The sequence below is a fragment of the Heterodontus francisci genome, chromosome 5 (genome assembly GCF_036365525.1).
Source record: "Heterodontus francisci isolate sHetFra1 chromosome 5, sHetFra1.hap1, whole genome shotgun sequence".
Classification (NCBI taxonomy): Eukaryota; Metazoa; Chordata; class Chondrichthyes; order Heterodontiformes; family Heterodontidae; genus Heterodontus; species Heterodontus francisci.
In genome coordinates, this window is record NC_090375.1 from 168,368,625 (window position 1) to 168,440,713 (window position 72,089).

The following is a 72,089-nucleotide window of genomic DNA, read 5'->3' on the forward strand; positions in this document are numbered from 1 at the left end:
CACGCAAAATAGTGTTGTGGCTTCCAAGGCTGACAAAGGTGGGCTCACCCCCAGATTTCCAGCCGGTGGGTGGGGCTACTGCCTTGTTAGATCCTGGCCTAAGATAATGAAGTGTGGAGAATTGGACTTTAGCCCAAGAGAAGTGGATTCCTGACTAGCGTGCATACAGCTGTTGCCTTTCTCATGTTACTTTGGGTCGAGAACCCTCTAAGCTTTGTCGCCTCTGCCCATAAATCTCCCAGATCATAATATGCTACTGTTGCAGTGATTCTTTCGCTTCCACAGTGTTTTGAAAGGAAATGCTTTATACTGTTCTTATGCTGCTGAGTTTCGTGAGAGATCTTTTTGAGCATATCATTTACTTACTTTTAATGCTGACTTTAATTAAGCAAATTCAATGTAACATATAAATCAAGCAACTCTGCAGCAACATTAATTGGTGCTTAACAAGGATGCTATGGAAGAACTTTAAATAAAAATTCTGCTACTGAGTTAAATCTGGCTCTTTTGAGCCAAATTCACTGAACACAATTGTAAGGTGTTGTGTAATTGTTATATATTGGGATGAACTTGTAAAGAGAGACAGACACCAAGGCATCTAGATCACATGTGTTATGAGAACATCATCCACTGGGCATGCTCATAATATAGGAATACATTACATTGCTTCTCCCTTTAAAAAAAAACTATTTACAGGTACATTAACTATACAACTTCAAAAACAAACAAATCTTTGAGAATATGCACACTTGGCAAAATAACAACTGACTTTGTAAAATAATGATATCTATAAATCAAGTCTAAAAACTGGTTTACAAAGTCTTCCTGATCTTCTCACAGGTTTTGCTGTACAGTCAGTTTTTGGACCATTTGGTTTCAGTTCGGGACTTTCAGAAAAGGAAACAGGATCTTCTGTAACTGGTACTTCAGAGACTGAAGTCTGAACTGGTTCGCACTCTGGCAAAAGCTCACTATCAAGTCAGCCATGCACAAGATTTGGATCATCCCTCGCTGGGATCATGTGATATATGTGACCATTTCTCACTTTTCCACTAATTTCAACCATGTATCTCTTAGTACCACTGTTAGGACCAGGTGAGAAATGTGTCTAGGAGTCTTTTGATGTCTTTACCTGGTCTTATTGTAACAGGGTTTAATTTTAAACACACTGTGTTTTGAGCTCCCCTTTTTTTGAATCCTTGTTCACAGCTTTCCAATTATAAGGCAAAGAAACCAACACACCAGGTTTTCTCAGATTTAATGAAGAAAAGTGAAATTTATTAAAACTTTAACTCTAATACGGTTCACGCCTATGGATATATGACACGCCCGCACTAGCATGCACACGCGATACACAGAGGCAAATCGGGACAGAAAAGAGGACAGGAAACTATAGTAAAGAGGGGTTTGAGGTAATATCAGAAGAGTTTCTTGTTTACTGTGCTTCAAGCTCACTTTAGTCCTTTTGCAAGTAGTCTTGCTTTTTGGTGGGGCCCAGTATTTTTAAACCTTGTTCACTGTGGGAGACTTTTCTCTCTTTGAGGTTCACGTGTCTTCACAAGATTCAGTTCCCTGAGAGATGAGCAGGCAGACAGGAGAGGAGATAATTCTTGCTTCAGTTCCAGGAGCACATGGCTTTCTGCGTTCAAATCCCTCACTGGAAGTTCAAATCTCAACAGTCAGCTAGTCATGTGACTAAAACTGGTCTGACCACTTCTTCTGTGTTTGTGGATTCAGCTATCTTAGCAGTCAACTTGGAATGCTAGCTCTCCCCATCTTCAACGTCTGGTAATCAAAAGTCCATTGTTGGTTGAATGGGCCAGAGCATGGTCCTTTGTTCCAACTCTGCTAGTTACTATGCAAATGTCTTTCCAGTCAGGGGCTTGCAATTTTAAGTTTTAATGTTCATGTGTCAAAATCATGTGTGCCTCAGTCTTGGCAGGTGGGAGGTTTGCCTGACAACCACAAACTTCTATGATATTACCCACGTCCCACTTGTGAGACTTGTGAGGGGAGCTCAGAAAATAAAAATGTTACTTTCTCCTGAAACTACATTCCCTTTTGTTTTAAGTCATACTGATGTTTCTGACTGAACTGTTTTTATTCAACTTTAGCAGTCAAATTTGGTAGAACTAAACTCCAACATGTTATTAATCATCACTTCATTAAGAGCTCAGCAGATGTATACCCTGTAGTTGAGTGTGGAGTTGTTCTATAGTTCGGCAGAAAATTAGCTAATTTCTATTTCATGCTTGAATTTGAATATCTATGCGGCACAGGGTTATTGAGTGCTTCCTTGACTATTCTCACAGATCTTTCTGCTGTTCCATTTGATGCCGGATGATATGGAGGAGTGAGGGTATGTTTGATACCATTTTACTTTATGAAATTGTGAAACAGAGCAGAAGGAAATTGAGGGCCCCAGGACAAGCAAAAATGGACTGTAAATCCACTGTTGTCCTTTCAGCATTGATGTTTTGACTCATATGCTTTACTTCAGTCCACTTAGAGTGACTGTCAGTAAGCACCACAAAATTGTCACTTTCCTTTTTGCAAAAGTCTGTATGCACTCTTTGAAATGGATGAGTCACCCATGACCATGGTTGTAAAGGAATTTTTTGGCAGCTTATTCCTCCAGTTTTGACAAATGGTACATTTGCTGATCAATGAATCTAGATCACCGTCCAGACCAGGCCAATAAACAAAACTTCTGCCGATGGATTTCATGCTAACTATAGCCATGTGTTTAGCACAAAGTTCTGCCAGAGTCTTGTCTTTTAAAGAACTAGGTACTACCCCCACTCTGTGACCCTACATAAGGCATCCCTGTTCACATGACAACTTATTACATCAATTGTCTGTACACTGATCAAACTCTGTCTAACCATTCCACGTCTGTTCATAGACTCTTCTTAAAACTAAGTCTTTGGAATTTCAGCTGCAATTTCAGTTGCAGTAATTGAAAAATCCTCATCTACAACTCCAATTGTGAAATTGCACCTTCACAGCCTACTTTTGAGTCTTCATGTGGCAAACACAGCCAGTGCGTCAGCTAAAGCATTCTCCTTTGAAATATGATATTAAAAGTCGTAGTCATACTGTGAGAGAAGTACAGACCACCGCTGCATCCTTGGCGCTCCCACTGTCGGTACTGCAGACTTTGGACCCAGAATAGCTGTTAGCGGTTTATGATCTGTAACTATCATAAAGTTTCTACCCAACAAAAACTGGTGAAACAAATTGATTCCAAGTACTTCCTTTTCTATCGGCATGCAGTTATGTTCACTCTTGGTTAGGGTGCATGTTGCGAATGCTGTGGGCTTCTCTTGACCATCATCCAGGACATTTCTGATCACTGCTCCAGATCCATAGTTTGAAGTGTCACATGCTAGCTTCAGGTCAAAATTTGTGTCATAATGAAAAAGTAGTCCATCACTGGTCAAGCTTCTCTTACATGCATCATAAGCATTTTGTTGTTCTTTAGACCATTCCCATTTCACATTTTTCTTCAACAACTCATGTCGTGGAGCTAACATGGAGCAAGCTCAGGCAGAAATCACGAGTAGTATTGGAATCTGCCCTGTAATGCATGGGCTAAGAATGTACTGAAGTTGCAATGCACTGATAAATTCTATCAGTGCCACAATGTACTCGACAACTGTTCATTACTTTTCTGGTTTCTAGTTCCAAATTTGTCGCTTTCCAGTATCTTTGGATTAGAATATCGCTCCAACTTGGTGATAATTATTTTGAATGGCACATCTTTTTCCTTGATTGGAGCAAGAAGGTTTGTTCGCTTGCCATACACTTCCAGGCCAATTTCAGTTAACAAAACCAGATTTGCCAGTTTGTGGAGTAATGCATTCAGGAATTAACTACAGAAAATAGAAGTTGTTTAGATATTCCTGTAGAAGGGTAGTCAGGAGCACATGGCTTCACTTGTAGGATTATGGTATCCAGCTCACAAGTGTTTTGATTGATATGACCAACCCAGATCTATTATATGATTAGACATTATGCAGCTAAGGTGAGCTCAAGATTGTTAAGAAAGAAAGAATGCCCATTGATATAGTAGCTTTCATGAACTCAGGACATCTCAACATGCTTCACAGCCAAGAGACATAGCATACTCTTGTAGAAGAAACTTTTGATGCTGAATATAACAGACTATCCAGCACAGACCTGAAAATTGTAACAAGCCAGAAAAAAACTATTAGTTGTTTAAAGCAAACTGTCACAAAATACAACTTTTTTAGCTTCAGTTTTATATGTTTCAAGTAGCTAAGGTTTTAAAGATCTAAACACCTGATGGGGCAAAGGAGCAGGAACTTGGGCCTCAAACTGCCCATGACACCTTTCAAACATCAGACAGTATCCTCCCACTGAATTTCTATCCATCAATTTTCACCCCTGATCTATTCATAGATCTTTATATTCACTCAAGCGCATCCTTCCCACTTTCTCAAGCATTTTTCTTTTTATGTTCCTGTATCAAAGATTTAAAAGAAAGACTTGCATTTCAATAGTGTTTTTCACAACCACCAGATGTCTCAAAGTGCTTTACAGCCAATGAAATGCTTTTGAAGTGTAGTCACTGTTGTAATGCAGGAAAAGGCAAATTTTCTGCTTCAATTAATGAGTAAAAAAATTCATAGCCAGTGTTGTGCAATATCCTATTATGCCAGGAACACAGAAACTTTTGTGCATTACTTGTGAATTTGCCACAAGCCAAAAAATGAAGTAAGTTAGCTCAGAAAATGTTCAAGTTCATTTTTCCAATGTCAACTTTATATATATTTTTAAATATGTATCTTTAAGCCTCAAGAATCATTTAGGAGAGCTTTTATAAACTGAATATATAATCAAAATAAAGAGGTGGAGGGAATCCATTCTATAATCAATATTTTTGTTCCCTTTTCTAACTGTCAACAAAAAACAATACAGATGTTGCTAATTACAGGTGTTGATTACCTGAGCAGTTCATAAGAAACATTTGCCAAATCACTTGCCTGAGATAAAGCATTGAAAATCCAATATCCAATTTCTTTCAATATGTTTTGGAATGAACAAAAAATGAAAGTCAAATCTTCACAGGATGAAGGTACGTGGTCATCACCTCCTGTTAATGTGCAGGTTGTACGTAGGGAAGTGCTGTTATTGCATTCTGTAACCTTGTTTCAAATGCTGTGAGGTTAAACACCTCCAATTTTGAGATAAGCTGAGGCCTTGAAATAAAAATTTACATTAAAAAATATATTGTTGAAGAAAAATATGAAGTTTTTTCAAAAACTTGATTATGTCATGAAAACTATATGCAAAAGGGGAAATATGAATTTCATTGGTTGGAACCTTGCATTAGACATTTAATGGAAATCCTATAAGTAACTTTAAAAAAACTGGCAGCCAAGATCGCCACTGCAATTTACATTTGAAACACCAAAAGATCAAACTGGAGATGACAAGTCTCAGCCAGCCTAGCCAGAACAATGGGGTGCTCTTAGTGATTAAATTACCTAAAATGACCTTATCAAAACAGTCATCAAAGCCATCTACACCTATTGACTTTGAAAGAGCCAACCCCCTCCAAGTGTGACTGGACAGTTTGAGGTGTAGCACCTTGAATCTCAGAGAAGATTCCAGAAAAACCTCATTAAAACAACAAAGGCGCTTGATAGCATCATGTGACTGCCTGCGCAGCTCTGGAGAGACGGTAAGCTTTGTCATGCAGAGAGGAGTAACTGAAAAAACCATCAACGAAGCAGGTCTCTCTCTCTCCAGACAGTATCAAGAGAAGATCCGGTTGTGACTGAGAACACCCTCAAGCCTACAGACCACCACAGCCAGCAACCAGAGGATAAGAAGCAACTCCCTCTTCTGCCTCCAGGAGCCCAGAGTAAAAGCAAGCCCACCACCGTGCACATAGCTCAACGAGGACTTCAGGAATACAATTTCAGCTGAGGATTATTAGACTCAGAACTATATTTAAATTTCATTTATTCCAGACTTTAATCCAACCATCAAATCTGTTTTCCTTCTGTAATCTATTTGTGTGTGTGTGACTCTTGTGTGAATGTGTGTGTGTATGTGTAGTGTATTTTTTGTATTTTAACTGGGTTAGAGTGTTAAGAGTAATAAACTTACATCTTTCCTGTTTAAACTCAAGGAAACCTATTTGATTGGTTCTTTTGCAATTAGTGGAACAGGAGCAAGTGCTCACTAAGGTGGTTAGTTCAACCACTGTGTTAAAAAAGGATAAAACCTGTTCCAGAGAAGGGGCGAAAGGGAAGCCTGAGACCCCCTCCTCACCTGGCCGTAACAAGTATTTGATTTATCAATGACCAGTCAATTGTTTACATACAATTTTTCCATTTTAAATGTTTATATCCACCTTTCCCATTTTAAATGTTGACATGACCAGTATTACAGGAAATAATGTTTACAGCCAAAATATGCATGCCATACACAGGATTTCAATATATAAATGGCAGCCATAGCTGTTCCTTTTGAATGAATACCTTCAATTAACTGTTCCTAAGCTGGTTTGTGAGGTTGGTTGCATTTTTTGAGCGCTATTGATTTCACTGATACCAGAATAGAAATCTATTAATGTTTTCCATCACAGTTTGGAAGACGTTTCACCCACTACCACAGTGAATGAACATGCTGTGCGTTCAAGAATTCTTTAGAAAATTTAAGGTCAAATGCTGCTCGTGGTAGCTGAGGTGCTTTTCTTTACAAGGTTATTTGTGCTTCAGCATCAACCTGTGAGCATGAAGAATGGCTTGTGCAAGTGCTTCAGTTGGAGATATTTGATTCAATAGCACACTTCTCTTGTGAGGCACTGTCTGCAAATGGCAAAGAAAAGACCCTGCATTTCTGTTTCTTCATCATTCTGGATCATAATGATGAAGTACATGTTAACATACTGTATACGCTATACTGGTTATGTCACTCCAGATGGTATGCTATCATCAGTATGAAGCTAGGCAATTGCAATGAATCAAAAGTGGATGTTTTATGCAGATAATTAACGATTGATTGCTGGGATACAGTGAAGGGGGAACTAGTAATTTGTTAAAATTACTTACATATTTAAATATTCTCTTAGCTACTTTTGTTTGCACTTTTCTCTGTGATGCATAGATATGGGCATATCATTTAATGCAATGACCTAGCCGATTCCACAGTAGCAGTACACCTTTACATCCTACTTGTTAATTGAGAAATTTAACTCACAGCTGCATGTTCTGCATCAGACAAACTGCCAGCCAGCAGCTGAAAATTGGCACCGAGGATGAGAGGGTATAGTGGGGGGGGCTGGAAATGGTAATATTTGTACAAGTTGTCTGCCAACTGGAAATAAGTGTGAGGAAAAAAATATGCAAATTGGGTTCCAAGCCAGTTCTAGGACCATGATTGCAAATTTCAGCTACAAATGGATGGAGTGTGTGTTGTGAATCCGCCACCTAGTTGCACTAGGCAGTAAAGAGAAAGAGGCTCCAACGAAGCAAATGAAAAAATACTTTAGTGGGTTCAAATCCTCTGGGTTCCACAAGAATGTGGGCCTTTTCTATTCTAGGCTTCTCTCATTTTTTAAAATCTGAGTTTCTCAATGAGGAATGCGGCCGCTTATTCAACCACAATTTCATTAATGGCACTAGAAATTCATTTAAGCAAGCTTTTAGATGCCCCAATTTTAGTTGGCCAACCTAGATGCATGATAAATAGTCCCCAACCCAATTTTAGGATAGCATTAAAGCTGATATATAAATCCATGTTATTGTCAGACATTGATCCCTGAAATTGGGTCTCGTTGCACTCGGTTTACATCCATAAAATGGGTGCAGTTTTATGCTATTCATTTGTATTGCCCACTTGGAAAATGGTAATTCATCATAACACTGGCATTTTGCACATCTACAAATCACTCTGTTCCTTTGACATTATATTACTCTAGTATATATTCCTCTGTACAAGTTTTAATGTTTTAAAAAATAAAGATGTCTTGATGAAATATGTTACAAGATAAACTTCATTATCAGGACAAGTTGGTTAATTAATGACCTGAAACATGGCCCACTTAAAGCTGTTCCTGGAGTTTGACAGTTCTGTTCAAATTCCTGATTTTTGAATTGAAAAAGATAGTTTCAGCTTTCTTTTCCCTCCCATTCCCTTCTCCGAGCTGGTTTCCCCTTATCCATGATTTCAGTTCCCTCAGCACAGATCTTGCTACTTTGGACACAATTTTTAAAATTATTATCCCTGTCAACCAAAATTTGGGGGCCTCAGCAGATGTTTTTCCATTGGATTCAGTGGTCTGAATCTCTGAAGATCCACTGGTCCCTGATGCACCAGTCTTGTGCAGCTAGTGTTTATCCCATGGTGGCCTAATGCTTATGGTATTGGCTAGTGTCGCTGAAGTCATGAACTGAAATTCTGCCATAACATGTTATGAAATTGAATTTGTGATCATCTATGGGCTCATACAAGAAAACAACTATGAAAGCTGCTGGATTGTTGCAAAAGGATAACTGGTTCATTAACGTTTTTCAGAGAAGGAATTTTGCCACCCCTGTGGATCTGGTCAACATACAGAGTTAATGCTACACTATGTGGTTGATTCAGAAGATCATCAGGGCATATAGGGAAGGGCAATAAAAACTGACATGCCAGTGTTGCCCACAAGCAAAACCACATAGGAGATTTGCTAAGGCTAGCAGCTGGAAAGACCCAAACTTAACAATTCCAGCAAGATTACTTTGAACTTGTTGCTGGCTGCACTCAACCTGGACGTCGGCAGTTCTTATCACTCCATTTAAACCCAGTATAAAAATCAGCCAATGTGTCACATACTGGAAGTTGCAAAGCTAAATTAAAATTCTATAGCTTTGGGCATCTTGTACAGCCTAATTAGTCACCGTAAAATACAGTTATTAAATTCTAAGACACAAAAGTATAAGGTGGGGGGTGGGGGGGGGGGGGGGGGGGGGAGAGTGGGGGAGTGGTTGATTAAGTTTCACATACAGGGGAAAAAATGGCCATAATGGAAAGTCAAGTGAGTTGAGCAGTGCAGTAAATGCTGCAAAAAACAATTCTGGACTTTCCTTTAACTTTCAGTTTTTCTTAGTCTTGCTCCCTTGCCAAAACACATTTCCTAAAGTTGTCAGTAAAACAGTTGCATGTTAATGATGTTTAGCGCCTTGTTAAAGTCCAATCCTGCGTGAAAACATTTGTGAGACTAACAGGGCATATCTGCCGACCAACGCTGTGCAGAAGCCTGTGGATTTCCTGCAGCTCACCATTCAAATGAGGCCCGAACATCAAATTGATTTGAGTCTTTGGATTGTGGCCTTGGGTGGCCACCACAGGCACATTGGTGACTTTGCATCTATTTTGGGCCAAAGTTGGAAATCCAACTCCCACATTGTAGTTATCCATTCAGTAGGACCCAGAGAGTAGATTGTTGTGATGGAGCTTTGCTGCACAGATTCTGACTCCAATTGTCTCAGAGATTACCGGTTCTCTGTCATGAAAATATTGCTGTATTCACAGACAAAATGGAGAGGCACTTAGCACATCACTAAATCCTGCAGATTAGTGGAACTGCAAGTCTGGAGGCAATAAGATTGTTCTTGTAACCCACTTATCCATAAATGTAATAGAAGCCAAATTTAAAATTATAAAGGCCCGAGAAGACACATTCACTGGGTTTTGCATCATATGCTGAGGCTGAACTAGGTGCAAGCTTACATGGTTGGTATATCCTCCATTTTTTTGGATAAGATGGCTAATCTTTGAATACTTAATCAATTTGGATGATATGGTGGGCAACAGGACAAAAGTTCATTCATCTGAAGGTTAGCCAGATGAATGATAACAGGCAGGGTTAATCTTGATCACTCTTTTATTGTGCCCCAGAGCAGGTCACAATTTGCATTGTAATGATCCTGGTCAGGTATAGGAATAACAGAGTCCTCCCAATATCACTGCAATGGCTATACAGGTTCAGGCCTACATAACATAATAGGAGCAGGAGTAGACCATATGGTCATTCAAGCCTGCTCCAAATTCAATACAATGATGGCTGATCTTCTGCCTCAACTCCACTTTCCCACCCACTGCCCATATCCCTTGATTCCCTGAGAGACCAAAAATCTGTCTATCTCAGCCTCAAATATATTCAACAATGGAGCATCCACAACCCTCTGAGGTAGAGAATTGCAAAGATTCATAATCCTTTCAATGAAGAAATGTCTCCTTATCTCTGTCTGAAATAATCAGCCCCTTATCCTGAGACTGTGCCCCCGCGTTCTAGATTCCCCAGTCAGGGGAAATAAAGTCTTGGTGTTGATCCTGTCAAGCCGCTTGAGAATCTTGTATGTTTCGCTGAGATCACCTCTCAAACTCCTAAACTCCAGAGAATATAGGCCAAGTTTACTCAGTGTCTCATCAAAGGACAACTCTCTCATCCCAGGGACCAATCTAGCGAATCTTCGCTGTACTGCCTCCAATGCAAGTATATCTTGGGAGGCAGTGAAATAGTGGCATTGTCACTGGACTAGTAACCCAGAGACTCAGGGTATTGCTCTGAGGACATGGGTTCGAATGCCACCATGGCAGAAGGTGGAATTTGAATTCAATTAATAAAAAGTCTGGAATTAAAAAGCTAGTCTAATGATGGCCATGAAATCATTGTCGAGTGTTGTAAAAACCCATCTGGTTTACGAATGTCCTTTAGGGAAGGAAATCTGCTGTCCTTATCTGATCTGGCCTACGTATAACTCCAGAGCTACCGCAATGTGGTTGACTCTTACATGCTCTCTGAAATGGCCTAGCAAGCAACTCAGTTGTATCGAACCGCTACAAAGTCAATAAGAAATGAAACTGGACGGACCACCTGGCATTGACCTAGGCACCGGAAACGACAAAGGTAAACCCAGCCCTGTCGACCCTGAAAAGTCCTCCTTACTGACATCTAGGGGCTTGTGCCAAAGTTGGGAGAGCTGTCCCACAGACTAGTCAAGCAACAGCCTGACATAGTCATACTCACGGAATCATACCTTACAGACAATGTCCCAGACACCACCATCACCATCCCCGGGTATGTCCTGTCCCACTGGCAGGACAGGCCCAGCAGAGGTGGAGGCACAGTGGTATACAGTTGGGAGGGAGTTGCCCTGGGAGTCCTCAACATCGACTCTAAACCCCATGAAGTATCATGGCAACAGGTAAAACATGGGTAAGGAAACATCCTGCTGATTACCACCTACCGCCCTCCCTCAGCTGATGAATCAGTATTCCTCCATGTTAAAACACCACTTGGAGGAAACACTAAGGGTTGCAAGGGTGCAGAATCTACTCTGGATGGTGGCCTTTAGCAACCATCACTAAGAGTAACTCAGTGGCACCATTACTGACCGAGCTGGCAGATTCCGAAAGGACATAGCTACTGGACTGGATCTGCGGAAGGTGGTGAGGGAACCAAGAGGGAAAAATATACCTGACCTCGTCCTCACCAATCTGCCTGCCACAGATGCATCTATTGGTAAGAGTGATTACCGCACAGTGCTGTGGGCCATCAGCAGCCGCAGAATTTATCTCAACCACAATCTGTAACTCATGGCCCGGCATATCACCCACTCTACCATTAACATCAAGCTGGGGGATCAACCCTGGTTCAATGAAGAGTGCAGGAGAGCATGCCAGGAGCAGCACCAGGCATACCTCAAAATAAGGTGTCAACCTGGTGAAGCTACAATACAGGACTACTTGAGTGCCAAACAGTGTAAGCAGCATGCGATAGGCAGAGCTAAGTGATCCCATAACCAACGGATCAGATCTAAGCTCTGCAGTCCTGCCACATTCAGTCATGAATGGTGGTGGATAATTAAACAAGGAATAGGAGGAGGTGGCTCCACAAATATCCACATCCTCAATGATGGCAGAACCCAGAACATCAGTGCGAAAGATAAGGCTGAAGCATTTGCAACAATCTTCAGCCAGAAGTGCTGAGTTGACGATCCATCTCGACCTCCTCCTGAAGTCCCCAGCATCACAGATGCCAGTCTTGCCAATTTGATTCACATTGTGTGATATCAAGAAAGGATCAAAGACATTGGATACTGCAAAGGCAATGGGCCCTGACAACATTCCGGCAATAGTGCAGAAGACCTATGCTTCAGAACTTGCTGCACCCCTAGCCAAGCTGTTCCAGTACAGCGACAACACTAGCATCTACCCGGCAATGTGGAAAATTGCCCAGGTATGTCCTGTACACAAAAAGCAGGACAAATACAACCCGGCCAATTACTGCCCCATCAGTCTACTCTCAATCATCAGTAAAGTGATGGAAGGTGTCGTCAACAGTGCTATCAAGTGACACTTGCTCAGCAATAACCTGCTCACGATGCTCAGTTTGGGGTTTGCCAGGGCCACTCAGCTCCTGATCTCATTACAGCCTTGCTTCGAACATGGACAAAAGAGCTGAACTGAAGAGGTGAGATGAGAGTGACTGCCCTTGACATCAAGGCAGCATTTGACCAAGTATGGCATCAAGGAGCCCGAGAAAAACTGGAGTAATTGGGAATCAGGGGGAAAACTCTCCTCTGGTTGGAGTCATACCTAGCACAAAGGAACATGGTTGTGGTTGTTGGAGGTCAATCGACTCAGCTCCAGGACATCACTGCAGGAGTTCCTCAGGGTATTGTCCAAGGCCCAACCATCTACAACTGTTCCATCAATGACCTTCCTTCAATCATAAGGTCAGAAGTGGGGATGTTTGCTGATGATTGCACAATATTCAGCACCATTCGCGACTCCTCAGATGCTGAAGCAGTCTGTGTAGAAATGCAGCAAGACCTGGACAATATCCAGGCTTGGACTAATAAGTGGCAAGTAACATTTGCGCTACACAAGTGCCAGGCAATGACCATCTCCAACAAGAGAGAATCTAACAATACCCCTTGATATTCAATGGCATTATGATCGCAGAATCCCCCACTACCAATGCCCTGGGTGTTACCAATGACCAGAAACTGAACTGGGGTAGCCATATAAATACTGTGGCTACAAGTGCAGGTCAGAGGCTAGGAATCCTGCGGCGAGTAACTCACCTCCTGACTGCCCAAAGTCTGTCCACCATCTACAAGACACAAGCCAGAAGTGTGATGGAATACTCTCCACTTGCCTGGATGGGTGCAGCTCCAACAACACTCAAGAAGTTCGACACCATCCAGGACAAAGCAGCCCACATGATTGGCACACCATGTACAAGCATTCATTCCTTTCACCACCAACGCACAGTGGCAGCAGTGTGTATCATCTACAAGATGCACTGCAGCAACGCACCAAGGCTTCTTAGACAGCACCTTCCAAACCCGCGATTTCTACCACCTAGAAGGATAAGGGCAGCAGATGCATGGGAATGCCACCACCTACAAGTTCCCCTCCAAGCCACATACCATCCTGACTTGGAACTATATTGCTGTTCCTTCACTGTCATTGGGTTAAAATCCTGGAACTCCCTTCTTAACAGCAACAGTTCAAGAAGGCAGATCACCACCACCTTCTCAAGGGAAATTAGGGATGGGCAATAAATGCTGGCCTAGCCAGCGATGCTCACATACCAGGAACAAATAAAAAAAAATCTTTCCTTAGATATTGAGACCAAAACTGCGCAAACTACTCCAGCTGTTGTCTCACCAAAGCCTTATAAAATTGTAGCAAGACTTCCTTGCTTTTGTACTTCAGTCACTTTCAAATAAAAACCAACATGCCATTTACCTTCCTAATTGCTTGTTGTACCTGTATGCTAACTTACTGTGTTCCTTGTACAAGTACACCAAAGTAAAGGCTTGCTTTAATTGACAATCTAGTGGTGCGAGACCCCTTGGGGGCAGGTGACCATAATATGATAGAATTCTTCATCAAGATGGAGAGTGATGTAGATGATTCTGATACTAGGTGCCTGAATCTTAGTAAAGGAAACTACGAAAGTATGAGGCGCAAGTTGACCATGATGGATTGCGAAATGTTACTTAAAGGGATGACGGTGAATAGGCAATGGCAAACATTTAAAGAGTGCATGGATGAACTGCAACAATTGTTTATCTCTGTCTGGCGCAAAAGTAAAATGGGAAAGGTAGCCAAACCATGGCTTACAAGGGAAATTAGAGATAGCATTAGATCCAAGGAAGAGGCATATACATTTTCCAGGAAAAACAACAGACCTGAAGATTGGGAGCAGTTTAGAATTCAGCAAAGGAGGACCAAGGGATTGATTAAGAAGGGGAAAATAGAGTACTAGAGCAAGCTTGCGGGAACATAAAAACTGACTGTAAAAGTTTCATTAGGTATCGGAAGAGAAAAAGATTGGTGAAGCCAAGTGCAGGTCCCTTACAGTCAGAAACAGGGGAATTTATTATGGGGAACAAAAAACTGGCTGACCAACTAAATACATACTTTGGTTCTGTCTTCACAAAGGAGGACACAAATATCATATCAGAAATGTTGGGGAACACAGGGTTTAGTGAGAGAGAGGAACTGAAAGAAATCAGTATTAGTAGAGAAATGGTGTTAGGGAAATTGATGGGACTGAAGGTCGATAAATCCCCAGGGCCTGATGGTATGCATCCCAGAGTACTTAAGGAAGTGGCCCGAGAAATAATGGATGCATTGGTGGTCATCTTCCAAGATTCTATAGACTCTGGAACAGTTCCTACAGATTGGAGGGTAGCTAATGTAACCCCACTATTTAAAAAGAGAGGTAGAGAGAAAGCAGGGAATTTTGGACCATTCAGCCTGACGTCGGTTGTGGGGAAAATTCTAGAGTCCATTATCAAAGATTTTATGGCAGAGCACTTAGAGAACAGTGGTAGAATCGGGCAGAGTCAGCATGGATTTACGAAAGGGAAATCATGCTTGACAAATCTACTAGAATTCTTCAAGGATGTAACTAGTAGAGTTGACGAGGGGGAACCAGTGGATGTGGTTTATTCGGACTTTCAGAAGGCTTTCGACAAAGACCCACATAAGAGATTAGCATGTAAAATTAAAGCGCATGGGATTGGGGGTAGTGTATTGCGATGGATAGAAAATTGGTTGGCAGACAGGAAACAAAGAGTAGGGATAAATGGGTCTTTTTCCGAATGGCAGGCAGTGACTAGTGGGGTACCACAAGGATCGGTGCTAGGATCCCAGCTATTCACAATATACATTAATGATTTAGATGAGGGAACCAAATGTAATATCTCCAAATTTGCAGATGACACAAAACTGGGTGGGAGGATGAGTTGTGAGGAGGATGCAGAGAGGCTTCAGGGTGATTTGGACAAGTTGAGTGAGTGGGCAAATGCATGGCAGATGCAGTATAAAGTGGATAAATGTGAGGTTATTCACTTTGGTAGCAAACAGGAAGGCAGATTATTATCTGAACAGCTATAAACTGAGATAGGGGATTATGCAGTGAGACCTGGGTGTTCTCGTACACCAGTTGCTGAAGGTAAGGATGCAGGTGTAACAGGCGGTAAAAAAGGCAAATGGTATGTTGGCCTTCATAACGAGAGGATTCGAGTACAGAAGCAGGTATGTCTTGCTGCTATTACACAGGGCCTTGGTGAGGCCACACCTGGAATATTGTGAGCAGTTTTGGTCTCCTTATCTGAGGAAGGATGTTCTTGCTATAGAGGGAGTGCAGCAAAGGTTTACCAGACTGATTCCTGGGATGGCAGGACTGATGTATGAGAACAGATTGAGTTGGTTAGGATTACATTCGCTGGAGAAGAGTGAGGAGGGATCTCATTGAAACCTATAAAATTCTAACAGGACTTGACAGGGTAGATGCAGGAAGGATGTTCCTGATGGTGAGGGAGTCCCGAACCAGGGCTCATAGTCTAAGGTTATGGGGTAAACCTTTCAGGACTGAAATGAGGAGAAATTTCTTCACCCAGAGAGTGGTGAGCCTGTGGAATTCGCTACCACAGAAAGCAGTTGAGGCCAAAACATTGTATGTTTTCAAGAAGGAGTTAGATATAGCGTTACAAGGGGTCATAAATTTAAGGTGAAGGGTGGGAGATATAAGGGGGATGTCAGGGGAAGGTTCTTTACCCAGAGAGTGGTCGAGGCATGGAATGCCTTGCCCGGGGAAGTTGTTGAGTCAGAAACTTTAGGGACTTTCAAAAGGCTTTTGGATAGGTATATGGATAAAGGAGAATGATGGGGTATAGATTAAATTGTCCTTGACAGAGGACAAAGGATCGGCACAACATTGTGGGCCGAAGGGCCTGTTCTGTGCTGTATGTTCTATGTTCTATGTTCTATAGCTCTTGGGTCTAAAGGTATCAAAGAGTATGGGGCGAAAGCGGGAACAGGCTATTGAGTTGGATGATCAACCATGATCATAATGAATGGCGGAGCAGTCTTGAAGGGCCGAATGGCCTACTCCTGCTCCTTTTCTCTATGTTTCTATGTTTCTATGCTCGGGTTTATAAATGAGACCCGACCTGAGCCCAACAGAACCACATCCGACCCCGAGCCCGACCCAGCCCGAGTCCTTCTATTTTTTCTCGTGTCCAACCTGACCTGACCCGACCAGCTTACCTTCCGTTTTTCACTTTGTTCTTTACCTGCACAAGCTTAAAGTAACTGCAGCAAAACCACCTTTAAAGTCCAAAAAGTAAATTAATATTAGAGTCACTTACCTGAGGTAGTGATAGAGCGTTTCCGATCTGGCCCGACCCGACCCGCCCTCAGCCCGAATGCCGGACCCGGATGTGCGACCCGACCCGAACCCGACACATGTTGTTGGGTCCTGTCGGGTTTGGGTCGGGTAGTAGGCCTTTCCACCCAAGTCTCTATGAATATCAACATTTACAAGTTTCAGGCCTTTTAAAAAAATTCTACTTTACTATTATTATTACCAAAGTGAACAACCTTACACTTCCCCAGATTATATTCCATCTGCCACCTTGCAGCCCACTCGCTTAACCTGCATATATCTCTTTGCAGCCTCTTTGTGACCTCCTCACAGCTTGCATTCCCACCTAGCTTTGTATTTTCAGTAAACTTAGATACATTACTGTCTGTCTCTTCGTCTAAGTGATTAATATAGGTTGTAAATAGTTGACACCGACACCCCAGCACCAATCCTTGTGGCACCCCACTAGTTTCAGCCTGCCAACTTGCAAATGCCCCATTTATCCCTACTGTTTGCTTCCTGTCCACTACCCAATCCTCTATATTACCCCCAAATTCATGAGCCCTTATTTTGACTATTACCATTTTGTGTGGCACCTTATCAAATGCCTTTTGGAAATCCACATCTACTGGTTCCCCTTTATCTACCCAACTATTTACATACACAAAAAATTCAAATAAATTTGTCAAACACAATTTCCCTCTTGTAAAACCATATTAACTTTGTCTGATCATCCTATGCTCTTCTAAGTGCACTGCTAAGACTTCCTTAATAATAGATTCCAGCACTTTCCTGACAACTGATGTCAGGGTAACAGGCCTGTAGTTTCCTGTTGGCTCTCTCCCTCCTTTCGTGAATAGTAGTGTTACATTTGCTAACTTCCTATCCACTGGGGCCTTTCTAGAATCTAGGGAATTTTAGAAAATCAAAATCACTTTATCTGGAACACACTCCATACACCTCTCCTCCTCCCTATCCCACTTTCCTCCTTTTAGATACTTGACCAAGCTTTCGGTCATCTGACTTATTATCCCCTTTTGTGCTATACTTTGTTTTATAAATTTCTTGTGAAGCACCTTGGGGCATTTTATTAGATGTATATAACACCACATGTAGGTTGTTGTTGTTTTAGAGATTATTAACCAATTGTTTGTGTTTCCTAGTACTTGAACTTATATTAGAGGTAAATGGATGTATGGTAATATCCTGTAATGCCCTCCTGACTTCCCAAACCCTGCTCACCATTTACAAGGCACAAGTCAGGAGTGGATTGGAATGCTCTCCACTTCCCATAAAGAGTGCAGCTCCAATAACACTCAAGAAGCTCGACACCATGCAAGACAAAACAGCCTCGATCGGCACCCCATCCACCACGTACACCTCACTTCATCACTACTGGACAGTGGCAGTAGTGCTTGCCATCTACAAGATGCACTGCAGCAACTCTCTGATGCTCCTTTGACAGCACTTGGCAGCAGACACATAAGAACACTACCACCTGCAAGTTCTCTTCAAAGTCATACACCATCTTGACTTGGAACTATTTTGCCATTCCTTCACCGTCACTTGGTCAAAATTCCTGGGACTCCCTCCCTAACAACACTGTGAGTGTACCTGCACCAAATGGACTGCAGCAGTTCAAGAAGGTAACTCACCACCACCTTCTCAGGGGCAATTAGGGATGGCCAATAAATGCTGGCCTCGTCAGTGATACTCACATCCAAAGAATGAATACAAACACACTCCCCACATAAGGACAATAACAATATGAGAGTATCTATTTATTTATTTTTTATTTATTTATCCTAGATAAACTGAACAGAAACGCTAAATTATGGAATCACACCTTCATGTCAAATTCATTTTTACATTTAATCAGCGACTGAAACAAATTTCCCACTGAAATCATCCTGAAAAAAAAAATTAGAATTTACAGGCCATTTGGCCCAACTGATCCATGCTAGTGTTTATGCTCTGCACGAGCCTCCTTTCTCCCAACTTCATCTAACCATATCAGCATAATCTTCTATTTCTTTCTCCTTCAGGTGTTTAGCTAGCTTCCCCTTAAATGTATCCATGTTATTCACCTCAACTACTCCTTGTGGTAGCAAGTTTTATATTCTAACCACTTTGGGTAAAGTAGTTTCTCCTGAATTTCCTATTAGATTTATTATAGATTACCTTATATTTATGGCCCCTAGTTTTGGTCTCCCCTACAAATAGAAACATATTATCTGCATTCCCCTATCAAATCCTAGCATAATCTTAAAGACCTCTATCAGGTCACTCCTCAGCCGTTTCTTTTCTAGAGAAAAGAACCCTAGTCTGTTCAATCCTCCCTAATCAGTATAATCTGATGACAGCCTTGTAATTTTTTTTTTACACCCTCTCCAGTGCCTCTATATCTTTTGTATAGTCTGGAGACCAGAACTATTTACAGTACTCCAAAATGTGTAACCTTCTCTTTAGTATAAATTGGGAGATATTTAAAGTGGGGAGTATTTCTGATGCATTTGAAAATTGCACAATTACCAATGCACAAGCTGATGACATAAAATTTAAGCAAGGGGCTGTAAAATCACAGCTTGTACTGTATTAGTATATTCTTTGTTCGTCTGTTCTGGCCATTACATTCTAGGACCTCACCCAGTATTCTTTATTCATGTTCACAGAGAAGTGCAACGGTCATAGGCAGATCCATCCTCAGAAAATGTACAGCCTTTTGTGCTTTGTGAACGGCATTAACCCAAGAACACAAGAAATAGGTGCAGAAGTAGACCATATGGCCCATCGAACCTGCCCCGCCATTCAATATGATTATGGCTGATCTTGGGCTTCAATGCCACTTTCCTGCCAGCTCGCCATATCCCTTAATTCCCTGCAAGATCAAAAACCTATCTATCCCAGCCTTAAATGTATTCAGTGATGGAGCATCCACAACCCTCTGGGGTAGAGTATTCCAAAGATTCACAATCCTTTGAGTGAAGTAATTTCTCCTCATCTCAGTTCTGATAAAGGGTCACTGACCTGAAACATTAACTCTGCTTCTCTCTCCACAGATGTTGCCAGACCTGCTGAGTATTTCCAGCATTTCTTGTTCTTATTTCAGATTTCCAGCATCTGCAGTATTTTGCTTTAATTATCTCCTCATCTCAGTCCTGAATGATTGACCCCTTATCCTGAGACTGTGTGCCCGTGTTCTAGATTCCCTGACAAGTAGAACAATCTCTCAGCTTCTACCCTATCAAGCCCAGTTACCCTTTTAAAAGTTATCTGACATTGGAGACTGCACAAATTGCCAACCTCCTGGCCTCTGCTTAAGCCAGAAAAACACAACACTTTCAAACTATAACATTACAGCTGATGCTACAAGTTAAATTTATTGAAAAGGAATAATATTATGTTTAAACCAAAGAAATACAGCAGAATAATCAGAAATGTAAATGCTCAGTTGACAATTTAAACTGTCTCACAAATAAGAAAATATTCAAAATCTTCTGTTATCATAACTTGATATAGAATTGCTGAATAAAGAAAAACTATCATGTTTATGTTCCTCATAACAGACTATGCAGCAGACGTGGTCTCTTCAGACTACTAGAAAAGATTGGATGCCCACCAAAGCTACTAAGTATCATCACCTCATTCCATGACAATATGAAAGGCACAATTCAACATGGTGGCTCCTCATCAGAGCCCTTTCCTATCCTAAGTGGTGTGAAACAGGGCTGTGTTCTTGCACCCACACTTTTTGGGATTTTCTTCTCTCTGCTGCTTTCACATGCGTTCAAGTCCTCTGAAGAAGGAATTTTCCTCCACACAAGATCAGGGGGCAGGTTGTTCAACCTTGCCTGTCTAAGAGCGAAGTCCAAAGTACGGAAAGTCCTCATCAGGGAACTCCTCTTTGCTGACGATGCTGCTTTAACATCTCACACAGAAGAGTGCCTGCAGAGTCTCATCGACAGGTTTGCGGCTGCCTGCAATGAATTTGGCCTAACCATCAGCCTCAAGAAAACGAACATCATGGGGCAGGACGTCAGAAATGCTCCATCCATCAATATTAGCGACCACGCTCTGGAAGTGGTTCAAGAGTTCACCTACCTAGGCTCAACTATCACCAGTAACCTGTCTCTAGATGCAGAAATCAACAAGCGCATGGGAAAGGCTTCCACTGCTATGTCCAGACTGGCCAAGAGAGTGTGGGAAAATGGCACACTGACACGAAACACAAAAGCCCGAGTGTATCAAGCCTGTGTCCTCAGTACCTTGCTCTATGGCAGCGAGGCCTGGACAACGTATGTCAGCCAAGAGCGACGTCTCAATTCATTCCATCTTCGCTGCCTCCGGAGAATACTTGGCATCAGGTGGCAGGACCGTATCTCCAACACAGAAGTCCTCGAGGCGGCCAACATCCCCAGCTTATACACACTACTGAGTCAGCGGCGCTTGAGATGGCTTGGCCATGTGAGCCGCATGGAAGATGGCAGGATCCCCAAAGACATATTGCACAGCGAGCTCGCCACTGGTATCAGACCCACCGGCCATCCATGTCTCCGCTTTAAAGACGTCTGCAAACGCGACATGAAATCCTGTGACATTGATCACGAGTCGTGGGAGTCAGTTGCCAGCGTCCACCAGAGCTGGCGGGCAGCCATAAGGGCGGGGCTAAAGTGTGGCGAGTCGAAGAGACTTCGTAGTTGGCAAGAAAAAAGACAGAGGCACAAGGGGAGAGCCAACTGTGTAACAGCCCCGACAAACAAATTTCTCTGCAGCACCTGTGGAAGAGCCTGTCACTCTAGAATTGGCCTTTATAGCCACTCCAGGCGCTGCTTCACAAACCACTGACCACTTCCAGGCGCTTATCCATTGTCTCTCGAGATAAGGAGGCCAAAGAAGAACAGACTATGACATTCCAGATCACACAATGCATTTAAAATCACTTTCATTAGATTTTACATTGTGTGAACTACCATCTACTGGTATTTAGATGATCTTGTTGTCTTCTAAGACCTGAAGTGCATGTCTAATAGCTTCTTCTAACTTAATGACCATTATGTTTATGAAGACATTGCATGGAATCGGCATTTCAAAATCAGGCAAGAGTTCCCAAAGTAATTAACATTTAATGACATCCCTCAAGGTCGATAACTCCTGGGATAATATATACATGCCTGAAAGAAAATTGTGTAATGCTCTAACTCACTCACCTCACATAAAGACAAAGTCCCTTCAGAAAGCAGATAACAATTTTATTTTAAATTCATAATAGATTGATCTAGTTAAATTTTGATATAGATTAAATACATTAGAGATTTTTGATTTAAAGCAAGTCAGCAGTTGGCTCTAGCACACTGGCACTATGGATCAAAATCTCAGCAAAAAGGCAATTATAATACAATTAATATAACAATAATTGCAATGCAATATCTGTTTTAACAGTTTTTACCAAGTAGGCTGCTGGAACCTGTTTTCTGTTTCAGTTCATGATCACTTTCTATATTCAAAAACTACTTACAGCGACAGCATTAAAGTTTATCAATTTTCATAACTCCCATGCCCTGAGGCTCATTTGAAATCAAAATGCCAGTTTTAAATACCAAAGAGATGTGCAAAGAGTATCTTGACATTTTATATTGAAACATTCATGGAGTAATAAACATCATTGACAGTTACATGCAGCATCTTTATGAAGAATCCATATTGGCAACAATATTAAAAGGTTATGTCTTTGCCAAATAAACAGGATTTTAAAAGTTCATATAACTGTTTCTGAGGATTTTGAAATAGTTTGACAATAAAACTGCTGTATAATTCAACTCTCTTTGGGAAGTGAATAATTGTGTTAACTCTTAAGTGCTACTCACATGTTCAGTTCTACTAATCTTATGGAGTTTCTCTTTGCTAATGCTGGATATTAACTTTGGATGAAGTTATTAAACCAGAATGGAGAGGGTTAAGCAAGGGGAACAGCAGAATTTGATGAAGTTTGCTAGTGTAATACTGCCAATACTTTTCTTTGGTTATTTCATATATTATTGTAACTGTGTTAAATTCAACTTTTCACTTAAGAAACAACTACTTAGTTCAAAAAGCTGGTATTTTGAAATGGCTAACCAAAATCTAGAATATTTGAGCAAATGTCTTTTTGGAAATGCTAAGATCAGATGTATTCAAGAGGTCTGTAGACCTGTAATTTTTTTTAAAAATTCATTCATGGGATGTGGCTGTCACTGTCTAGGCCAGCACTTATTGCCCATCCCTAAATGCCCTTGAAAAGGTGATGGTGAACTGCCTTCTTGAAACGTTCAAGTCCATGTGGGGTAGGTACATCCACAGTGCTGTTAGGAAACAAAATTCCAGGATTTTGACCCAGCGACAGTGAAGGGACGGCAATATAGTTCCAAATCAGAATGGTGTGTGACGTGGCGGGGAACTTGCAGGTGGTGGTGTTCCCATACAACTGCTGTCCTTGTCCTTCTAGGTGGTAGAGGTCGTGGGTTTGGAAGGTGCTACCTAAGGAGCCTTGGTGCGTTGCTGCTGTGCATCTTATAGATGGTACACACTGCTGCCACTGTGCGTTGGTGATGGAGGGAGTGAATGTTTGTGAATGGGGTGCCAATCAAGCGGGCTGCTTTGTCCTGAATGGTGTTGAGCTTTTTGAGTTTTGTTGGAGCTGCACCCATCCAGGCAAATGGAGAGAAGTCCATCACACTCCTGACTTGTGCCTTGTAGATGGTGGATAGACTTTGGGGTGTCAGGAGGTGAGTTACTCGCCACAGGATTCCTAGCTTTTGACCTGCTCTTGTAGCCACGGTATTTATGTGGCTACCCCAGTTCAGTTTCTGGTCAACGGTAACCCCCAGGATGTTGATAGTGGGGGGGTCTGTGATCGAAATGCCGTTGAATGTGAAGGGGAGATGGTTAGATTCTCTCTTGTTTGAGATAGTCATTGCCTGGCACTTGTGTGACGCGAATGTTACTTGCCACTTATCAGCCCAAGCCTGGATATTGTCCAGGTCTTGCTGCATTTCTACACAGACTGCTTTAGTGTCTGAGGAGTTGCAAATGGTGCTAAACATTGTGCAATCATCAGCGAACATCCCCACTTCTGACCTTATGATTGAAGGAAGGTCATTGATGAAGCAGCTGAAGATGGTTGAGCTTTGGACAATACTCTGAGGAACTCCTGCAGTGATGTCCTGGAGCTGAGATGTTTGACCTCCAACAACCACAACCACCGTCTATTGCGCTATGTATGACTGCGACCAAGGGAGAGTTTCTCCCCTGATTCCCATTCACTCCAGTATTGCTAGGGCTCCTTGATGACATACTCGGTCAAAAACTGCCTTGATGTCAAGGGCAGTCACTCTCATCTTACCTCTTCAGTTCAGCTGTTTTGTCCATGTTTGAAACAAGGCTGTAATGAGGTCAGGAGCTGAATGGCCCTAGCGGAACTCAAACTGAGCATCAGAGAGCAGGTTATTGCTAAGCAAGTACTGCTGGATAGCATTGCTGTTAACACCTTCCATCACTTTACTGATGATCAAGAGTAGACTGATGAGGCAGTAATTGGCCGGGTTGTATTTGTCCTGCTTTTTGTGTACAGGACATACCTGGGCAAAATTTTCCACATTACCGGGTAGATGCCAGTGTTGTAGCTGTACTGGAACAGCTTGGCTAGGTGCGCGGCAAGTTCTGGAGCACAGGTCTTCAGTACTATTGCCGAAATGTTGTCAGGGCCCATCGTCTTTGCAGTATCTAGTGCCTTCAGTCATTTCTTGATATTATGCGGAGTGAATCGAATTGGCTGAAGACTGATATCTCTGATGCTGGAGACCTCAGGAGGAGGCCGAGATGGGTCATCCACTTGACACTTTTGGTTGAAGATTGTTGACAGACTCCCAAAGTTGAACAGTTATTAGAAAGGAAAGAATCTTCTGGGTGAAAGGTAGATGGTGTTTACTGATGTTGATTGCAAGCACACCAAGTGTTGATTCAGCAAAGGGGCACCACGTGCTCAGACAAGTGTAATGAAGTTCAGGTGAAAGCTGTGAATCAAAAGAGAGTTGCAACAGAGCTGAAACATAACGTTGATACGAAAAGGTAAATATTTAAGAGTCGGAGAAAATTCATCAATTGCCATGGGGGTAGGAATTCATTTGCATTTTGCTAAACCTTTGGATGATTAAATGGTGTTCAACTTACCAATTTCATGGTGAGACGTCTCTCACCTGCACTACAACTGCGCACAAAAAACAATGACTGCTCTATTGATTAAGACGCTTCTTCAACATTCTTGAAATGAATGCTGTCCTCATTGAAATATTTAAGTTGGAGCCCTGTGATTGTATTAGGATTATTTGGGGAAATTGATGCCTGGGAGTTTTAGATTTCCTTGTGTCTTGTGCCCGCCTAGAAAAAACATAGCACATGAACATTCGGGAAGTCAGCTGAAGCAGTAATATTTAAAGACATCTCCACATCTATTAAGGTAATTCTCTGGATATTTGTTATGGCTGGTCAGGATCTGTCGTACCTGTTTTTGGCTTCATTGGGGGAGATTTGGTAATTTAGATACTAGAGAGTTGTTGGGGAGCTGATTTTTGGCTGCAACTTCACTGTTCTCCGTCACTGGCTACAGAAGTACTGGAAAAGATGTGAATTTTGCTGGGATTACCATTGAGGTGACCACAGCAGTAACAGCAGCAGCGGCAAGCATAGCAGCACTGATCTGTGGAGACTCAAAGAAGAGATCCAGGAGGCAAAGGTCAAGGAGACATTACAGCACGTGAGTGTTTCACAACAGGATGCCTTACCTCACCATGGAAGAGGAGCAGAGTATGAGGAGTCTGCTGTTCAGCAGTCATGGATCTATGTCATCGGTTTCAGCAGGAATCAGAGCCAAATATTAGGGCTACGCATACTGCCTGTGTCATGAAGATTAAGGTTTCCCAACTTCTACACCACAGGCTCATTCCAGGCTGCAACAGGTAACACCAAAGTCAGTGAGTTTGCTGTCCACATGGTCATCAGGTGGGTGATGGATGTTCTCTTCACAAAGAGACAGCAATGCCACCTTCCCAATTCAGACTGTTGACCAGGAAGATAGAGCTATCAGATTTGCCCACATTTCTGGATTTTCCAAGGTCTCGTGACTGTACACACATTGCCTTGTATTCTCCCCATCAAAAAAACAACCATATTTTTTACCACTCCCTGATTGTTCAGCTAGTTTGTGACCACAGGCAGTGAAGAATGCAGATCTGTGCCCTGTTTTCTGGCAGTTGTCATGATGCCTTTATATTGTGCCGTCCTCAATGGTCCCCTGTCTTTGACCTAGATCAGGAAAACCTGGGCACAGATGCTAAGCACCAATATAATGGGAGTCACACACCAACCAGAGCTCTCATTGAGTTAAACACAGGCATCCTAATGCAATATTTTGCTGGCTGGAGTGACTTAGTAGTTTCCTGCAGTATAGCCTCAAGCATGTCCCTGTATTTGCAGTGAGTTGCTGCATGCTACACAATTATGTCATTTACAAGGGCCAAGCCTTGCAGCTGCCACAGAACCAGAAGTGCAGGAGTAAGATGAAGAAAGAGATGAGGAAGAAAGGAATGATGATGAAGACCAAGGTGAAACAGCGATACCAGAGCTGTAAGGCAACAACTTATTGAGGAAAGTGAACCAGTGAATCATAACCATAAGTAGCACTGCACTTGTAAATAAAACTTCTACAGTCTTCTTTGCAGCATATGCAATGCACCTAAATTTTGGTAAAGGACATTTAAAATCAGACAGAATGCAAGGGTGATTAAAAACAATGGGAGTATTTTTAACCTAACCTGCCATTTGGGAAACTGACATAAACATAAAAGCAAAATACTGCAGATGCTGGAAATCTGAAATAAAAACAGAAAGTGCTGGAAATACTCAGCAAGTCAGGCAGCATCTGTAGAGAGAGAATCAGAGTTAACGGTTCAGGTCTGTGACGATGAAATCTGAGTTCTGATGAAAGGTCACAGGCCTGAAATGTTAACTCTGCTTCTCTCTCCACATATGCTGCCTGACCTGCTGAGTATTTCCAACACTTTCTGTTTTTATAACTGACATAAACAGATCAGCTTCTCTTTCTACACCTCTGCCCAATTTTACTTCTTAGTGAAGCAGAAGGAAATAGTTTGACCATTTGTGCCAACTGAGAATTGTATCTAACAGTTTCAAAAACAATGCCAAAGTATGCTTGTAGCTTTTGTTATACTTTGGAAACCATTGGCAATGTCCTGTGGAATAATGTTGAGTATTTCTTCATTGCCATGTTATTAAATTATGGCTTCCCTTGGGTAGCAGAAGTCATTTTAACCTAACACCCTAGTCGATTGGCTGCCTGTATTACACCTCGCCCTATTTTACTCTGTATTGAAAAGAAAATTGCTGTTCTCAGAAATTGTCTTTTACGTGTACTCTTCCTTCTAATAATATTTTATTCTCAACTAACTCTTGTGTGATTCTGAATCCTCAAATTTTGTTGAATCTTTTAAAATAGTCCTCTCTGAGTTATTTTGATCCTCAAATATCCCTTCATTATCTTCCTAGAATTGCAGGACTGAGGGAGATTAAAGTAGGAAAGGGTAATACTAAAAACATTGTGGCAAATTCAATAATTTATGTCCTGGACAAAAAACAATTCGAAGTTCTATTTTATGTGATCAACTAGTACAAAGAAGAAGTAACAATTTTTGACATGTTCCTTTCACTCTCTGATTGCCCTTTCCTTAAACTTCTTTCCTGGCTGCTCGGTGTCAGATTTTAATTCTGTTATGACAGTGCTTCTATATTTTTTTGTTTTTTTTTGAGGACTCGTGTATTTTAGAATTGTTGACATTGTTTTATTTGGGAAAACTGAAAAGGATTCCTGGATTTTTTTTCACTAGGGTCATTGAAAGGACACTGAGAGGTCTTGTTTGAAAACAACATTTACTGGAAGTCAGCTATCTTCAGTTAAATACCCAGCAGGGGCTTTTTGACTTGGAGGAGATGTTTACAGAGAAGTGAAAGATCAAGATTTATAGGGATCAGGAGGCTTGATTCTTGAGATATTGTTTTGGTTTTGCTTTGAACAGTAAGTTGGGGTGTTAGCTGTTTTGAGGCAGTTGAAGAAAACCAGCCAAGAGACTATTCACCATCAGCTCACCCTCTTCCATTTCTTTGAGAACTTACTGAGAATCAAGTGTGAGAAATAGAGAAACTGATGCTGCATTTCTCCTGAAAAGCCTGCCAGAAACCCCTGTTGTCGCACTTTGCCTGGAAAGATTACAAAACTGATCTTCAGCGTCGCCCGAGAAGAACTGTTCTAAAAAAATCCCAGTGACAGCCGTCTATGTGTATTTGATGTGCCAAATCAAAAAGGGACAACTAACATCTTTCCATATCTTTTGTTTCTTCAAGAATTAGCAATTATTTAGCCAAAGTATTCTTTGTTGCCCTTTTTTGTTTAACAAAGCTCTAAAGATAAAACCTTCTTTTTTGGTTAACCGGTGTGTGTGAGGGATTAAGGTAAAAGGGAACTTTCCCATTTCACTCAGTGTGTTAATGCTTTGCTTCATTACTGATTACGTCTTGTTTTACAATAAACTGATAATTTTGTTGTTTATTAAAGAAACCTGGTTGGTGTATTTCACTCTGGAATAAAGAGTAGAATATTTTTTTTATTCATTCATGGGATGTGGGCATCGCAGGCCAGGCCAGCATTTATTGCTCATCCCTAATTGCCCTTGAGAAGGTGGTGGTGAGCTGCCTTCTTGAACCGCTGCAGTCCATGTGGGGTAGGTACACCCACAGTGCTGTTAGGAAGGAAGTTCCAGGATTTTGACCCACCAACAGTGAAGGAACGGCGATATAGTTCCAAGTCAGGATGGTGTGTGACTTGGAGGGGAACTTGCAGGTGTGGTGATTGACCATATCGGTAACTGAGTAAACATTTAAAATATATGTTGTGACCTGTGGAGAAGTGGAACTAGATAAGTTAGTACACTCCTCCACCTCAGTCATAACAATTCCCATCCCGCTCTTGGTCTTCCCACTTCAACTTCGCTCTACTTCTCTAATATCTGCCTTACTGCTCCCCTCCTTGCCATTCCTATTGTTCTGCATCGCCACATCTCCTCATATCTGTAGTGACATTAAAAATAGGGTTTGTCCAAGCATGTGGATTCTGGGAAGACATTGTACAATGTATTTCTCATCATTAATGCCATAGAAATGCTGAATGTCAGCCTCACTTGTTTGTTCCTGACATATTTTTAGCTTCACTGCCAATAACAGGAAGTGTTAAAAGAAGTAGGAAATTCCAGCATCTTCGGTGCCACTGATGCAGTTAAACCACTTTGATTAAGGTTGATGATATCAAATATCCATTGGATTAAACATGAGGAATACAGGGATTGCTGATACTTACTGAGGTGAAAACAAGAGTGGATGGAAGGAAACATTGAAGAAGGTGAGATAAAGGATTGAAAATGAGCATGGATAGGTAGGAAGGGAAAGAGGTCTCACTGGAGATGTACTGGGATAGGAAATTGGAGTTGAAAACATTAGTCAGGAAGATGAGGAATAGAAAGGGCAAGTGGTGGCGTAATGGTATTGTCACTGGACTATTAACCTAGCGACTCAGCATATTGCAGAAGGTGGAATTTGAATTCAAATAAAAAAAATCTGGAATTAAAAGCTAGTCTAATGATGCCCATGAAACGATTGTCAATTGTTATAAAAACTCATCTGGTTCACTAATGTCCTTTAGGGGAGGAAATCTTCTGTCCTTACCTGGTCTGGCCTAGATGTGACTACAGACCCACAGCAATGTGGTTGACTCCTAAATGCCCTGTGAAATGGCCTAGCAAGCCACTCAGTTGTATCTAACTGCTGCAAGGTCAATATGGAATGAAACTGGACGGACCGCCCAGCATGGACCTAGGCACCGGAGCTATATCGCCCGCCGCTCCTTCAATGTCGCTGGGTCAAAATCCTGGAACTCTCTTCCTAAGAGCTCTGTGCGTGTACCTACCTCACATGGACTGCAGCGGTTCAAGAAGGTTCCGAAGAAGGGTCACTGACCCGAAACGTTAACTCTGCTTCTCTTTCCACAGATGCTGCCAGACCTGCTGAGTGATTCCAGCATTTCTTGATTTTGTAGCCATTTTAATGTATGTTCACATTTTTTCAAAATTAGGCAAAAACCATCAGCTAATCCTCAGGTATAACTGTTTTTTTTAACCTCTTCTAATTAAAGTAACATCATGGAATGGATAAAATGTCCAGGCGCAGATTATTTAATATTAGTGATCTTGCCATAATCCTCTTATTCTGCACATATTTTATATCTGAGAAATGACGGAGAGTTGTTTACGTATAATAAAGAAAGAGAGAAAGGGACGTGAAGGAAGATACTTTGTTTTGGGTTAATTAAAGATTTTTATTCCTCATATAGTACATCCATTGCTTAAGGACATAAATTTTCTTTTATCGCCATATGCCTTAAAGCTTTCTTTGCACAGACATTAACCATTGTGATTGACCTCTCATTATCTCCATATTCTGTCTCACCTCAGTAAGGCAAACAGCTCCACTGAAGCTTATATCGTTTTGACTGTTCATTAGATCATTTGTCATTACTGAACACTTGGCTGCTAAGAATATTTTGAGTAAAGCACATAAATTATTTGCACTTTAAATAGGGTGTTAAAGACACTTCTACCAGCTGAATGATCACACATCAGCTTTTTATCATGTGCTGTGAGACAGATTTGAAAAATTGCTTCAGTAAAACTTAAAAACCAGGCTGTTTTAGGAAATTAAATGGATAAACTGATGTGCAGCAGACTCCAAAGAAACAGTGCCTGATTTAATCATTAAGATACAATTACAGTGCACCAAATTGGCTCACTCTTGACCTCAAAATTCCTCAAGCCCGGTGGTGCAAAACTTCTATCATCTGGATGGGTGAGAGGAATCTGGGGCCGAGCCTAGCTATGTCAGTTTCGCTACTTTTATGCCCGTAGTTGGATGACCCTAAGAGAGGATCACCTTAAGAGGCTGCACGTGAAGGTCACTGGAGGACTGGTGTCACATCACACATGACCAGGAGTTGTGTGTGTAGCCCGACAAAGTGAGATGTGTGCCGGTGTGGCTCCTGCAATAGCTATATACATATATATATCATATGTTCCAGTTATAATAAAATCCCACATTTTCTTTGGATATTACTTGCAGACCTGTGAATCATACAACAGTTCACATTCCAAAAGGACAAGCAAAATTGCAATGCCAACCACTAAAAATTCTTCCAGAAGCAGGGGGGAATACACCCACAAAAATACTGTAATCAGGGTGGGGGAGTGGTGTGCAGGAGGGCGGCACAATTTATGATGGCATGTGCCTCCCTGGTGTCCAGCATTGCTAAGGGCTGGGTTCAGCAATGTAATGGATCAAAGCGTGGTTGGCTCCATTGCAGAAACCACCCTACTTAGAAGGCAGCCCATTTTCTTTTTAATTTGTCCGACTGCTTCCAGAAAATATGTCTACTTTCCTCTACAGCAAGGTATTACAGTGAATCCCCTTCCCCCACCCAGGGCAGTCATTCCATTAGCAACATAATAACGTGGGAAAATGCCTGCAGCGTGTAAATCCCTGTTTGCCTGCAAAGTGGGCTGTGGCCAGGAGTGTAAATAACAAGAGGGTGGAAATCCCAGCATGCTACATTTCCACTAGCAGAGCAGGACCTCAGGATATTGTGGGTAAGAAGATTATTTGGGATAAGAGCATCTGTAGTGACAAAAATGGGGTCTTGAGCTGAAATGCCAGTTTAGCCTGCATTTAGTGCAGACGCTATCTAAGTAAAGGAGTTGAAGCGAATTGTAGGAACGGCCATCCGGAGCATGATTTAAGGGGCTGATTTCCATTTAAATTGCCTGCCAGTGCTCATTAATAAGGCTGCATAGGATTTTGGTGATTAACGCTTCACCTAATGGCCTTTCAAAACAGCGACCATCTGATTCGGAGTAAACTAATTGTTACAAAGGATTTCAAGCAATAGTTAAAGGTATATGACCTTTTACTGTTCATTTGCTGCTGAAGGTTTGAAGAGGACTTCTGATACACATTGGGAGACTTTCTGGGAAACTTTATTAGGACTTTGCCAACACTCTATCAATGTTTCTTCTCAAAATTCTCAGAGGACTTCACCTAAAAAGAGTAAGTGCTCTGATACGCCATAGCTTATTGGACACCTTTTGGAGTCACCAGGAAAAAGGGAGTGCTTGGCCTTCAGTGTCTTGCTAGAGACCCACTTTGGTCTCCAGGAGGAATGGGAGGAGGAAATGATGCACAGCAGGGCAGCAGAGCTGGGACAGAGGGACAGGAGTGCGAGGTGGCCTCTTTCCTCCCAGCAGATTCAGGACATTTCTCCTCCTCTGGAACTCCTCCACTAGGACCTCAAATGTCATGTCCAAGAACCTGTGCTCCCTCTCACTTGGACCCAGTGCCATCCTAAAACCTGCTACTGTGTGTTTTCAGCCTTTCACCAACCCTTGTGGGTTTGAGATCTCCACCAGGACTTGAACATAAAATATAGGCTGACATTGCAGGCAGGATTTATCCTATGGGTTTCAGGACCCCAACATCAGGGTCAAATTGAGTCAGAACCCTACATTGTAGTGATTGTACCTGGCAGTGATTTTCACCAAATTGGCCAATTAGTGGCCAGAGGGTGGGCTTGCTGTCCAATTGAGGAAGGTAGGCAGGCTCTCGATGCTGGACAGCCAATAGGAGGCTCTCCAGGACTGAAGAAGCAGCAGGCTGTCTTTTTAGGTAAGAGAGAGAGGGGTTGCCTCAAGATGGAGGTGCCCTCGTTCCAACCTTTAAAAATGTTAAATAAAGAATAGGTCTGGCCAGGCAGGTGGACGGTGGGGGTGGTGGGGGTGGTGGTGATGGTGGTGGGGGCACAGGAGTGGGTGGGTGGTAAGGTCTGCCTGGAGTGTTGGCTCCCTGGTCCATCGCTGGGAGGCCACGTCCAAGTAACTGGCCTAGCCCCCAATGCCTTTGGGGGCACTGGGGGTGACTGGAAACTCACAGTTGGTCTCTGTCAATAGGTCTTAATTGGCCTTTAAATAATATTAATTGCTCCTGCTGCCCCCATCCCCTCATACTGCAACAAAGAAAAAGTTCCAGGTGAGGAATGGAGCTGGCAAACCAGCACGCCAGCTGGCGATGTGAATTTTCGCACCCACCTGCCACCATGCGCAGCCCCATCGGGGACTAAAAATCCTGCCCTGCATTGCAGTATTGAATAAGTTCTGCATTGTTGGAGATGAGGTCCTTTGGTGGAGATGTTAAACTGAGGCTCCTTCTCCCTTTGAAGGATCCCAGAGAAGTCGAGCAAAATAATGTAAATATTTCCCCTTCAAGAGGCTGCGACATTCAGTGTAACTGGTCATTTATCCTGTTACTGTTTACATGATCTTGCTTTATGTAAAAATGGATGCTGCATTTATCCACATAATAGTTATTACGCTTCAAAATATTCTCTGAGCAATATAAGAGTAAAAATGCAACATTCACACTTTAACAGTGTTAGAATGTGGTGACACACTTTGTGTTAATTTTCCTCAGAATCATGAAAAGTTTGACTAGATTACATGATGGATGTGTTGTTAGGACCTATCGAAGTGCTAATTGACCTGTGATTGCACAACGACGTCAGTGCAAACTCCACCTTTGGAACATTTCTCCCAACTGTCATGTGCACTTACGAGACTGAAGTATTTTCTCAGCTGAAGTAAGTGAAGCTTTCTTTTCTGGATGACTTAATTGATAAATGTACAAATTGTTAATGCTTAGCCCCATATATTTTATTCTGATTTGTGATGCAAAGATAATCTTAAAAATGAGACCAAAAATAACTGAAGGAAAGCATGTTTCTCAGTTTGTACAATTATTTATGCAAGTCAATAGATGACATTTTCAGACCAATGTTTAATTTTACGGAGAAAATAAATCTTATAAAACTGATGTGTAATGCTTTTGCTTTACTTGCTAATTTTCCCTTCTGTCCCACAATCTTCACAACATCTTATATTTACATGGGACCTTTAATGAAATAAAACGTCCTAAGGCCCTTCAAACTTTTACAATGAGAAATGTAAAGGGATATTAGGGCAGATGATTAAAAGCATGATCAAAGAGGTCCGTTTTAAGGAATATCTTAAAGGAGGAAAATGAGACAGACAGATAGAGAGGTTTAGGAAGGGAATTCTAGAGCTTAGGGTCTCGGCAGCTGAAGGCATGGTCACCGATGGTGGAAAGATTAAAACCAGGGATGTTCAAGTGGCCAGAATTAGATGAGCACAGATATCTTTGTAGTGTTTTGAAAACTGCATTGAGCATTTTGTTCACTTATTATAGACAGATGCCAGCAGAGGAGTTGGAAAGTGAAAGTAAAAGAATAAAGAAGAATTCATTGTTGATCAACAGCATAGAGTTTCACATCTTTTACTAAACTTGGCTAAATTTTATTTTAGTCCCAAGTACAACACAATGATGATGAGGCAAATAGAAAACGGATGGTGAAAAAACAGGAAAGATTGCTTTCAGGTGTGAAAACTTTTGGAAGGTTTTTGTCTGCTTTCTGAAGATAGCATTTTATGTTGGAGACTGTGTTAGACACACATTGGAAGTTTGTACAGTGTGTACCACACATTGATTGCTCCAAAATAACCATCCAATCAATAAGAAAATTAATCGCAGATCATTGCAGTGAAGTTTCCTCTGAAAAGGAATGTGATCCCTGATCACACATTATCACTGCATTGCTGAACAATATATTGTTGTATATGCCCAATCTGCCACCTTTTGTTATGCTTTCAGAGCCATCATCTGTATTCGCATGTTGGCCAAAGTGGCTGTGACATTTCAAAGGCACGATGGCAGGCTTCACAATCACAGATGACAAAAGAAAAAAGGCCTTATTCTTCCACTATGTAGGTGAAGAATTAGAAGATATCTTTGAGACACTTATGCCTGAGCAAAATGACTACATCTCAGCAAAAAATACACAAACAACCTACTCTGCACCCCAAAAAAATACTATATATGAAACTATTTCCTTCCGACACACGATGCAAGAAGCACCTTCGACAGCACTGTCCAAACCCGTGACCTGTACCATCTAAAAGGAACAAGGGCAGCAGATTCATGGGAAAACCACCACCTGCAAGTTCCCCTCCAAGCCACACACCATCCTGACTTGGAAGTATATCACCATTCCTTCACTGTCGCTGAGTCAAAATCCTGGAACTCGCTCCCTAACAGCACTGTGGGTGTACCCACATTCCAAGGACTGCAGCGGTTCAAGAAGGCAACTCACCACCACCTTCTCAAGGGAAATTAGGGATAGGCAATAAATGCCGGCCTGGCCAGCGATGCCCACATCCCATGAATGAATGAAAAGAAATATTGTACATGATTAAGGCAACTAGCAACCAAATGTGACTCAGTGATATTGAACATGACAAATGGGAAATCAAAACACAAATAATCGTAGGCTGTCTCTGCAGTCAACTACACCAAAAAGCACTTGAGAAAGATGGAAAGCTGTCAGAGCTGTTGGAGTGAGCAAGATCACTGTTAATTTCAGAGTCCAGAGCAACTGAAGTTGAGGCTGCTAACAGTAACTCCACAGTCCAATTTTAACTCCTGTGAACACTGTTCATTGCTCATGTGACAGGAAGTCACCTGCAAAGCAACAACAGCCATCTCACAAACTGTGTTCTGACTTGTCCAAAAAATATTTCCACTGTGGTGGTGCATATTCACACCAGACAGAGTGTTCTGCTACTGGTAAGCAGTGCAAAGCTTATCGAAAACACAACCACTTTGTTTGTGCTTGTCATTCATCAGCAAAATCAATTAAGACCAATACCAACAGAAGGGTGCCACACATGCATATCACAGCAAAAAGGTGAAAGAATGTAGCCAACATAGAGGCAGATGAACTTGAACATACTTCTTCACTCTCTCTCAAACACAGCAAACAGTCACTTGTGACAGTCACCATTGACTGCTGGGATGTAGATGCCCTCATAGATACAGGAGTGCGTCAATGTCATGGGAGACAAAACATTCAACAAACTACAGGATTGCCCCATTCTCTGCAAACCAGAGAATACAAATATTTTCCCTTACAACAGTGACAAACCACTGAAAATTCTAGAGACTTTTAAAACACCAATCTCACTCAAAGTCACTACAATGAAAGCTCTGTTCTATATCATATCTGGAGAATGTGACACACATCATTCTTCCACACAGCAACAGGTCTGCACATGATTGCAGCCACATATACAATTCCTATACATAACAGAACATTCTTGACCTGCATGCTGACCGCTTCACTGGTATTGGAAAACTGAAAGGTGTTACATGCAAGCTACATGCCAACCCTGATGTTACCCAGTTGTGCATCAACACCGACAAATACCATTTCATGTCAGGAAGCAGACAGAGAAGGAACTTCAGCGCCTACTTGACCTTGACATAATTGAGAAAGTTGGGGATGAGCCTACCCCTTGGTCTCACCTATACAAGTCATCAAGAAACCCAACAGCGAGAACCAGATTAGAATCTGCATTGATATTTGATCACCAATATAAGCCACATAACTTAACCCCAACAGTCAATGATATCATAAATTGAATGGAGCTGAACACTTTGCTAAACTTGACCTCAATGCAGGTTACCGTCAAATCGAGCTTGCAGGAGAATTGAGATATCTTACTGTATTTCTACTCACATCGGACTTTTCCGATACAAGAGGCTCAACTTTGGAATCAACTCAGCAGTTGAAATATTTCAGCACTTGATTCAATCTGCACTTCAAGGTATTGAAGGCACGCTGAACATCAGTGATGACATTCTCATCTATTGCTGTCCTGAAAGAGAACTCAAGACATGCCTACATGCAAGCCTACAATGTTTCAGAGAATGTAAACTCACCTTGAACAAAGACAAGTGTTTGTTTAATGAAAGCAGAATTGAATTCTTCAGTCATGTATTCAGTGATGAAGGAGTGTCACCTGATCCACAGAAAGTTGTAACCATTGCAAACACTGTAGATCCTGCAAATGTGCAAGAAGTCCAAAGTCTGCTCGGACTCATTACGTACTGTAATTGTTTAATTCCAGATCTCGCTACGTTATCTGTCCCCCTATGTGATCTGATAAAAGACTACCAACTGGGAATGGACTAAATCACACAAATGGGCGGTACACCAGATCAAACTATGCTTGTCAGAAAGTTGTACAAATGCCTATTTTGACCCCGAGAAAACCACCCAGCTAGCCGTGGATGCAAACCCGGTTGGCTTAGGCACAGTTCTTGTACTGAAAGACAAGACAGGTAACCCATCAATCATTGTGATGGCAAGTAGATCATTAAAACCTGTAGAGAAATGTTATGTGCAAACAGAGAGAGAAGCATTCTCAATCACATGGGGTATCTTACACTTTCATCTCTATTTGTATGGAGGCAAATTTAAAGTAATAACCAATCATAGACCACTATTGAGCTTGTTCAACAATCCCCATAGCAAACCATCCACTCGAATAGAACTTTGATACTCAAACTACAAGAGTACAAGTTCCAAGTTGAGTATCAACCAGGCAAGCTTAACCCAACAGACCACCTTCTGTGACATCCGTTGCTGACAGTTGGTCCTACCAGTTGTGAGGAATAGGTTGATGAACAACATCTTAATGATGTAAGCATAAATGTGATGCCAAAGTCGTTAAAACTGGCTGACATTAAAGCAGCAACAAAACAAGATGAGGCTTTGCATTTATGTATGAAGACTATTAAATTATGAAACTGGAAAAACGAGATCGAGAGTGTGTTTACAAATAAATTGCTCACACACTAGAAGGTGTTCACAATGTTCAAAATGAGCTATCCGTTACAACCACCTCTGATCTCATGTTATGCAACAACTGTATTGTCATTCCACACTCATTAAGGGAATGTGTTGTCAATATAGCACATGAAAGACACCAGGGAATTGTCAAAACCAAACAAATCTTTAGGAAAAACTATGGTTCACAGGAATTGACCACATGGTAGAGCACAAAATCAATCAGTGTTTGCCGTGTCAAGTAACCACAATGTCAAATCTTCATGATCCTCTCAAGTTGTCCGAACTATTTCCAGGACCACAGATTGAAGTCAACGTTGATTTCACAGGTTTACCCACAGGTGAGCACTTACTTATTGTCACTGACGACTACAGCAGATTCCCAATCGTGAAATTAGTTATGTCAACTTCAACAAATGCTGTCATCCCAAAGCTTGCCCAGATCTTTGCCTTCTTTGGAATCTCTCAAATGATAAGGAGTGACAATGGACCCCCATTCAACAGCGATGAGTTCAGTAAATTCGTGAACTACCTGGGGCTCACTCAGAGAAAAATACACCCTGTTGGCCAAGAGCTAAGGGAGAAGTTGAGAGATTTATGCGAACCTTGAAAAAAGTGATACGTACAGCTACAGCTGAGAGCAAGTCATGGAAGCAAGAACTATATCACTTTCTTCATAATTACAGAGAGACTCCTCATTGGACGAGTGGAAAACCTCCAGGTACACTCATCTTTGCACATCCTACGTGGACACGACTTCCTGAGCTACCTTGTGGAGGTAATGATCGACATGTACGCAAACACGCTCAAGAACAGAAGGATCGAATGAAGGTCAATGCAGAGCAAAACACGAAATTTAGAGCTACACTGCTAAAGCCAGGAGATAAAGTACTTGTGAAATGTGATGGTCATGTTGGAAAACAAACAACCCCTTATGACATCCAATCATTTGGTGTGACCAACACAAAAGGATACTAAGCGTGGATCACAAATTATCACACGAAACACATCATTCTTCAAAGCACCAGGTCCATGTCCCTCTCAGGTCTGCAGTGAAGTACAAGTGTGCCTTATAAGAGGGGAGGAGTGGTTGCCTCCTGCATCTGGGGGTTCCTCTCAGGATGCTCCTGGTATTGAAAGTAGCTCCATATCCCCTCTGCCAGTGACACCAGCACCTCTATCATCCCCAACGATTGAGGTTGTCCTGCACTGTGCAGGAATTTCTCAGTATTTTGGGGCCCACTAGGCCTCAGGCAGCCAGAGGACAGCTGCCAAGGTCACCCAAGCCGGGGGGCAGCAAGGTCTGCACCTGTCTCCACCTCAGCTGACAGGACAGGGAGAGCAGCATGTAAGATCACCCGGAAATGAGTGAAGAAAAGCACATAGATGCACTTAGAGGATCACAGGTGATAGATAACGTTGTAGAAAAGGGACTTGTTACAATGGTTGTCACATGTAATTTAACTATATTGTTCACTCACCATGTCTCCTTTCTGTTGTGGATTCCTTTTGCGAGGTCCTTACAAACCTTCCTCCTAAGAGGCTGGTAGCGAGGGAGCTAGACTCAAGTGCTCCTTGCCTCCATCTTGCCAATGTGTGAAGTGCACCTGGGCGCTGCAGTGCAGAAGGAGGGAGGCAACACAGGGCTATTTAATGGTGCTTTATTTTTGTGGTTCCAGAAGGTGGTAAGGCTCAACGGAAATGTATAAGGGTGTCTCATGCCTCCCTTGTGAGTATATCATGGCACCTTTCCTGCTGTGCCTGGGGCCCTTAATATGGCACTGCTTGGGCAGCATCCTCCTCAACATTAGAGGAGGCATCTCACTCCACCATAACCTCACTGGTCAATGCTTCACCCCTCTGTAGTGCCAGGTTGTGTAGTGCACATCAGACTACCACAATATGCAAGAGCCTCGCCGGGTCATACTGAAAGGCCCCACTGGATCGATCTAGGCACCTAAATCTCATCTTGAGTAGACAAACAGCCTGCTCGATGGTCGCTCGGGTTGACCCATGGCAAATGATGCATCTCTCCTCTGTGTCCGCGCAGGGGTTCCTCACAGGCATCAGTAGCCATATCCTCAGTGAGTAGCCCTTGTCTCCGAGGATCCATCCCTTAAAGGACACAGGAGCATGGAAAAGGTTGGATACCTGGGAAAGCCTGAGTATGTATGCATCGTGGCTGCTTCCTGAGAATTGTTCACATACCTGTAAGATACATTTGCGGTGGTCACAGACGAGTTGTACATTGAGCAAGTGAAGTCCCTTCTGGTTAATGAAGGCAGCAGGCTGTCCTGTGGGAGCTTTGATGGCCACATGCATACAGTCAATTCCCCCTGCACTTGGGGAAATCCAGTGATGGCCCCGAATCCTACAACCTTATCAGCTTAAGAGCTGGGCTCGGTTGGAAGTGCACATAGTCGTCAGCCCTCCCGAATAGGGCATTGGTGACCTCCTTGATGTACCACTGCACCACAGACTGGGAGATTCCACACATGTCACCAGTGGACCCCTGGAATGATCCCGTGGCATAGAGGTTTGTCAGCAGTACAGGCATTGGGTGCCCACCAAGTTTCATGGGCCTCAGCTCATCCTGCATCATGGCACATAGATCATTGACGGCCTCCCTGGAGAGGCAGAGCTCTCAGAGACACTACCGCTCAGACATCTGCAAGTAGTTGAGATGCGGCCAGTAAACCCTCTCCGGAGGGTAGCTTCGTCTGTGTGCCGGAGGTTGTTGCTATACCCCTCTACAACCTTCTCCTGCGCCTGGGGCTGACCCTCCTGTGGGCCCCCAATTTGCTTGTGTTCCCCTGCCTGTGCTTGATGATCCCTCTATCTCTGCTCCTCCTCCTCCACAGAGGCCTCAAAGCCAGGGTGAATAAGGCCCATGATGACAGGTTGCCTCTCCCTGAGCACAAGGCCTCCATGACAAACAGTTCTTCCACCATCGCAACCACTCCACCCCGCCCCACAACTTGTGCATTTCGATGAGGTGGCACTGCCCCAATGTCACCCTGCTGTGGATGGCTCACAGAGCTGGCAACTTGGCCCCCATTTCTGACAGTCTTTCATGATGCCTCCCCTCCTCCATCCTTCCTGCCAAGCGACGCTGCCTCACCCAATGACTTACCAGTGAAGCCAAAACTGAGCTCCCGTCTCCTTGCACCAGTCGAGGCCCTGAAGCCCGCAGTTCTTGTACGTCATCAGAAAAATTCAAAATGGTGAATAAAATTGCTGTCAATTGTGTTCCTAAATACATTACATTGCTTCCCGCCTCGTGAATGTGCGACGCTCGCCCTCCATGTTGGCCGCCGACTAGAAAATCCGGAAGGCACTTCACAATGTCGTACCTCCTGTCCAACGTCTTCCATCCCAATTTTATGGGCCCCCACTCTGTGTCCATCTCCTACAGCCCCATAACATTCAGCCCCACATCTCTGAAAATTATTGGCATAAAGCTTATGATTTTCTAACTACTCAATTTTAATGGCTACGTCGCAAAACCATCAGTCATATATTTTAACCGGGACCTCAAAGAAGCTTCTTCAAGTGCACCAGCATGATTTTGTCCACTTTCACACCAGTCATGTAACTTTCAAATAAAACTATGACGATTGTTGTTGAATTATAGAAATTTTGTCCTTTTGACCTTGACTCAGCTTTGTAACAGCTCGCAAAGACAGGAGACCTTCAAATCTGAGCTGGATTTTAACTCCAAACCCGGAAAGAGGATTCAGGGATATTAGAAATGTACCAAAGGACTGTTTCTCCTACTTGGAACTATGCTACTTACTGTGCCACCCAATTTTTAAACTGCTCTATTATCCCATACTTGAATCGGAGTTTTTCCTGAAAAGGCTTATTAAAAATCTAGTCTTGTCTTCAAAGAGTTGTAGGCTTGGAGAAGGAGTTGAAAGCATTAACATTAGATTCATAGAATGATATAGCACAGAAGGAGGTCATTTGGCCCATTGTGCCTGTACTGCATCTATGAAAGAGCTATCCAATTAGTCCCTTTCCCCATAGCATGGCATACTTTTCTCTTTTCAAGTATATATCCAAACTCCTTTTGCAAGTTATTGTTGAATCTGCTTCCAACATCCTTTCAGTGCATTCCTGATCATAACAACTTGCTGCATAAAAACATTCCTTCTCATAAAAGCATAAGAGCAGAAGAAATTACACTCAGTCCCCTCATCTAAAGCATCAATATAGATTGTAAATATCTATGGCCCAAGTACTGATTCCTCAGGGTACCCCACTAGTTACAGCTTCCTGACCTAAAAATGTCCCCTTTATACCTGTTCTCTGTTTTCTGTCCATTTACCAATTTTCGATCCATGCTAATATATTACCCTCAATCCCATGGATCCTAACTGTAAACAAGGACTCATCCCGCAAACACTGCACTGCCACTTCAAATGCTGACTCAATTATCTTTTACCGTCATGATCTGATTCTTGAAGTTCCAAACAGCATAAATTCCTAGGACACGAGAAATGAAGGTCTCCTCACATTTTAGAACTATTCAGCCGCCCATTAATGGAGGTATAGCAGGCAGAAATTATTCCTATTTGGAAACGGATTCAAGAGCAGGGAGTGTGAAAAATGATGTTTTATCTGGTAAGTTTCAGAATTCCAGCACTGTTGTTAAGTGCATCTACAGTGAAATAAAACTAATACTACATTCGCAATGTAATAATTAAGAGATGAACATGAATTGAGTAACAATCAATTTGAGAAGAGATGACAAGTATTTGATTATGGGCACAGCTGTTCTCTGAAATTCACCTGACGCAAGCTTTGAGCATTGAATAGGTTGGTTAATGACAATATAGTTATGCATATATTAGTTGCAGTTTTTCAAGGCTCCTCACTACTAGCAGATGCCTGTGGAGGTGAGATCTGGTATAGAGGGCTGCCTTTCCAATTTCAAGAGTGCCACATTGCATGGCGAAGAAAATTGGCAGGAAAAGGAAGTCTTTGCCAATGCCAGCATCATTGTAATATCTCAACATTGGGTTGCACACCAAATTTTACAATCTTCAGGTGAAATCCAGCACCAACCATGTAAAATGTATCCCTTTCTACTTCACGGGCTTGGCCTGTTGAAGTTGGATTCTCAAAGATAGGTTTTCATACCAAAAGGTAATTTAAAAATATTGATGCAAGGTTGCATTTGACTCCCTTCAATTGGTTCTGTTCCTGTGGAGAGCATTATTTCTGGATAAAACCACTTTCTTCCCACAAGTATTGCAGGACTTAGTCTTAAAATTGCTCTTTGCTTTTGCTATTGAATTTGAAGCAAACAGTGAAGAGTATGGAAATTCCCTGTTGGGTTTCCTGAGAACTCCATTATTTTAATGAATTAAGTAAGTTCGTAAAGGTCCACCAACGTGCCACACTGGTCAGTAACCAAAGATCCTACATCTAAAGATTCCAACATCCGTACATGGGAACATCAAAGCATGCCTATTTTGCTGAATTCACTTTTCTTTAGAGATGATGGCTGAATGTTACTGATTGGGTGGATGACCCGTGTTGGGGGGGTGGGGGGTATACTCAGGTCGGAGGCACACACAAGTGGGTGGCGGGACTTCCTCGGTGATTTTATCATCAAGAGTCAATTAAGGGCCAGCAGGTGGGGCAGCCAGCCAATTAAGAGAGGAGGGCGGGTCATAATGCCAACAGCTTTAAAGGCACATCTGCAGCATTCAGGCAGAATGCGGATACAGACTACAAAGGAAGTGGTTTATATCATCAGAGGCTGCAGAGGACTGGCTTCATTGTGAGGAAGGGTTGCTCCAAGATTCAGTGACACTTACCTGGAAGTGCTCCTGCAGGCACTGAGGCAAAGGAGAGGTGTCCTCTTTCCAGCAGAGGGAGGAAGAGGCCAGGAAGCATAATGAGGAAGGCATGCCTGGAGGTGGCAGAGATAGTCAAAGGCTGAGGGGTGGTTGCTAGAACATGGATCCATTGTCGGAAGAGATTGAATGACCTGGTGCAGTCTGGAAAGGTGAGTGGCATTTAGAATTGCAAACTGGAAGCCCAGCATGAATAAAAAGCACCCATGAAATGTGAGGGCAGGGCAATGCCAGGCACCAACATCTGGATTGAGGTGCCCAGTTCACACACACCTGAATCCCATGGTCAGCGTTGGGTGAACAGTGCATTTAGATGGATGAATAGCTGCATCATTATGACATCCCAGTGGCATGATTCTCCACATTTATAGTGCCTTAGAGTGGCTGCCACATATGGGCCATGAGCTAGGAGGAACCCTTTCCTGTCCACAAAGGCACCTGGCTGTTCTGAGGAAGCCTTGATGGCCACATGAGTGCAGTCAATGACCTCCTGCACCTGTGGGAATCCAATCATTGTCCCGAAACTGACTGCCCTCACAGCCTGACTGGTCTGATTGGTTGTGAATTTGATATATTGGCCGGCCGACAGTACGTGGTATCTGTGACCTCCTTTATGCAGCGATGGGCCGTTGGCAGAGAGATCCCACATAGATCTCCAAACAATACCTGGAATGAATCAAAAGCGAAAAGGTTGAGTGCATAAGTCACCTTTAAAGCTACAAGCATTGGCTGTTCATCACTTCCCAATTCCTGCTCCAGCATTCCATACAGCTCTGCCACCACCTGCCAGGCAAGATACAATCTTCATAGACATTGGTAATCTGACCTGTCAATGAAGCAGAGCCTCTGATAGTACACCCTTTGAGCTGGGTAGCGTTTTCTGTGACCATGAGTCTGCCCTCTTGTCCCCCATGTGCCTTCCTTGTCCACATCCAATGGCTTCCTCAACCCACTGGAGCTTCCCTGGCTGCTGCACAGCCACTCCATGTGGCTGCATCCCTATCTCTGTGCCACTCATCTCCTCACTGGAGGAGTCAAGATCTGAAAGCATTGACTACATAGCCAGATGAAGCTTCCATTGTGATGAGCCCCTCAAAAACCTTGTCCTGCCTCCAGTGGCTGCTGTGGACCTGCTGGGAGACATCCTTCTACTGACAGCACTTAATTTTGGATTCACCCTCTGCAGTGTAACCAAACTGTGATGGAATATAGGTATTATAGGCTTAATTAGGTAGACTTTAGATATAGTTAATATATTATACCTTTTAGAATTAAAGATTAAATAAATGGGCAGTTTTTAATACTCACTGACATTATCCTATGAGAACATAGAGTTAAAAAATTTCAAGGTCTCTGTTATGAGCCAGAAACAAGTTGTTAGGGACTTGGAAGCTAAACACACACATTGGAATATCCTGTGTGACATCAGTAAAAGGTAGCAATAAACTGAATTACTTTATGGGGTTATTGATGCAGATAGATTGGCTCAAAAGGTTGCTTGAAGGTACCATAAAAAAGGCAATTATAGATAATAAATGGAATGGATTTACAGGAACAAGAGGTCAAGTAAACACAATTATAAACATTTTGACCAGATAAATACTCACAACTTCAAGAGCAGGGGAATTCCAGTAAAACACTAAGTAGCGAGCTAGTTAATGATACTACTAAATATGGATCTTGAAAGCAGGAAAAACACACATAGAAAGTTAACACCTATATGCTAAAATGTCTGATGATACCTTAGCAACAGTATAAACATGAGAGGGTCTGAAGCAAAAAATTAGAAGTGTTGAATTCCTTAAACAATACTTCTCAACCTACGCCTTACTCGGGGAATTTAAAGTAAAAGTTTACTTTAAATTTTGATGGATATTCTAAGATATTTTGCTGTAACATTAGCAAGGTTAAACTTTTGAATTCTATGTTAGAAATAAGATTATGTGTTACATCTCTTAGCAATATTTGATATTGTGATATACTTATCCACTTAAAAGTGTATTGTGTGTTAAATACTTTAATAAATGTATACAAGTTAATAAATAGTCTCATGTAGTATTCTGTATACAACTACAAGAACCCCCTATCTGTGTCTCTTTAAGTGGAGAGATATGCATTGAAGAGAGTTTCCCAGACCCTTATAACATCTGGGATATTTATGACTTAGCTATAATTATTAAAAATAATTTTTCTCTGTTAGTTTTCGATGTTAAATGGTAATATTCTCTGTTCGCTTTCTTTCTTTGAGGGAAAGCTAGTTCAATTCTTTGGACCCAAATAAGTGTCTATAAAAATTTGTCTCGTTTGAACTTAATTAAAGGAGATTCATAGAGATGTACTCCTGATTTGGTTTAGTCCCTATAAGGGGTTACATCATAAATCACTTCAAAACTTGTAGCCTTCATGTCATCAACACACAACCTGCCTGTCTCATCAGAAAACTGCAAACAATGCCTGCCACTTCCCTCCACCACTGAGTTACCAGATAAATCTCGCTTCCTTTGAGGAGACGAGAAGCTGAGCCTCCAAGAAACAGGTGCGCCCTTCACAAAATCTAGAAAAGTTTGCAAAATTCCAGACATTTGGCTGTGTAACAGCCTTAATTCCTGCAAGTCGCCGATCTGTGAGCCATTGACCCTTTGCGCTGTCAGCATCTCATAAAATTGCTTGGCGATGGGATAATGTCCTGACATGGCCGTGAGGTGATGATGCAGCTGTACAGGACCTTGGTAAGGCCTCATTTGGAGTACTGTGTGCAGTTCTGGTCGCCTCATTTTAGGAAGGATGTGGAAGCCTTGGAGAGGGTGCAGAGGAGATTTACCAGGATGTTGCCTGGAATGGAGAATAAGTCTTACGAGGAAAGGCTGAACATTCTAGGCCTCTTCTCATTAGAAAGGAGAAGGATGAGGGGTGACATGATAGAGGTTTATAAGATGATCAGGGGAATAGATAGGGTAGACAGTCAGAAACTTTTTCCCCGGGTGGAGCAAAGCGTTACAAGGGGTCATAAATTTAAGGTGAAGGGTGGGAGATATAAGGGGGATGTCAGGGGAAGGTTCTTTACCCAGAGAGTGGTCGAGGCATGGAATGCCTTGCCCGGGGAAGTTGTTGAGTCAGAAACTTTAGGGACTTTCAAAAGGCTTTTGGATAGGTATATGGATAAAGGAGAATGATGGGGTATAGATTAAATTGTCCTTGACAGAGGACAAAGGATCGGCACAACATTGTGGGCCGAAGGGCCTGTTCTGTGCTGTATGTTCTATGTTCTATGTTCTATGGCTCCATACCATTTTACTGGCCACCCTGCCTTTGTTCCTGCACTATGGTGCAGGCAAAATTCTGCCCAATGTCATTAACACCTGACCGGCAGACAACTTCTACCACATTGATGGCTCTTCTGTGTTCTAATGCATCTCCTATATTACAGCAGTGACTACGCTGCAAATGTTCTCAATTATCTGTAAAGCGCTTTGGTATGTCCTGAGGTACACCACGGAAGGTGCTGTATCAATCCAATGCTTTCATTCTTTCTTTTACTGTCAAATAGTAAGCTTTTAGTCTACTGGATCTTACCAGATTAGTCAATCTGCACTCTAGAGTTGCCTCAAGCAAGTGACAGACTCTATACACCTGAATCTGTGTGGATCTATGTTGCCAGCGGTAATACAGCTGAGTGGGCACTACCGACCTCTGCCCGTGACTCTGCCAGAAAATCCAGGGGGTCAGGACATGTCATCTTATTAACGTGGGTCATTTTACAATTCTACATACATCTTGGGCATTTAGAACAGTAAAGTATGACATGTTAATGATATCCTGATGAAAGTTTATGGTGTGGGCCGAGATCCGGCACATCCAGATCCCAGCTGATTTACTGCTACCTTCACTGCATGTATGAGCTAGGCCTATAATAATTCAGCACCTGTGTTTCTATCATTTTCCCTGTGGAATCAGGTATCAGCTGGAAAGGGCATATTGGGTGGCTGGGCTACCAAGTGTAGTAGATAGCACCTTTGCAGCTAGTAAGATGAACCCCAATAGACTGGCCAGAAATAAAATAAGGTATATGCTGCTAATTTTATATTAATTGTGTTTAATTGCATGCAAGTGGTAGCCATTAACTGGGGATTCACATATATGCCTATTAAAAGGAGCAGACTGAAACTGTGGTGGTTGGGTTAGGAGGTGCATGTTTGTAGTGTATATCTCTGTAAACAAGAGCCTATAAAAGTGTGCAAAGATTGTCTGCAATTTTATCTGTCACCATCAGGCTTTCTGGAATAGCACATTTGCCACCACCAGAAATATCATAGAGCATAGGAATGCTGGAGCTAAGATTTGCCTGTTTGCTACCAATAGAGGAGTGTCCTACCTGAACATTTCAAAGTTATCAAAACTCATCATGATCTGAATACTGCATGACTTTGCAGTACAAAAAGGAGTAAACATTCAGCAGGATGAGGAGCAGGCCTTTGGCGCAGCAATCAAAAAGGAGGACATTAAAGCAGAGAACATGGAGGGAGCAGAGGTGTGGCCAGGAAGTTTGACTGTCTTTACTAATGAGAAAGCACTGAAAATGTATTAGGTAATGTTTGCATTGCAAAATATTTCAGTAGCCTACCACTCGTGTTGTACCTATGCAATATGCCTCTAATACTTTCTAACTTAGTGCTGCATATATGTGTGAAGGGTAGGTGTGGTAGTAGGCTGCTGTTGTTCAATGTAGGCCTCAAGGGATGGAGATGGAATTTTACCTCTGGGCACAGGGTCATGAGATGGCCTGAAACAGTAGTAACTGCATTCAAGAAGATAGTGCTTGCAAGGCCCTGCGATCTAACTGATACTTCTTGAAACTGAAGGGCAGCCTGGGTTGGAAAACATTGCTGAGGAAGAAGCTTTATCTGTCCCTTCTTATTGGATGCTGCAGGAGCAGGACATTAAAAAAAGTGCCTTCTCTGCTCTCTTCTGGGACTGCTGCTTTCTGCTTCTGGCTTTCTCTGGTGGGCCCAGCACTGGTCATGGGTCACACAACTATGCATTTAAATTATCACAGAGTCCTATTTATGGTATATGCTTCTGGCCGAAACACCCCAGTTAAATTCGGTAAGTGTGAATGGGGCCCAGACCCATAGAGGAGGAGGCTGCCTCTTTTTTAACAATTCAGGTATTCTCCAGCACAAAGGACCACTTCTACATGGAAGCCCACACTTATGAACAATAATTGCATTTACTGTTGATATATTTACTGGAATAATTACTCTGGGTCTTTCTAACTGACAGACTAATAACACTCTGACAAACCATATGGAATCGCTCCACGCCTCCCATGTAATTTCACCTTCCTTCCTCGCTGCTGCACTCTGAGGCATCTCCTCACTCCCCCACCAACGCCTGATATTCTCCATATGCCAGCAACTGTCCTCAGTGGCTTAGTGCCCCGACTCGCAAAAAATAATACCTGTGCCGAGCAGGAGGCCTGGGCAAGTAAATGTCGCCCGATCCAGTATAGTGGGTGCCGAACTTCAGATGCAGATCAGGAGACATGACCTGATTTTGTTAAGTTTCTCCCTTGTTTTATGCTCACAAAAATGGGCAAAGCAAAGTTGAAATTTTCCCTCAGAGAAATTGTCTGATAACCATCTTGATTACCCACGAAACAAAGCAATTCTAATACAGAGATTGTTAACGTTCTGGACTTCCCAATTAGCCGTCCAGTATCACATATTCAGGCTCAGTCAAAAGGACACTGATGAGACAATTGCAAAGGCCATTGCCAATGTACCAATTAGTGGCCTGGTGATCAATATTAACTGTTTCTGGGTGAACTTTGCATTTGCTTAGACAGAGATGATTCTTTCTCCTTTGAAATAGTATCAGCATGAGATAGATAATCAGATAGATTTTATGAATTTATGTTCCTGATGCAAAGCTTTACACACTGCAGTGTATTTCAGGATTGAGTGTATGAAGGTCAGTAAACCTGCAGGATTTTGTGTCCATTTATTTTAATGTTTGAAAGATCGAGTAGAACCCATCGACTTCTGTCCCTGAATTCCCAATATACGTCACCAGTGCTCGAAGCTCAGCACCCAAGAGCATGAAATTTCTAAATCTGTTCTGTATGCTTCATGTACACACAGACAGCTTGTTTTCAGCCAGCTGGAATCAAATTAAAGTGGCCATACCCGAGGCAGCTCACAAGCTTTTTATAAAAATATATATCATACATGGATTCATGTGACATTAAACAAGACTGAAGTCCAGTCAGTCACATAGTTTAAGAAGGAGAAGTTCCTATCTGATCAACCTCATTGACTTTTTGGAGGAGGTAGCACTGCCAGGTTGACAGTTGGGAGAGACTGGCCAGGATTTTATCCAGGCGACGGGGGCCTCAACCTCCGGCAAAAGTGCCGTGAGCACCCCCTATTGGCCATTCTGTGGGTGGCCCGGCGAATCAAGTGCCAATTAGGCACTTAACTGGACAGACCTCTGAGAGCTGCCAGGCAATCAGAGGCCGGCAGCACTTTAACTGAGCAGCGCCACCACGGAGGCAGTGGTTGCTGCTGGTGGAGCACCCACCCAAAGCCTAGGAGCAGCACTGGACCCAGTCCAGAGGTAGGTCAGGGTAGGAGGGTTCTTGAGGGGTGGGGACGTGGGTGAGGGGTTGTAGTTGGGTCAGCAGCAAGGGCAGGAGGGTGGCTCTTAGTGGGTGCCCCTTCCCAATGCTGGGTCCCTTGCTCAGGCACTAAGAGCGTTTTAATGAGCAAGCCTCCCCATTTCTGATGAAGTTATGGTGGTGGAGTGGAGCCAGCTCCAAGAGAATTCCAAGTTAATAGTGCACCAAGAGTTACAGAAAACTCTGTTAAAAGTTCCACATTAAAGACTGCAACACAAGCTTAGAGTATTGGGTATCCACGCCAGCACCAGGGTGATGATTATGAATTGGCTAAATGAGAGGAAGCAGCAGGTTCAAGGAGTGAGCTCAGAGTTGGGGAAATAATGAGCAGACTACCCCAAGGTTTGATGCTGGGGCTCCTGCTGTTTCTAATTTGCATCAACTGCCTGGACCCAGAAACAAAATGCAGTTTGGTAAAATTCACAAATAGACATGCCATGAAATATACAAAATATTTCTGTCAAAAATGTACATTTTACACTTTCATATTGCACACCCTCTGAGTGCTTTTCTAGGCATCATGAAGAAATCTTGGTCCCCTGTCCTGGGGTCTCCACTCCCCCAATGCACTTATCTGACTGCCATGGCAATTCCAGTAGATCATCAGTGATGCCCTCCTGTTGCTTGAAATTCCACCCCTGTCCGCTGTCTGGATAGTCATTCCTGCTGGGATTGTGTAGGAGACTCAAGAGATGAAGATAGAAATGAGACTTGACCAATAAAGTGGCCGGGTGTCCCTGCAGGGTGGATAGGTGAGCTTGACACTCATTACACTGAACTCGTACCCGAGTTAAAATTGGCACTATTATATTTATCCATTGAATTTACAAAAATTAGTAACATTATCGTAATATATTTCCAAGTGAATACTTCTGGGTCATAATCATTAACATGTTCTCTATTTTTAATTCATTCTTAGCTGGAACCCTCCTTTGTATCCTTGAGGGATCTCAGTTCTTTTCTGATTCTTTTTATGCAATTTAAGTCTGTAAAACATCTTTAAAGGCCCAGAGACATTTGGGACTCAAAATGGATCTGAACAGAAATGCACATGCAGTTAAATAAATGTTGCTGCTAATTAACATCTTGCTACCCATTCCAGTTCTATAAACACCAGGGGACGTCAGCACATGCTCATGTTTGTCAGTTAGCTCTGCTTCTCTTTCCACAGATGCTGCCAGACCTGCTGAGTGAATCCAGCATTTCTTGTTTTTGTTTCATGTTTGTCAGTTCCTGGTAAGATATATAGCAACCGTGGCCAAGCAGATAGCACTGACATCATTGCAGTCAACACTAGACAGACGTCCCAGTGCAGCAGCTCGGGAGTAGAAACTGACAATACCTTGCTGCTCTTGTTCCTGTGCTGTCAACTGTTTCTTCTCAATCAGCAGATATTGTTTTCCATGCTTAATAGCAATGCTGTGCAGCACACTGTCACTATTTTGTCACCTTTTTACTGGCGCATGCATGATGCATGTATGAAGTCGGGTTCAGGCACGTGAAGCTCTGAGCCTACAAAAGCCTCAAGATCAATAGGTTATACCGGAGCTTGGACCTGTGTGCCTGGAGCAGTGCGTGGGCCACATATATGCTGATTGTGTACTGGGGGCCCAAGCAAAAATCAGCATGAATCAGTCCCTTTCCCCAGTGTGTCACTTATATCTGAATATGACAGTCAATGTACTGGACCAAGTCTTTTTCTCCTCCCTGCCCCACTGTTCTAACAGGGATTGCAGCATGTGAAAATTCCCATGAGAACAGGAATTCTTGCCTGTAGTATACCGAGACCCTGTAATCCCTGTTCCAGTGCTTGAGTAGTGCAGAAAGGAAAAAGTGCCTTAGTCCAGCTATTTTTAAAACTGTTGGTCAGCTTTTGCTTGTTTTCAAGGTTGTTATCTATGAGGCCAAATCTCCTTACAACCACCAATTGCCCCTTCCATCCCCGTGGTGAGCTCAGTAGCTATGGCTTGGCATAAGGCATCTAATTCATGGATACTCCTAGGAAGTTAAATATACATAATATTAAAGTTGCCATGTTGGTGGGGGTGAAAGCGGGGGAGGGTGGGTTGGTGTCACATACTATCTTCACATTAAGTGAGAGAATGACCTTTTGCTTTCTGTATTTCTGACACCACTGGGCAATACAACACACTGGTATAATCAGTTATTCGCTGACCCCTAAGGAATCATCTATGTTGATTAAAGCCCCATTACCTTTGAGATTGCATGTGCTGCTCTATTTACTTGTGGGAATGACCAAACAATGCATCAGCCACCTGCCTAATGTCTTGGAATCTGCTATGGGCGTCGGAATTGAGCAATCTTGTTTTCCTTTTTTTACCACAAGGATGACAATGCTGTTGAAAAGTGATCATTCAGAAAATATCACAGACCACTAAACATGTTTTTGGGCAGCTTCAACCTTTGCACAAAATACTCTACAGTTAGGAGCAGGGAGCTGCTTCTCGGCTTGTACAGGGGGAGTGTGCAGGGATAGTTGAGTGTTTGGATGGTGTTCAGCACCAATCAGCATTGACAACTATTAGCAAGAATTAGTTGGCAGCAATAAGCTGCGGAGATTAAAATAACACCAGAAATCTGTGCTAATAAGTTATTTTTTCACAAGTTGGAAAATCCAGGATAATGGTAAACTGCCAGCTGGTCCTGCTAATACTGCTTTCCCAGCTTCCTGCTCCATTTACCACCAATCTCTCGGGACTGTGGCAGAGTAAATATACCCAGATGATTTCACATTCCATTTACACATGTTCACAAAAGAGCATATTTCTTTTTCTTATCAGCAAGGGCAAAAACTACTTAAAATTGGACAAGGGGCTGAAGATATGTAAAGTGTCAAACATTTATTACTATCGAAATGCATTTGGAGCATTCAATTCCAAAATTTGTCAATGAATTGCAAAGAAATGCATTAACTTTTTGAAATCAGATTCACATTTGGGTCCTTAAGTTTTCCTCTGGTAGTGCATTAGTTACCTCTTTTGCATAAAATCTCTGTGAGTCATTTTAATGCAATGTGAATCTATTTATTTTAACCACCAAAATGGCTGTGTTAAAATAGCTTACATTTTCATATTGACCCATGAAACCCCTCAGCATTTCATAACTCTACTGTCCATTTACCACCAAACAGAATGTAGTAGTCTGGCCTTAAGGGGATTTTGAATGACATTATTATCATTCCACAAATTCCAACACAGATTTTATGTAGTGGAAAAACAATTATTGCCAGTGAACTAAAAACACAAAATTAAATAATTATTTAGGGGCAGATCCAATTAACTTAAGTGGCAGTATATATTTTGATTGTTTGATAAGCACAACATCAGGGTTATAAATTACATTTGGACTGGGTTTTGTTGCTGGCAACAGAGCTAAACCAACATATTAATGTTCATTTTTAAAATAGCTGACAGGCTTTGTAACATATTTGCATTATCTCACTAAACCACTCTGAGTGATGAAGCATGAGTAATAATTTTCTCTAACATTTCTGAAATTTAGTGTGTACAATAAGTGTATTGTTCTAGGTTGATAAACAGGAAGATACTTACAGTTTTGTGAAAAAAATAATTCTCATTTCTTAACTGGCCCCAGCCAAACCATTCTTCATTTGAATACCTGAATGAAAGTAGAACCCATAGGATAAGAAACCACTGTATGTGACAGTAGATTCATAAACAGTCAAGAATTGCACCAAAGATGGTGAACAACTGACTTAAATAAAGACAATTATAAAGATATGAAGACAGAATTGGCTAAAGTGGACTGGAAAAATAGGTTAAAAGGTAAGATGATAGAGAAGCAGTGGCAGATATTTAAGGAGATATTTCATAACTCTCAACAAAGATACATTTCATTGAGAAAGAAAAACTCTACAAGGAAGATGATTCATCCATGACTAACTAAGGGAAGTTAAGGATGGTGATAAATTGAAAGAAAAGGTGCACAATGCTGCAAAGATTAGTGATAGGCCAGAAGTTAGGGAAAATTTTAGAAACCGGCAAAGGATTACTAAAAAAAAATGAGAAATTAGAATATGAGTGTAAATTTAAAACGTGTGTGCAAAATTTTAATAACACGCTATAAACTATTATGCAGGGGACAAATAACAAAAATGAACATGTATTTATATACCGTGCAAGTTAAATAGAACATAAAAGTATATACCATGTTGCCTCAGCTCTCAGAAACAACTCAAAATGCTTCACATACAATGAATTAGTTTGACTCTTGTTATGTAAGCAAATGCAGCAACCAGTTAATCTGCATTTTACTGGTATTGGTTGAGGGAGGAAAGGTAGCCAGAAGACTGGGAGAACACCATGCTCTTTTAATATTGTTATGAAACTTTATCAACTATCTGCTACATTAGAGTCTTCCCATTCTGGTAAGTGCTATGTACACATTGTCGCTAATGATCTTATAAATAAAAAATAATGTTCCGATAATGTTCATAAGGTCTTCGATAATGGTTTTGTCAATAATATTTGGTGAAGTCTTGCAAATCACATGTAAAATGTCCTTGGTCCATTATTATAAAATAGGCTGGATTTTACCAAGCCCTCGATGTCAGGCTCCATGGCGGGGGTGGGGGGGGGTGCAAAAGATGGGGCTGGCAGCAGTCCGCCATGGAGGCCAATGCCGGGAGGGCCCGGCCCAATGCTCCCGGCAGTGGCGAGATTCCGTGGTCTTTCAAAACTCCATTGCGAAGTGTATATATATATATATATACAAATGACAGGGGAGCTGAACTTTAATAGCCTTCCAGCATCGGGGGTCGTGGTGGGGGGATCCGGAAATTTCTTCCAGGAGCGGCCCGCCACGACCCCAACGCCAGGAAGGCCCTGCCGCATTTTACTGGTGGCGAGGCCTCCATGCATCAGCCCCGCTGCCCAGCGGTGGGGCCTTCATGTTCATATGCAAATAATATTGAAATTAAATAATAATTACTTACCTGATAGCGACGTCCATCCCATGCCGATATTATGGCCGCCGGCCGAAGGCGCGGAGCTCCTATGCAGAATCCTATGTGATTGGTGGGGGGGGTGGGGGGCAGGTGCTGGGTAGGAGTTGAAGGGTAAATTGGTGAAAGGTCAGGAGGGGGGGAAGGTCGGAATCTAACCCTTAATGTTTTTGTCTGGAAAGGGCTATTCAGATATAGAGTACTCATTGGGGCGGGGGGGGGGGGGCGGGTGGTGGGGTGAGGGGATTTGTGCTGATAATAAATCTTAAACTTTAATGTTTTAACACCTGTCCCTTTAATGGCACCGGCACCTGCGCGCTCTCTACATCATCAGGGTAGGCCACTCCGCTCCCTCCATTTAAATGAGTCCCCGCACGAAATATCACGGGGGATCAGCGGCGCAGATCCGCCGAGATCAGAGCAAGCCACCGCAATTTGCGGCATGCTCATAAAATTCGGCCCAGGATATCGAGGGAAGTTTAGATATTATGGATAATTCACTTTTCCTGTAAACAATGCATTTTCTGGTGTAGGAAAGCAACAAATGTTGGAATGCAGCAAACAATCAGCATCTTTAAAGAGAAGGCAGTTAACATTTTGGATGTAGTCATTCATCAGAACTGAAATGCTGGTAGGGTGGGATAAACAAGAGAAGCAGGGAAGAAACAACAGGTAGTCCAATCACAGAAAGAAATGTAATGGGTGAAATAACCTTCAAATAGCTTAATAGATCAGTCTCCTGTTTTTATATTAATTTCCATCAGTTTTCTTGCTGTGATTGAAGTATCAGTAGTTTCTTCTCATTCCTTTCCCTTTTTTATTTCAACTTTTAGATGCTTTATTATCTTTCAGTTTTCAGTTCTGATGAAGAGTTATACTGAAGACTGTCTTTTCTCTTTACAACCTGCTGTACATTTCCAAAATCAGATATCCAATATTTGCAGTTTTTTCTTTGCATTTTCCTGTGTTTACCTGATGATTTTCCTGTACACACATATATTGGATCACAGTGAAAGGAACCATTAACTTGCACCTGAAATGCTCTGCAATGCTCGACAGAAGCCTATGATATAAGGGAGGTGTGTTTCTCAGCTCCATAGGAAAAGTGAGCTTTTTGTGGTAATCAAGCATGTTATTGATAACTCTTGCATTGTTGGGGGGAGAGCTGAACATCAAATTATGACTCTCAGATTTTTAAAGGTAGCCTGCACCTCTTTGGTTAATGCTGCTTTCTTTACCTGCTGCTACCTGTAAAATGACTGGTTCTAGATCACCCCCTTTCCCTTGTTGCTCTTATGGTGGCATGGACGACCCTGGTGTAGGAGGTCACCCAAAAGAAGGAGGTGATGTGGGATGCCTCCTAAATAGTTCAGCAACAATGGGCAGAGATTGTTGAGCATGTGAATGCCAGGTGTATCACACAAAAGGACTTGGTAGCAATGTTGAAACAAACTCAATGACTTATCCAGAATTGCTAAGGTAAGGTGTTAAAGCAAGCAAGTCCAGTAGGTAGGCCGGGCAGGACAGGGAGCGTGGAAGGTCTGGTAGGCTAAACTGCATTTACTTTAATGCAAGAAGCCTACAGGTAAGGCAGATGAACTCAGAGCATGAATTGGTACATGGGATTGTGATATTATAGCTATTACGGAAACGTGGTTGAGGGATGGGCAGGACTGGCAGTTCAATGTTCCGGGGTACCAATCATTCCGGCGTGACAGAGGTGGAGGGAAGAGAGGAGGGGGAGTTGCACTATTGATTAGGTAGGACATCACGGCAGTACGTAAAGAGGATATCCTGGGGGGAATGTCTAGCAAGGCCATATGGGTAGAATTTAGAAATGAGAAAGGGGTGATCACTTTGATGGGATTATACCATAGGCCCCCCAATAGTCAGAGGGAAGTGGAGGAGCATATATGTAGGGAAATCACAGATAGGTGTAGGAATTATAGGGTTGTAATAGTAGGTGATTTTAACTTCCCTAATATTGACTGGGACTGCCTTAGTGCTAAGGGATCAGCTGGGGAAGAATTTGTTAAGTGTGTCCAGGATAGTTTTCTGAAACAGTATGTGGATGTCCCTACTAGACAAGGGGCTACACTCAACCTCCTCTTAGGAAATGAGGATGGGCAGGTGGTTGATGTGTCAGTGGGGAAGAACTTTGAGACCAGTGACCATAACTCTATTAGCTTCAAGATAGTTATGGAAAAGGTTGAAGTCCTAAATTGGGGGAAGGCTAATTTCTATGGCATCAGACAGGAACTCTCAAAAGTTGAATGGGGGAGGCTGTTTACAGGTAAAGGGACGTCTGGCAAGTGGGAGGCTTTTAAAAGTGAGATAGGAAGAGTTCAGGCCGGCATGTTCCTGTTAGATGGATGGGCAAGGCTGGCAAGTTTACGGAACCTTGGTTGATGAGGGATATTGAGGGTCTGGTCAGGACAAAGAAGGAGGCATATGTCAGATATAGACAGCTGGGATCGAGCGAGTCCCTCGAGGAGTATAGAGGATGTAGGACTACACTTAAGAAGGAAATTAGGAGGGCGAAAAGGGGCCATGAGATTTCCCTGGCAGATAAGATAAAGGAGAATCCTAATAGATTCTATAATTATATTAAGAGTGAAAGGGCAGCTAGGGAGAGAGTGGGTCCCTATAAGGATCAGTGTGGCAATCTATGTGTGGAGCCACAGGAAATGGGCGAGATCTTAAATGAATATTTCTCATCCGTATTTACCGTGGAGAAGGTCATGGAAGCTAGTGAGTTCAAGGGAGGGAACAGCGATATCCTGGAGCATATCAACATTACAAAGAAGGAGTTGTTGGAGGTTTTGACGCGCATTAAGGTGGATAAATCCCCAGGGCCTGACCAGGTGTATCCTAGGATGCTATGGGAAGCAAGGGAGGAAATTTCTGGGGCCCTGGCAGAGATTTTTGTATCATTGTTAGCCACGGGTGAGATACCGGAAGACTGGAGGATAGCTAATGTTGTGCCTTTATTTAAGAAGGGCAGCAGGGATAAGCCAGGGAACCAGAGGCCAGTGAGCCTTACATAAGTGGTGGGAAAGTTATTGGAAGGGATTCTGAGAGACAGGATTTATATGCATCTGGAAAGTCATGGTCTGATTAGGGATAGTCAGCATGGCTTTGTGCGTGGGAAATCATGTCTCACGAATTTGATTGAGTTTTTCGAGGAGGTGACCAAAAGGATTGATGAGGGCAGGGCGATGGACGTTGTCTACATGGACTTTAGCAAGGCCTTTGACAAGGTCTTGCATGGTAGGCTGGTCCAGAAGGTTCGAACACATGGGATCCAGGGTGAGCAAGCAAATTGGATACAAAATTGGCTTGGTGATAGGAGGCAGAGGGTGGTAGTGGAGGGTTGTTTTTCAGATTGGAGGCCGGTGACCAGTGGTGTGCCACAGGGATCGGTGCTGGGTCCTCTGTTCTTTGTCATATATATTAATGACGTGGATGTGAATGTAAGGGGCATGATTAGAAAGTTTGCAGATGACACCAAAATTGGTTGTATAGTGGATAGTGAAGAAGGTTGTCTAAGGTTACAACAGGATATAAATCAACTGGGAAAGTGGGCAAGGGAGTGGTGAATGAAATTTAATGCAGACAAGTGTGAAGTGATGCAATTTTGGAAGTTAAACCAGGGCAGGACATATATAATGCATGGCAGGGCCCTGGAGAGTGTTGTTGAGCAGAGAGACCTTGGGGTGCAAGTACATTGTTCCCTGAAAGTGGCAACACAGGTAGACAGGGTGGTGAACAAGACGTATGGCATGCTTGCCTTCATCGGCCGAGGCATTGAGGACAAGAGTTGGGACGTCATGTTACAGTTGTACATAACGTTGGTTAGGCCGCATTTGGAGTACTGTGTGCAGTTCTGATCGCTGCACTACAGGAAAGATGTGATTAAGCTAGAGAGGGTGCAGAAAAGATTCACAAGGATGTTGCCTGGTTTGGAGAGCTTGAGTTATAAAGAGAGATTGGATAGGCTGGGTCTGATTTCCCTGGAGTGAAGGAGGCTGAGAGGGGACATGATAGAGGTTTATAAAATTATGAGAGGCATAGATAGGGTAGATAGCCAGAGTCTGTTTCCCATGGTAGGGGTGACTAAAACTAGAGGGCATAGATTTAAGGTGAGAGGGAGGAGGTTTAAAGGGGATCAAAGGGGTATATTTTTCACACAAAGAATAGTGGGTATCTGGAATGAGCTGCCTGAGGAGGTGGTGGAGGCAGGAACAGGAGCGACATTTAAGAGGCATCTGGACAGGTACTTGAATGAGCAAGGCATAGAGGGATATGGAATTAATGCAGGCAGGTGGGATTAGTATAGATAGGCATTATAGTCGGCATGGACGCGGTGGGCCGAAGGGCCTGTTTCTATGCTGTACGACTCTATGACTCTATGACTCTAAGACTCCCACTTATAGCTTTCTTATGCTCTGCACAGCCCTGCACAACTCTACTCTAGTCCCAGCACTTATAAACCTTCCCTCCTTAGCTTTTCGTCTCTCTCCTCCAACTGCAGGGATACACATTATGTACCTCCTCCTAGATCAACTTACATACTCTGGTGTTACCCCTATGATTGCTGGTCCCTCGTTACAACACCTCTCACAGTGTTAAGCTGCCAGAGATATCTTCAATTCCCTTCCACAGGCCACACATCTTGCAGGACAAGCGGATACACAACAGGAAGGAGACAATTTGAACTGGTGGAGGCCCACCAGTAATGCATGTCTGGGGGCAAGGCTGAAGAAAGTTTTCCACAGGGTGTTAGCCATTATCCTCTCCTTTTCTTGACACTGTACTTTCCTCACCATTCTGCATGACAAATTAATAGCCCTAAGAGCTGCTATGGCTTTCACATGATTTGTGCGTTCAAACTGCCTTTTAGGGGACTTTTCACACCATGTTGGACAGTGTGGAAAAGTCACCACACAACTTAGGCGGCACAGTGGCGCAGTGGTTAGCACCGCAGCCTCACAGCTCCAGCGACCCGGGTTAAATTCTGGGTACTGCCTGTGTGGAGTTTGCAAGTTCTCCCTGTGTCTGCGTGGGTTTCCTCCGGGTGCTCCGGTTTCCTCTCACATGCCAAAGACTTGCAGGTTGATAGGTAAATTGGCCATTAGCAATTGCCTTTAGTATAGGTAGGTGGTAGGGAAATATAGGGACAGGTGGGGATGTGGTAGGAATATGGAATTAGTGTAGGATTAGTATAAATGGGCGGTTGATGGTCGGCACAGACTCGGTGGGCCGAAGGGCCTGTTTCAGTGCTGTATCTCTAAACTAAACTAAACAACTTGTATAGTATCATTGTGCATGACATCAAGACAATGCAATCAACCATGGAGCGTTCTTTCAGCTCTATGCATGCTGCAGTGGGATCCTCAGTTATGGAGCCTCTGGTAACATCTTAACAGTGTTGATGGATGTGCAGCTGCCTGCTATTCAGGACCCAAGGTAGTACTTCATAGGAGCACCAGAACAGAAAGGAGAGTACTAAAGACAGACACCAGGGGCCTACACCAGAGTGATCCTGAGGAGGCTAAATCGATAGCCTCAGAAAATGGGTGCAGGGATCACAGTGCACAATTAGTCCATACCTGTTCATTGAAATGCAGGCAGCAGGCCTCAGTATAGTGATTTCTGTGTGAAGCCAACACTAACACTACTGTTTATTGGCTGTACGTATCAGTAGCGGTCCCAAAATCGTAACTTTCTTGCACTGCTTAAAGCTAGCCTGCCTGACTTAAAACTAGCCTGCACATCTTAAAAGGGAGCAGGTTCTGAGAGTCATGTTGGAATTGAACCTGTCCTGGGGAACAGTGAGGAATGGCACAACTTTGGAAAGAGCTAGCTCTAATTTTTTTTGCAGTGCATTGGTGGTCTTGGTGGAGGAGGTGGAAAGGAGGAGATATCATGTATCTGCAGTAGGGCCAGAAGCCCTCCAAGCACAAGGCAGTGGGATCAGATAGCCATGGAGGTCAATATCAGGAGTCAAAGCCCGAGGTCCTGGATGCTGTGCTGCACGAAATCCAATAAACTAACATAATTGGTCAAGGTCAGTGAACGCATCATCAAATGCCACATCCTAACAACTGCCCCACTAGCCTCAGCCACTGCTCGATTCACCACATTCCCATCACTCGTTACCAATAATCTTTATCAATCAGGTCTCATACCCACCATTCAAATGCTTCATGTCAACTTCAAACACTTAGCACTATTCCCAGCCTCACATCCACAACTCCCAGCTTGTACACACGGCCAGCTATTCAACCATGACAGCTACATCAGCCAAGCAGATTCCTTAACACTCACAGATATACTTCACTTTCTCATGCAGGACAAGGTGGTGCACAATCGGAGATAACAAGACCTAACCAGAGGTGGACAGGTACGCCTGCATGTCTTGAGCCCCATGGAGGAAACAATGCTTATCATTTTTTGAACAGCCATTGCTAAGGTGATGATGTCCTCATACAGAATCCTCATTCTCACATCTCACTTGACCATTATTCCATAATCTGTTCTGATTGACAGGCTGTAGATGATTTATGCATGCCCTCTCTTACTTTCCCTCCTTCCCCTCATCACAAGCTTACCCTTGTACATTTTTCCTTTCAGATACCCAAGAGGTGCAACCTGGCCAGGCAGTGGAGAAACACCAAGAAGACAGTGATGATAAAAACACATTGTCACTTGATTTCACCAGCTCAGATGGTGACACTGCGCATATCTTAAAGGATAAATCAGAGGTGCAATCTGCATGTTGAGAGACACTGGGCACCAAGTGGTCTGCAGTCAGGGCAGGGGGCAATGGTAGCATGAGTGCCAGGCAGGGCAAGTTCATACATGGGTCCCACTGCAGAGGACTCAGATGAGGACTTCAATAGGGCACACTACCGAAGAAGGCTGATGGGTATACACAACAAAATGCTTGATGCATTAGGAAGCATGCCAGAAAGCCTGCATTCAATGCCAAGCAGCATGAAGGTATCCAGCACCAACTTGGCAAAAGGCTTTGTGCAGAGCTTGGAGCCCATCTCTTCCAGCATGGAGGTCATGGCAACCTCCATTCACACACTTATGAATCTAACCATGATGCAACATCTGATGGCATATGTCACAACTTCCATTACAGCACAAACATCAGCCATCCAATGGTTAATTGCTGCAGTGGAAGCTCAGACTGCTGTCATACAAGGTTAGCTTACTGCCAACATCTTCACTATCTTCCAAATGTTCATGCTTTTCTGCTTTCATGTTTTTCTCCTCAGGTGGTTCGATTGACGCCTTTGCATGGCAAAAGTTTGGTGTATGTAATGCTCCAAATGATGGTGATTCTCGAGAGTCCATGGGCTCTGTACTGAATGATGCTTCAAGGCATATCCTGCCGATGGATTTCTTGAGGATGCCGATAGGTGGTTCTATTATAGCTTTGGTGGAAACATTGCTTTGATTGGATTCCACTCATGAGTGGAAGCCCTTTCTGTTCATATATACTGTAGGTGCATCCAAGACTATGGTCCCGATGTTAACCTGGAGAAGGGAGCAGATGGGTGGGGAGCAATAGTGGGTACCCCTGTGCTCTAGCTCTCCAGCCATGGGAAACAAAACCACAATGTCAAGCCTCTTCAGAATTTTATACGTTTCAAGGCGGTCACCTGTCACTTTTCTAACCTCCACTGAATATCAGCCCAATTTACTCATCTTCTCATTATAGGACAACCCTCTCATCTGAGGAACAAATCTAGTGAACCTTTGCTGTACCGTCTCCAAGGCAAGTATATCCTTCCTTAGATTATGGAGACCAAAACTGCACAGTACTCCAAGTGTGGTCTCACCAAAGCCCTATACAATTGTAGCATGACTTCCTTGTTCTTGTACTCCAGTCCCCTTGCAATAAAAGCCAACATGTTATTTGCCTTCCTAACTGCTTGTTACACCTGCACACTAACTTTCTGTGTTCCTTGTACAAACAAACTAAAGTCTCTCTGTGTTGTCTGTTGTTGGTAGCATTTTTGATGCTAGGTTGATCTTGGTTTACAGAGATCTCAGAGTCATTGTAAATCTAAACAGTAACTCATTTATTATATTTACATGGACTATATACACTTTCCATAAGTTTGTCTAGCTTCTGCTACTCATGATGCTTCTTGCTTCTCCCAAACCTATTACACGTGTTCTCTTACATCATCATCACAATGGGAGGTGTTGTTCTCGCTCTCCCAAACATTAACACTTTCAGACCCTTATACTCCACTCTGAACATCAAATTTTAGAAGTTTCAAGACTTTTAAAATATATTCTGCTTTTCTATTCTTCTTAGCAAAGTGAATAGCCTCACACTTCCCCACATGGTATTCCATCTGCTACCTTACGGACGAACCACTTAACTTGTCTATACTTCTTTGCAGCCTCTTTGTGTCTTCCTCACAGCTAACATTCCCACCTAGCTTTGTATCATTAGCAAACTTGGATACATTACTCTTAGTCTTTTCAACTAATTCATTAATATTGATTTTAAATAGTTGATGCCCCAGCACCAATCCTGTGGCACTCCACTAGTTGCAGCCTGCGAACTTGAAAATGCCCCGTACTCCCTACCCTTTTCTTCCTGTCTGTTAACCAATCCTCTATCCATGCTAATATATTATGCCAACTCTATGAGCTCTTATCTTATTAACAATTTTTGTGGCACCTTGTTGAACACCTTTTGGAAATCCAAGTATAATGCATCTCCCAGCTTTCCTTTATCAACCTACTATTTTTGACTTCAAAAAACTCTAATAAATTTTTCAAGCACAAATTCCCTTTTGTAAAACTATATTGACTCTGTCTGATACTACAATTTTTGAAGTGCATTGATAAGACTTCCTTAGTAATAGATTCCAGCAATTTCCTGATGACTGATGTCAAGCTAACTGGCCTGTAGTTCCCTGTTTTCTTTCTCCCTCCTTTCTTGAATAGCAGTGTTACATTTGCTACCTTTCAATCCATTGGGACCATTCGAGAATCTAGGGAATTTTGGAAAATCATGCCCAATGTATCCATTATCTCTGAAGCTAACTCTTTTTGAACCCTAGGATGTAAGCCAACAGGCCCTGGAATTTGTCAGCTTTTAGTCCCTTAGGTTTCTCTAATACTTTTTGTCTGCTGATGCTAATCACTTTAAGTTCCTCACTCGTATTAGCCCCTTGGTTGCCTTCTGCCATTTTCTCATCTCCACGATAATTTCTCCTGTTTCTGTCTCTAAGTGTCTAAGAAATCAACATTTTGGTTGCCCTGTACTGCTTCCTAAAACTCTCCCAATTCTCAGGTCTACTGCTGTTCTTTACAGCAATATAAGCCTTTTTAAAAAATCTAACACTATCCTTAACTTCCCTGGTAAGCCACAGATGGATCTTTTGCGCTGAAGTTTTGTTTTTTAATGGAATGCATTTTTGTTGAACATTTTGAATGATTTATTTAAATGTTTCCCATTGTTTCTTTACTGCAATACCTTTTAGTCTATTTACCCAATCAACCTTAGCCAGCTCTCCTCTCATACCTATGCAATTGTTTATTTTTTAAGTTTAAGATTCTTGTTTTGGATTTGAGTATGTCGCTCTCAAACATAAGATGGGAATCAATTTTATTATGATAATTTTTTCCCAGAGGATCTTTTACCAAGCGATTACTCAAGAAGCTCGACACCATCCAAGACAAAGCAGCCCGCTTGATTGGCACCCAATCCACAAATATTCACTGCCTTCACAACCGATGCACAGTGGCAACAGTGTGTACCATCCATAAGATGCACTGCAGCAACACACCAAGACTCCTTAGACAGCACCTCCCAAACCCACGACCTCTACCACCTAGAAGGACAAGGGCAGCAGATGCATGGGAACACCACCACCTCCAAGTTCCCCTCCAAGCCATATACCATACTGACTTGGAACTATATCGCTGTTCCTTCACTGTCACTGGGTCAAAATTCTGGAACTCCCTTCTTAACAGCACTGTGGGTGTACCTAACCCATATGGACTGCAGTGGTTCAAGAAGACAGCTCACCACCACCTTCTCAAGGGTAATTAGGGATGGGCAATAAATGCTGGCCTCGCCAGCAATGCCCACATCCCATGAATGAATAAAACAAAGCTAATTATCCCTGCCTCATAGCACAATACCACATCTAAAATAGTTTTGGCCCTAGGTGATTCAAAATGAATTATTCCAGGAAACTGTCATGAAAGCATTCTATCAACTAATCTTCCAGACCACTTTTGTCAATATGAGTTGTCCAGTCTATATGAGTCCCACAGTGTAACTAATGTTAGGGGGTCTATAAACTACTGCTACCAGTGTTTTCTGAACCTTGTTATTCTTAATTTCCACCTATTCTGATTCTACTTCCTCATCTTCTGAGCCAAGATCCTTTCATACTACTGCCCTTATGTCATCCTTGATTATCAGAGATATTCCTCCTCCATTTCCATTCTGCCTGTCTTTTGAAATGCTGTACACCCTGGAATATTTAATTCCCCACTGTCATCACCTTGCAATCATGTCTCTATAATGGCAATTATATCAAACCCATTATTTTTATTTTTGCCGCTGGGACATCTAGTTTGTTACAAATGCCTTGTGTATTCAGATAAAGAGTCTTTAATTTTTTTTACCATTATTCTTTGCATAAACTTTATTCACGGATGCACTATTACCATTAAACTCTTCATCCCTTCCTTCCCCAATCTGCTTGTCTTTTCCCAAATCGCTACGCCGTTCTATTGCCTTGACTTTTTCCTTTAGATTTCTAAATGTCCCTTCACCTGACCCCTCTTATAGTTTAAAGTTCTATCCGCAGACCTAGTTATATGATTTGCCAGGATGCTGATCCCAGTCCAGTTTACGTTGAGCCCATCGTAACACAACAGCTCCCTCTTTCCCCAGCACTGGTGGCAGTGCCCCATGACTCTAAACCCCTTCTTCCCACACCACTCTTAATACCATGTATTTAATTCTCTAATCTGTTTGACCCTACGTCAATTGCTGCGTGGCTCAGGTAACAGTCCACCAATTATTATCTTTGAGATTCTGCATTTTAATTTGAACCCTAGTGCCTCAAATTCTCAGCAGAGCATCATTCCTAGTTCTACCTATGTCTCTGGTTCCTAGGTGGACCACAACAACTGGATACACCCCTCCAACTCCAAATTCATCACAGCTTCAAGGAGATGTCTTTAACTCTGGCACGAAGCAGGCACCATAACCTTTGGCATTCCCAGTCACGGCTGCATAGAACAGTAACTATTCCGCTGACGATACTGTCTCCTAACACTGCCACATTCCTTTTCACCTCCCAGCCTTGAATAGGCTGTGCACCATGGCACTATGGTCAAATTGCCAATTCATACTGCAGTCCTTGTTCTAATCCACACAGGTAGCAAGTACCTCGTACCTGTTGGTCAAAGTCAAGGGCTGAGGCTCCTCCATCACTACATCCTGGATCCTCATACCTGCCTGACTCACAGTCACACCCTCCTGTCCCTGACCACTGACCAATTCTAAAGTTCTACTTAACCAAGGGGGTGTGACTGCCTCTTGCCAGAAAGTGTCCATGATACCACACATTTCTGCATCTTGGACTTCCACTCAGCAATTCTGAGCCAAAGTTGCAGACACTCACCACAGGTATGGCTGTTCGGGCTCTCCACAAATTCCCACATGTTTGCCCTGCCATGTTTGTCTAAGATCATTTATTTATGTATTTGAATAGTTAATTAGTTACTAATTGAGTAAGGTATTAGCACATTACACTTTCCTCGCTTAGATGCAAAGGAAAAACAGTCACCAGATATTGGAGGTAAAATAAAAGGAATAAAAAGGAGCACCTGCTTCCAACTCTGCACAGAATTCCCACCTGCACCAAATTCCCAACTTTAGCACTCAGTATATGAAGCACTCAGTTCTCCAATCACTCTGTGCTGTACATTCTCTGTGATAACAATGTTGCAGGACACCGGTGAGCAGTTCTGGAGCTTGAGAACCCACAGCTCCAGCGACCTGGGTTCAGTTCTGGGTACTGCCTGTGCAGAGTTTGCAAGTTCTCCCTGTGACTGCGTGGGTTTCCTCTGGGTGCTCCAGTTTCCTCCCACATGCCAAAGACATGCAGATTGATAGGTAAATTGGCCATTGTAAAAAAATTGCCCCCAGTGTAGGTAGGTGGTAGGAAAATTGAGGGAAGGTGGGGATGTGAGAGGGAAAATGGGATTAATGTAGGATTAATGTAAATGGCTGGTTGATGGTCAGCATGGACTCGTTGGGCTGAAGGGCCTGTTTCAGTGCTTTATCTCTCTATGACTCTATGACTCTAATTTCAGACTGCACCACATCAGCATGGTGGCAGCAGTCTGGGCTGGCTGGTTGAGAGGTAACAGCAGGGGCACTGGCGGAGTAGCAGTGATGGGAACACGAATGCTGCCATCCTGAGAGAGGACAGCCAGCTTGTTCTTCATTGTGCCACTGCCACTTCCATGGGGTGGGACCTCAGCAATCTTAATAATCTGCTGGAGCAGATATTGTTGACCTGCTGTAAGAGCCTGCAAGTCCCTCTGACCACTGAGTTCCTCACCCATGATGGAAGCACACTGAGCCTGCAAGGCAGTAGGCATGGAGATCATGACTTCTGCCTGTGCTACATTGGAAGATGAGACAGCAGCCAGCAGATGCTCCATCATAGTCTGGCAGTGCTGTCATGGAGTTGTCCATCACTTCTATGGTGCAAAAAATGGGCTCCAAACTCTGCACAATGCCCTCCTCAACATTGGAGCTCGACTCCTCTATATTCCTTGTCAGTGAGTGGAGCCTGACTCCAGGCCTGCCAATGCACCATGCATCTCAGTTTGCCATCATCATCAGCGTGTTCCTGTAGTCCGCCCCGTTGAAGGCCTCACCTGAGTTCCCTGCAGCAATACTCAGCTGTGACCTTGTCCTCTGGGGAGTTTGCACATGAGCTGTCCTATTCCCCTGGTCCACTCATGCCTGGTGACTCACCACGTTTTGATCCTGGTTCTACATTAGCCTCTAAAGTTCATGTAATGCCTGTATCTGAACTGGTGGCTGCGACTGTTAGGTCAAGTGATGATGCCTCCTCTTCACTATCACAAGGTTGCTTTTACTCTTCCTCATGGCTATGTAGAGGCTGGCCAGGCATCATTTCTCGACTATCTGAAAGCACAAAAGCTTAAGGAGAGGGTCGGGGTGAGGGAAGTGAAGGTTGAGAGTGCTGTGTTATTGGATCTTAACACAAATGTATCAAATACTCTGACAATGATTGGTAAACTAAAGGAAGGGTTCTTTATTGAAGAGTAATAAGATTCTAGGAGAGCTCTTCAATACATATGTTACCTGCTGACTAACACTGCTCCAACTACTGCATCACAAGTTAACTTGCATCAGTTCCTTTGATGATGCATATTAAACTATTTTCATATTCAGTAATATGTTAATCAGTATTTATGCAATTTATGGGCATGGACACCAGAAAGCTTTGAGTAATAGCCTTAAAACATAACCAGAGTAAAACTATTCTGCGCTGAAGGATTGTTAAGCAGCATCTTTTCTTCACTCTTCCACCAGAAGCAGCATCTGTGCATGTGACATCAACAATTTCTGTAGACTAACAATCTGGATGTTAGGATTTCGTCAACCAACGATGAATTCAAACATCATGTTTGCTGTTAATCACAGGAGAGAATATATGCATACTCAAAGAGGTTTTCTAATTCAACATTGGCTGTCAGCATCTAGGTGGACCCTGTTGCGTCAGTTGCAACTGCTTCCTCTTCTGGTAGAATGAATTTAGAGTGCCAAAAACAGCTGGCAAGAGATTCTGCTCTTGAACATAGGCATTTCACTAGGCCCAGAGTTGTCAACAATCAAAGTAGTTTTTCTGCCTTGTGCTGCCATTCTTTGATCAAAGTGACACACCCACTCCTCAAATCAGATCATCAATATTCACATGTTTTTGTCTTTTCTGTAGGTAAAACACTTACTTCCTAAAAACCTCCAATCTTCAGAAGCTTCTTCTCCTCCCACCCCAGTCATAGCAACCACAATAGCAATTTGCTGCTGAGCATCTTTCACTGATGAAAACCAGTATTCTGCTTTGTGCAGCTTGTTTAAAAATAAGAACACTTATCAGCATTAGAGATGGCTTCAGCCTTGTAGCAAGATAAAATTTCAAAGCTGGTAAATCAGTTATCGACTGTCTGTGAGAACTTGCTTCCCTATGCTTGTATGGTGGTTTCTGAAGTGGCTGACCCATGATGCGAATTCATTCACCTTTTGTAGGATGATGGTGTCAGATAGCCCAGCTGTGCCCACTATAATCAGGTTGCATATCAATTAAGCAATCGATCTGACTGGTCAGGATCATTTGGGGTGGAAATTCAAACTAATTAATAATTCAATTACATCTTTTGAATGAAACAAAAACAGTTCAACACATCTGCAAAATTTCAATTCAAGTTAATAATTCAAATTATGCAAATGTAAATTAAGAGTCTACTGTACCACATTTTAGAGAATTGTTTTTCAAAGGCAGTTCTTTGCTCCAAGATTAATTTTACATTACATGGAGTGTTTTGTGGGTGATAAGCAGGGCCACTTCTTGCAGAGAATGAATGCCAAATTCCTCTGTTATTAAAATGGGAGCCGGGAATTTTTTATTTTTTTTTAAACTGTAGTTTGGAGAGGGGAGACCCACATTGCTCAATCAATTTTTAACTAAAGGAACATACATAGGAGCAGGAGTAGGCCATTCAGCCCATCGAGCCTGCTCCTCCATTCAATACGATCATGGTTGATCATTCACTGCAAAGACATTTTCCCGCACTATCCCCATATCCCTTTATAACATTAATATTTAGAAATCTGTCCATCTCTAAACATACTCAACAACTGTACTTCCAAGCCCTCTGGGGTAGAGAATTCCAAAGATTCACAACTCTCTAAATAAAGAAATTTCTCATCTCTGTCCTATGCTGCTTCCCCCTTATTTTGAAATTGTGTCCCCTGGTTCTAGATTCCCCAACCAGGGGAAACATCTTAGCTGCATCTGCCATGTCTATCCCTTCAAGTATTTTGTAGGTTTCAATGACTTCACCTCTCATTCTTCCAAACTCTAGAGACAGGCCCAGTTTCCTCAACCTCTCTCCATAGGATAGACCTGCCATCCCAGGAACATGTCTGGTGAACTTTTGTTGCACTCCCTCTTTGGTAATAATATCCGTGCTAAGCTAAGGGGACCAAAACTGCACACAGTACTCCAGGTGTGGTCTAACCAAGGTTCTATACAATTGAAGCAAGACTACACTACTCCTGTACTCAAATCCTCTTGCTATTAAGGCCAACATACTATTAGCCTTCCTAATTGCTTGCTGCACCTGTATGTTAGCTTTCAATGACTTATTGACAAGGACACCCAGGTCCCTTTGTCCAAATACACTTTCTAACTAAAGGAGGCTGGCACCAGCTACATGAGGGTATATGCTTTATTTAACTTTAGCTAATGATGGTTCATGGGCACCTAGTCTCCTGGCAGATATTTCATTATCTGATGAAATTAGTAGGTGCGAAGAATTTCTTCAGAACTTTATCATAATTTTTTTTTTACTTCCCCAATATTAATAATTGAGGAGGGACGGCAATACATGAGGTTTCACAATCTTGCATTTGTAAAAGACTAACGTAATAAAATATCCCATGAGGCTTTACAATGAAGAGAGACAAACTGAGCAGAGAACTTCAAAAGGTTGACCAAAGGCACAGATAAAAGGTCAGGTTCTGAGGATGGCTTTAAGAGAAGGCACGTAATAAAGTTTATGGAAGAGAGTTCCAAGAGGGTGGAACTCACAGCCAAAATCTCTGCCACCAAATGAGGAATGAAGTTTTTTGGGCAGGGGGGTTGGGGGGGGTGGGGAAGAGATGCGCAATGCACAGTGGTTGCACAGGAGCCTTTTCATCTCATATTCATCTGCAGGTGTATTGCAAAAACGAACTGGCACATTCCTTGGGTACATACTCCAAATAAATTTACAAATTAAGGAAAGCATTTATTTATTTCAGGAGTGTGCTAATTTAAGATCTCAGAGAACAAATGGCAAAGCTATATTCAGCATCAAGAACAAATTTGATTGCTGCAGTTTCTAAAATAAAAGTATTATGCTACCCAAAATACAACACAATACTGAATATTTATTTATAGGTTATCAAGCTTCCCTTTAATAATGCAAATTGCTGTGGAGAAACAGGAATTGTGTTAACAATTGTTATCTTTGTACTGTGTTCTGTAGAAAAGTAACCATTTATAAAACATGCATGGAAAGCCAGTATCTGAAAGAGGCTGAATAGCATGTGTGCTTACCAAGCTAAATTATATATTTCAGCAATATGAAAGCGGTCAGACCAGAATGTTGTCAGCAGCAAACCACCACCATGTTGTACAGACTGCTCTCTTCATAACCCACTATATTGAATTTGTATTAAAAATGGAAAACAAATATCAAAACTGTGAGAAACCATTTCACTTGCAAGTTTTCTTGCAAAAATCCTGTTGCATATTACAGTATGAAATCATTTCAAGAGTTATGTCATGCCCACGTTATACAGATATTGTTTTCCATTTCAATGGTATATTAACAGCCAAACACAGAATAAATATGCACAGTCCTAGTCATAACATTCTCACAAATGACTGTATAGTTACCAATGTGGCATGAGAATATCAGACTGCTCGGAACGCATACTGTCCATCCGACTGCTCACCACCTCTGGTCCAGCACACCTACTCAGCATCTATGCTCCAACACTCTGCTCCGCACCTGAAGCTAAAGACCAGTTCTATGAACAACTC